Source organism: Sinohyriopsis cumingii, chromosome 17 (assembly GCF_028554795.1).
Source record: "Sinohyriopsis cumingii isolate HCF-2022 chromosome 17, ASM2855479v2, whole genome shotgun sequence".
In the NCBI taxonomy this organism is placed as follows: Eukaryota; Metazoa; Mollusca; class Bivalvia; order Unionida; family Unionidae; genus Sinohyriopsis; species Sinohyriopsis cumingii.
The window spans coordinates 96,684,645-96,738,873 of NC_142977.1; the positions used below are offsets into that span (position 1 = coordinate 96,684,645).

Below are 54,229 nucleotides of genomic sequence, written 5' to 3' on the forward strand. Positions count from 1 at the left end.
GCAGTGAGTAGTTTGTATTGATTCTAGTCACAATTAGCTTGAATTTCGGAATCTACCCAAAATATAAATAAACCTGTACTTAGCGAATTAAAGAAAGACTATTAAAATACCAAACATCTACATTCTTCCCAATGACAAATGAAGAAATCCTCAACATTATGGACAGCAAGAACTTTTCATATCATCGTGTCAGTTTGTTACAAAAATACACGCGCTACGTAGTGAAAAGGCTTATTGGCTTAAGAACTTTGCAGTGTTCATTTGACTGTTTAAAAGAAGACAAATCCAAAAATCCAACATCTAAACGTATTTTTCATGATGGTATTAGCGCTTTATGGAAGAGTGATTTCGTTATCCTACAAAATGGTGCTGTCTTGTGCTCATAGGTGAAAGTAAAAATATTTTGGGATCGCTGAACCTGTAAACGACGATGAAAAGAAAACCCTCATCAATCAGAACATTTATGGGACTTGCAGGTAATTTGACCTTCCTTTCCCTTGAACAGCAATAAAAAAATATTTGACAATCTGTATTTATGGAAACCTCTACCAAGAGTAATGTATCAGCAGTTTTGAAGACTGGAGTGAGGTTCAATTTCCAACCGACACAATGTACAAGACCTGAGTCAAGTAAATTTATATAATGCGGTTGATTTCAGAACAATTTAAACTGCTTGTTTTGCGACTGGTTTTGCTATCTAATTTATTTAGTTTATTTTTGGTTTTAAATGCTACATGGTTATAACAGTCTTGCTGACGTGTTTTGGTGTGTATGTATCGGATATTGATGTGTAAAAGTTATTTATATCTTGCCTCATCAAGGTTGATTTAGTTGTCAAATATGATGTCATATTGTTTAGTTATGTAAAAATTGCTTCAAAAGGATAATGTACCTAGAAATGTACTGAGATATAAGAGAATAAGAACAAAATGGATCACACCAGTAATCGTCATCCCTCTCTTCCGCTGAAAACGGGAAATTTGCTTTGCATCGGGAAGGAAAAAAAAAACTTTCGTCAACAGATATTTACTCTAACATTGTTCGTGTGATGGTTTAAATTAGTGGATTCACATATAAATGGGACAATATGAAGAGATATGCTTTGAAGGAAATGTTTCCCAGCCCTAGTTTATAACGAGTGTCAAAGAAAGACAACAACGTCGATGATATAGAATCTATCTTCAAACAAAGAGTATGCAAAATCGGAAAATGGGAGAAGATGCCTTTAAACCTTTTGCCGCCATCGTCATCATCGTCCTCATCGTCATGGTTAATGGTAAAATTCTTCGCAAATGTTTGCTAATATATGTTATTTTATAAAAATCTAAAACTGACCTAAATTAATTTGAGCTTTTCAGTTGTCAAAAAGTTTCAGTTTTGGAATTAAGCAGTTCTTCCCATTAAGCTATAGTGTCCCATCTTCTACATTCTGTCCCCACAGAGAATCAATGCGACCCATTCCCCTTTTAGACCATGAATGTTTCATTCCCATAAGGGTCACATATCGCCTCATCGATGTTAAATTCCAATAGAGGGACATGTCGCCCTATCGATGTTAAATTCCAATAGAGGGATATATCGGCTCATCCATGCTGATTCCCAAAACAGCCTGTAATTAGCATTATCTGTTAATCTCCCTTTGGACCCCATGTTAAATTCTCACAAGTTCCAAAAATGTTCCAAGGGATCCAACAATGTCCCATATAACTACTATGAATTACTAACGACAACAATATGCCTTCGTACATGTTATCTAAGCGTTTTTATTTCATTAATCATTTTACGTCATTTTATATTCTTTGTTTTATTTGTTGACGGATTTCAGTATTCCAGGATGATGACTCTTGATAGTTTGGATAGCCTTTAAAGATTTTATAGAATAGTTATCTAGGATCAGTGGCATTCACTTCCATGTAGTAAAGTGTATTACTCGGGACAAAATAATAAATCGTATTTTCAAGGTTTTTACATTTCACACATTCTATTCGCAGAAAGCTTTTCCTGTGACTATTTGTTCAAAGTTCTACTAACCGTCATGTGCCATCAGTTTTGAAGATCGAACTGAAGTCTAATTGCCCACTATGAGCACTCTCCGGTCATTTGTATTTGCATGATGACAGTCCGTAAAGGCAAGAAATATCGCGTAGTAACACAAATTAAAGCAATGTCGGGTGATTTACTCCTGTCCATTTTCACAAAAGACTGTTAGCAATACCAAGAGTTTTATTATGTGATATTGTTATATTTTATTATGTGATATGCTGTGATTATTATATTGCAGAGGATATCGACCACTTTGTTTTAAGACAAGCTTTTAATGCTTGTACTAAGTCTGAACTTGTTCTTTACGTCAAAGGAACTACCCAACCTGGTTTTGAAAGGACGTCGATGAGAGAAAATAAATATTTCTAACTTCGATTGTAAGATGTAAAATAAAAAATAGTTCCTGAAAATCAAGAACTCAATTCTTGCTGTAAATGTGACATCAGTTCTAGATTAGGATTAGCTCTGAGATTGTTCGTGTCAACGATGAGATTCCATGCATTGATTGTAAGAAACAATCAATGGTACCAGCGTGATGTCTTTCCAGAAAAGCGCGTTCTTTTCATAAAAGAGTTTGCTTACACGTATGAATGGAAAGGGCAGATCACATTGTTTAATTACAAAACAAACACGGACACAGACACACAGATATATGAAATTTTAATGGGTTAGAAAATTCCTTGGAGACACGGACACAAAGTAATATCTCATTATAGACGATGACTTACTTTTCAAATCCACAAACATACGAAAAAACGATGGGATTTCAACTGGTCATTAGCATATGTTCTCAAAAAATATCATCCATATATGCAAATAAAACAGAGAAGGGAAAGGGGACAAATAAACAATATTATTAACAAGGAAACAAACACAGATTTGTGTAAACCAACATAGAAACACATCTTTAAAAACAAACAGGCACACACCCCTATTCACAAGCAAACAAATAAACAAACATCCTTACACACAAACATAAAAAGGAATAAGGGACTTACAAACTGAGTATTAACATTACAAACCAAGTGTCGTGAGTGGATCGATACAAGAACAAACCCAGATATATACATTTTTACATTAATGCAAATACTTACAGATAATCACATAATCTACTGATGGAAATTGAGTAACAAATGGACTTTGGCCAAAATAAAATTAAAACAAATACATGACAAAATTTATATAGAAAACACAATTTTAAAAATGACAAAATCACCAAATTTGATAAACAAAAATACAATGAAATATTCAAAATTGCAAAACGCCCTTCCCCTAATTCTCGGACATGTATAATTGTATATAGGTGTATGTCTCTCTGTCTGTCTATACCAAAATCAAAATAATATGTAGAAAACGAAGAATGAATGAATGAATGTTGAAATCAATATACTTTGTATTTTCACTTACATTCGGTGTATTCTCGTGAAAATTGCAATTACAACGAAATTTCAGTCATTTCGCAAGAAGTCTATTTGTTCTTGTTGATGTTGTAGAATGTTTTAGCGATGATGGGTTCATAGAATAAACGGTGTCTTCTACTTCTCCTAAATCTCACGTTTTCTTCCTTATCTCTTCCTTACAATAACATTCTAACATTCTAAAGCCTAATTACTTTGACTCTGACACGCACGGTATTTGTCTTAGCTTTTGTCTCAAAAACTGGTTTTCTCATTCTTTACGAAAATGACTCAATTACTTTGACATTGTGGACATTCTGTCCTTTTTCTTCACACACATAAGTGATATTTTAACTCTGTAAATCTATCTCCAGTGGTGTGATCTTCTATTGATCGTCCATCTTCACAGGTTATAAGTTTACAATCTTATCAGAGAGACAGACAGACGGATCAAATAAAATTTAGTATGACATGACTTTAATGTTATCTGGGAAAATCAACAAGATAAATAAACTTCAGAAATGCCTACTATGAAGACGTTTATGTGTTGGGAGCCACAGTTAAATTCTGTTTCAGTTTCGCAGTTTTAGAATAACGTTTAATCTCTGCGATTTTGATAACATATGTACAAATTTTGCTTTATTTGGTGTAAACTACATTCGATTTTAGTCTCAATCTTAGATGTACATTAAGTCTCTATATCACGACAGCTATGTTGGATATAAAGACCACCATGTTAAAAACACTAGTCTCTCACCTATATAATAAGTTCATTGTAACCGCCATGTTTTTAATTTCATCTAGTCATGTGGGCTTTCCATGTTAAATCTATAGGCCTGTAATAGCTCTATAGTATCATGCTAGCAAAGTTCTTTATTGGATTGCCATTAAGTGTGTTAGATCAGTATAAACCATCATACTGACCAATAATGTTAAATTTAAATTACCACTATGACCCACAAAGTTTAACCTATGTACATTTTTAAATTTAAATTTCCATAACCGCCAATGTGACTTCGTTCAAAATTACTGACGAAAGTTACAGTCTAATAACCTCCATATCACCCCATTCCATTTCATCATTTCATATTGCCACAAACGCCATACCAACGCACAATCTTAAATTTTCATAACCGCCATAGTGCCATTTTTACCACTATTCTGTACCAGCCACCGATTAATATCAACCTATCAGTTGAAGTTTTATTAACTAGGTTTCTAAATATATTAAGAAACGCTTTTGATTGAATGAATAATTACAACTTTGATAATTGACAACTGAATTGTTAAAATACCAAAATTGTCGATTTATTTTAAATTTAATAAAAGGTGGATATTGTCACGTAACTTGTTTCATAAGCAATAACTACTTTTGTCTCCCAGATAAACAAATAAGGCATCCAAAGTAAATAAAGTCTATTTGAAATAAATCTGAATTAAAAACTGATGAAATACTCAAATCTTCATGACTGTTCCATAAGTTTCAACCATACTTTCACAATTGTCGGAAGCTGAGCGCTTTGGAATCTCACACTTTTGGAACTAAGCGAAGGACCTGGCGAAGTCGGCAACCCAAGCTATACAATGAAATGTATTATTTTCTAGTATTGTTTGATCAGATTGTCTCCTTCACGTCAAAAAATAAGATTAATCGAATAAAAAGAGCCCAAATGCAGTCGTTTGTTGTTTTGTATTCTGCCAAAATCAAGAAAATGACAAAGAAAGTCTACTTGAAAACTTTTCATGGTCGTAATTGGCTTTGTGTTATTTCATATCACATGTATCATGTAATGTCAATATCTCAGCTGCATACTAGGTCAGATAATAATAACTGACACTAGCAATTTTTAGATGAAGAAAAGTCCAGAACATCTGATATAAGTCAGAAATATTCGTTCGTGGATCCACCAGCTAGAAATGGTTTATGTCCATGCCTTAAGTTTGTGACATCCGGTCTCATATTGCCTGGTATACTGGAACATTTTTTCCTCTGCGAATTATAAAGACGATACCAGTCTGAAAAGAGCAAGAGAGCAAAAAGAATATTAAAAAAACGTTCGCGCCCCGACGACAATACCGCATAAATCTTTATAGACTTTGTAAGTAGTTTTATGAAAGACACAAAAACATTTCAATATATTTATTGTGGAAGAATATTCTGGGACCAAACTTTCGAGGGGGAAACTTACCCTCGGGTAGCTCTCCTGCAGAGAGTTATCCTTCCCAGAGAAATTTTGCCTAAATAAATATCGAACTGAAAATAATCTATCCCTCGCCGCCTGGTCTTTTCGTTAAAGATAAATATATTGAGGCTAATTTGAGTCGACAAAGCATTTGTTCAGTTTTGTAGAAAAGAGCATAACTGTTTGCACACTTAAAACTGTCATATGATAAAGACTAATATATCGACGGAGGCGGAGCTTACAGAACCACGAACACAACTGTAATACTACTACTACTACTACTACTACTACTACTACTAATAATAATAATAATAATAATAATAATATATTTTTGTGAATATGGCCAATGGCCCAAATAACTTTAATCCATTTGACCGGTACACACATATTTCGCTCTTATGTTACAATTTACATTTTGATTCCATGTTCTTCAATGATTCGAAAGAATTAATGCAAAATTACGTAAAATTTTATCTTTATTACATGGTCTTCGCATAAAGTTGTGACACTTGTAATAATTGTGATTATTGTTGACATTTCAAGGAATATAAGATCATCTCCAATTATTGTACATTGGACAATTATCAATAAAGTGATATTTGTCATCAATATCTGTACAAAAATGACACGATCGTTGTAAATACGGAATATTTTAAAATCTGTATAAATCAGCCTTTAAATTGAAATCTCGATTCAATTATTGCAAAAAAAGTATCTATCTTTCTATTTAAATATCACAAAAACACAATAACATCATCAACATTAACAACAAAATAATAATAATAATTATTATTATTATTATTATTATTGTAACATTTTTGATAATATTTCCGCAAGTCACCTTGAAAATACAATTCTAAGATGGCCAACGATCTTAGATTAGTTATTCCAGACTTATTTCAGACTACTTCAGGGTCATAAAACAGGTACGAAAAGTAAACAAGATAATATGCAATTTAAACTTTAAAATTAATAACCAGAATCCTTAGGACATTCACTATCAAAACGAAGGAAATACTCGCATTCTCGCAACTGGTTTCAAGTTAGATAGTGCACACAAGTGTGACGGTCCAACGAAAGGATAGACTGACGGAGAGGCGACAGACGGAAGAAAGCTGTCCATGCCCTCCCCATCCATGGAAAGAAATAGATGGCAGTTTGTTTTAGAACATGGCTACGGATAACGGTATACTGCATCTGAAAGGACTTCCCGCCATTGGAAGCGGCTGAAAAACGAATCCGAATGTCGACACTAGGGTAAGTACGGTACGCAAAAGGTAATATATGGTTGGATAACGAAACGATACTATAATAAAACCATTGAGAACTATGGCCACCTATCTCGATCACTGCGAAATCCTATGACAAGAGGGATTCCGAATCATATTTGCGTGAAAGGGGTTTGTAATACAGGTAACATGTTCTTTGGGACATGATTTTTTTTCACGATAACCAGTGAAGTAAAAAGCATCAGATAATGTCATACTATGAAGGACATTTTGAATCCAGTCATGTTAATTAAGAGATTTTTAAATACTCTCTCTCTCTCTCTCTCTCTCAAACACACACACACACACACACACATACACACACAGAGAGTTTTGCCTATATATGTTCATATGCAATAAATACAAAATAATTTCTCTACTCCCCCCCACCTGGATAAATAAAAGAAATTATAAACAATTTTACTTCTCAACACCTTGCAGATGGCACTGCAGAGTCTTTTGGGAAAAGTAACCAGGTTTACGAAGAGAGGACAGATCCATATCTCCACATCGTATCAACTAGTAAATTGCGTCATATATATATATATATATATATATATATATATATATATATATATATATATATATATATATATATATATATATATATATATATATATATAAAATTGATGTCCAGAAAATGGATTGTCTTGAATTTGACGTGAAAGGCAAACTTAATCATATGTAAGTTAGGACTGCAATGCTCTGGGGCAAAGTTTCCAGAAAAGAGGACAGATGGAGATCGTATCAACCAGAACGTTGTTTCAGCTGTATATCAAGGTGGTGGGGAAGGTTCCATTGTCTAAAATTTAACGTGAGAAACAAAAATGATCGATTCTAATTTAGGATCGCAACCCTCTGGAACAAAGCTCCAAGAAATTGAAAAGTAGAGAGTGCTAAGTAACTTCCGAAGATCTCTTTTTTTTCTTCACGTTCTTGCAGTAAAAATTATGTCAATATACATACATGCAGTACAAACAATATCCCCATACATATCTGTAGTAAAAACAACGTCAACATACCTACCTGCAGTAAATACAATGTCCATATATCCAGCTCCAGTCCCTCCCATTCTTTATGCTGGAGGAGTACATGATATTTCAAGATTATGCATGACAAGCTTCTTCTGAAACGATATATTGATTAAATAACAATGCATTAAAGCATACCTTAACATAGATAGGAAACTGTCTCCACATATTGTAGTTTGGAATCCTTTCTTTGCCAGTAGCTTTCCGCACAAAGGTCTGGAACAGGATCCCGCCAACGATGTAAATAAACACCAAGGTGACAAACCTGCGATGAGCCAGAAGGAATGAAGGAAAACAAACTTTAATATGGTGAATCCTTCTGAGACAGCCAGAAATATATGTTGTTCAAACGATGCATTCAAGCCATGACTATACAAATTTCAAGCAGGATAACTAAATATTGATACGCAAAGTAAACTTTGTTTACAGAATAAAAGCAATATATAACACATATGCAGAAAAGTACTGAAAATAAAAATGAACAAGCCATGACGTCTTGCACTGAAGATAAGGAACTGGGAAAGTAGAGATACCAATATACCAACTGACAGGTAAGGAACTGACCTACTTTATATGAAGGTATATTTACCAGTGTTGCAATTGACGGTTACGGAATTCACCTGCTGTATTGAAAAGTAGAGTTACCAATGTGGGAACTGACATGAAAGACATTAACTGCTGTACTGGAAAGTTACTTACCAATGTGGTAATTGGCAGGTAAGGAAGGAATTGACCTGCTGTTTTGGAAAGTAAAGTTACCAATGTGGCAATCGACAGGTAATGAAGTGGCCTGCTATATCTGAAAGCAGATTTTACAATTTGGCAACTGACAGGTGAGGCATTGACATGTTATATTGGAAAGCAGACTGACATGTAAGGAACTGACCTGCTTTATTGAAAAGTACCAATATGACAATTGACAACTATTGGAATTATAGACAAAAATATTTAGATGTAATAATGAAATTAAGAAATTTCTTCAAATTAATTAGAAAAAACTAAAGACGAAATTAAACCAACCCAATTGTTATATCTATTCCCCTTTATAATAATAATAATAATAATAATAGCAATAATAATAATTATTATTATTATTATTATTATTATTATTATTAATATTATATACGCCAATTGATCAAATGTGAGCAAGACAGACAGTAAAGAGGCCGAATCTGACGTTGCCATAGAAAATAATAATTTACTCACACAATAACTAAGACAGTTCCAATAGAAACAGTAACGCTTCTTTGTATGCCTCCACTTGTCCCACCTTGTATGCAGGCATATTTACTTCTTAATTCGAAATCCTACAATGTAAAATTATGCATATCAATCCCGTGCACATATATTTCTTTAAATGGACTCGCCAGAAAACGCCAGGAACACTTTACCCTGTGGTGAGGTATATCAACCTAACTATAGGGTCGGTCATGTGTCCTGCGGGGGTTTAGAAACCAGAGTTCTTTCGAAACTCACTGATCACATAAGTTATAAAAGGACATGCTCCTAACTTAAAACCATGTGCTCTAATCAGGACTCTTTGGAAACTGACTGTGATCGGGTGCCAATCATAGCGTGCTGGACAGTTTGACAGAGATTTGTAGAGAGGTTCCGGTTGAATATTTGGGGCCTTTTGGAGAAGGACATTTGGATAAAGAGGGTCTTTTGGGATATGCCATATTAACGAAAGATTGTCTTCGCAGCGGCGCAGAACCATCTATGTTATTCCGAATGACTATTATCGGACTGTCTAGCTGATGTTAGAATCCACTTTCGTTTTTGTCGCTAAAGATAATTACATTGTACATAAACATATGTTTATTTCTAATTTAGTGTCACAAAGTTGATAGCATATTACATTCGTTTTGTTAACCAATATGGCGTCATGTGAACATTTAAAAGTTATGTCGTGGCTATTTGACAGTGATGCATTCCCTTGTTACAGGAAACTTTTGCTAGCAACATATAATATGCCACAGCGTCTTAGTTTCCATTGGAAATGATTAATGTACAATAATATGCCTTTATCATTAGCATGTATCGGGAGATATGATTAATCAAAGACATGTCAGGTTTACATATTTCATCGAGCACCTTTGTTTTGTTCTTGATCTTAATTAATATGCACAAATCGAGAAAAGGTCTCCGATGGTAAAAGTCACTCCCAGAAAGCTCAAAACATTTGAGCACGAAATTCGGGGGTAAGCTTGAAATCCTAAAACGTGAAAGTAGGTCACTATAAATAGAAATATCTTGGAATCATAGGATTTTCTTAAGTTTAGTCCTACTCATAGACTGCATACTTTCTTGAACTCCAATACATCAATTCTGATTTGGGAGTTTTGAGAATGAACTTGAGTTTTGTGCTCATGATAATTAAGAGAATTGTGGACCACGCAATGTGAAATTCTTGTGAAGTTATTGTGACCACGCCTTGAGAAACTGTGGTCGCCAAACTGTGTGAAGTTGTCGTGGTTAAGTCTTGGATGTTATGATGGTCAAGCCTTGTGAAAATATGGAGTACAAGCCTTGTTAAGTTATGGTGGAAAAGCCTTGTGAAGTTATGGTGGGAAAGCTTTGTGAAGTTATGGTGGAAAAGCCTTGTGAAGTTATGGTCATGGTGACATCGTAATCCACATGCTGCACAACAATGTATATTTTCTGGTTATATCGTTTGCTATCGGTTGTACGAGAAAGATATATTGGCATTATAATATCAGTTGAGTTCCTGATATAGTTCGTTCATTTTTTCTTGATCTTTATGACTTTCAGTGCATTAGTTACGAATTCAGATAAACCAGACTATTCTTATGTTAGGCATTAATATGGACACAATATTTAAAACATCAGCTGTTGTATTTTCAAAAAAGAGTGCTCCTTTTAAAACATGGACTGACCTTTTTATATGCATGCGACCCGGCCGAGTCAGACCTGTTTGCAAAAGATAAGAGACTAAACAAAAATATATATTGTGTTTACACTTAATTGCTGCTTTCTATTGAATGCAAGAAACATTCCTTCACGGGTAAGCACAAAAACAGGAAACATCGGAGGTAAAAAAAAAATAATAATTTTGCAGGGACTCAGTTATGTTGCAGTAAAACCATGCTAGTTATGTAAAGATGCCGAACTATTCAAAATTTTTTTTTAAAACGTACATATAGATATACTGCAAATTGCACAATTGGAAAAAGTTATTGCTGTCCTTTCACCCATAAATGTTCTTTTTATCAGGTGAGGTAATACAGGAAGCATTAATCGACAGGAGTTTATTTTAGTAATTGTTTACTAATATCAGAACTATCTTAAGTATAAATGTCTCAGCCACAAATAAATTCCTTCAAGCAGTATGTTTCCGAGGCCCAGAAACTTGTCTTGTCCAAGACGCGATGTTTTACATTTTGAGTCAAACAACCAAGTCTAAGAGAATTTCCAATCAGTGATGACAATTTCCAATACAATGACATTAAATATATTTATCAACATGTAATGGCAAATGACAAAATATTAAGAATCTTCTAAAACACACACTTTAAATGTATTCAGTTGGAAGTACCATATAAATTTGTATACAAATGTATGCAATTGGAGGCACCATATACATTTTTATAACGATGGAACTAAGCTGACTACACGTTACATTAATTACACAATAACTTATTTAGCATCACAGTGTTTAATTTGTCATTAAACAAGTAAGGCAATATTGGAGACTTTGTTTAAAATGGAATGGCAGATGACCCGCACTGATTCATTATTCTTCCTCGAGCTTAAATTAGGTATCTGTATCACGTGCTATTTTTTTCACATTCTCTTTCAGCTCTGGACTGTATTATTGCACATAATATTTTCCAAAGCTGATATGATTTATCGCCATATTGTCATTGGAACTATACAGGGAATAATAAAAAATACAAATCAATTACCTGGTTCTTATTGCATATTACTAAATGTCCTGTTGGTTAGTTGGCTCTACGGAATCGGCACAGTTTAAAGATTAATACATTCAAAGAATGATAGATAACTAGTATATTAAATCTGGATCTACGTCCGACTTTGGGAAGTAGTCAAAGTGTTGAGGAAAGGATACAAAAATAATGAAATACATACAGCTGCATATGTGGAACAGAGATATAAAACCAATCTGAAGACGCGGGTTGTTGTTGTGTTTTTTTTTTTCCTCCACAGAACCAATCTGGGGAAGTTTCTCATTAATGTCAGTTGAACAGCAACTAATTATTCTGACTCCATTTGTAATACGGAAAATATATACTACACGTTTACAAAACGGAAGGAAAATTCTCTGGAATTAATCGCCATAATACTATCTAATCTAATAAGATTGTGAGACCCAACGAAATATATTTATGTGGTATGTGTAGTTTTATTTATACTACTACTAATAATAATAATCATAATCATCATAATTAATAATATATTAATAATAATTGATGATATACTTGATTGTATATTCGGTACTTCCAATTTTGTTTACATACGTTTTTGGATAGTAAATGATTTGCGAGAGAGGAAGATTGAGCAAAGTCACTCTATAAAAGATTGATATAATAATTACTTTTTATTATTTTCACGTGTAAATCAATTTTATAATTTTCAAATTTCTAAATTGATGAATCAGAAAGAAAAAAATTGCATTTTGTTGGCAAGATGTTTTAGCATAATTAAGCATAATTACTGAACAAAAGTCTTTAAAATACAAATATAAATTGATTCGGTTTTGGTAGAAAGATGTGCTCAGTGTGGTCTGAGATTATGGGTTTTAACAATATAACTCTTTTTCAGAAATCGAATTAAATATCGACAATTTCTAAGTTTTTGATTTACATAAATTGCCTGTGTGCCTCTCTCCCCCAGTGCAGTGAGTTGTCCCTCTTGACTCTCATCACAAATCAGTGTGAAATAAGAAGTCCTGAAAAAGAGATATGTTCACAGCATAAATTAGAAAAGATCTATAAAATACAAAAATATTCAATTGTCCCAATAATTAACATGCAAAACCAGTGATAATTTTATAAACACCTCTTAGAAAATATCCATTATATATATATATATATATATATATATATATATATATATATATATATATATATATATATATATATATATATATATATATATATATTATTAAGCTGCACATTATATTATATAAAATATAGCGTTGCCCTTAGTGAAAGCGCTAATGGTTTTGGCATCAAGCTTAAAGGAACTGAATCGTTTGTTGTTTTAGCGGCACTTTTCATAACTGTATTGCCTATTTGTTGCCGAGAAATAGGAACTATGCGCCTTTGCCAAGGACACGCCGTAGCAGCCGACCCGAACCGGTCTGACTTGGTATAAAACCAGCGACACTAGGATTACGTGACCAACGCTATACTAAATGAGGTACCGTGCCTTCCCAGGCGTGTGAATTTTCAGAAATCGGCAGTGTAATATAAAAAATATTACAAGAGATATAATTTCAAATTTATTAAACTAGGTGAAGAATTTCAATCTTTCTTTTTCTTACCAAGGCTCAGAAAAGAAGGAAACTACTCAATATTCTAAAACAATTTAATTTAAAATTAGCACAAATGTAAGATTTTCTTTTCACATAAGTATATTAAGAACAGTGCCCTTTAAATTGTACAACGTGTTCACATAATGTGTGACATAATTAACAGGTATTATAAGTAAGCTATCAATATATAATATGGGTGTGATTTGATGTGATTTTGATTTTTAACGTAGCTTTAACAATTTTTCAGTCATATCGCTACGATGTCTGCAATGTGGCAGTTTATAGTGATGTCTAGCACTGGGGCATCATGCCGCAGACATGTAGCATGATGTCCCACCCAGTCACATTATCCTGACACCAGGCCGACCAGTCCTAACACTAACCTCTTAATGCTGAACGCCAAGACGCCAAGCGAGGCAGCTGTTAGTACCATTTTTAAAGTCTCTGGTATGACTCGGCTGGGCATCGAACCCACGACCTCCCGCATCCGAGGCGGACGCTCTAACCACTAGGCCACCGGATCGGTGTATATAATATGGGACTTATAAACGTAAATAACAATAGTTAAGTGATAAAACTATTAAATATTTAAATGTCAAATATAGAACATGATGTGCTAAATAGTTTTCAATATTTTTTTTATTCTTATATTTTCACAAATAAAAAATGTATCTTATGTGAAAATTAAAAGATTTTCTATCATATCAAACTATATCCCGTATTCATGTAGGAAAAGAAATACATCTTCTATGTACACAACATGATAGATAAACTAAATGCTAAAAGCAAACATCACCTGAGTGTATTTTCCATTATCGCATTAGCGCTGTATTGAAGAATGATCCCCTTGCTGCCGTCGGAGAAACTGGCGCTGTCCTCTGTACCCAGGTTATAATAGAAATATCGTGGGACTGCATTTCTAATTTGAACCACCTAGACACAGTAAAGAAATATGTTATCATTCAGTTATATTTAAACGTAGTTCCACGTACCATTCAAGAGCAATATATATATATATATATATATATATATATATATATATATATATATATATATATATATATATATATATATATACCTTCTGCAGACTGGCCATACATTTTCACACCAATAAATCCCTCTGAACAGCTAAACAAAGGGGAAGAAAAATTAAAAGATGCAACCTACAACCAACTAACTGTCTTTGAAAACCTTCAACTAAGGAGCATTCCTCTGAAATGAAGAAAATCACTGGGAAAGAAAAACACGTATACAGTCCAGAAAGAACAGCTTCACTTGATACTCACACCGTTCTTAATGTCTCAAAAGCACGACATACAGGGGCAGAAATAAAAATTGTATCGATAGGTTTGATTTTCTGTCTCCGCTGTAAGATATACGACAGATGTAAACGCAACAACAAAAATTATTTTTACGACTTTTGCCGTAAATATTACTCATGTTCTGAAGGAAAAGTAATTAGATCCCCCCGCAAAAGAAACTGAATTACAAATCTAGAGGCCCCCTTAACGTCCATTATAAACGTCGCATCAGTGCACTTAAACCATGCTAATTGATATCCAAACTTGAACAAAGAAGACTATAACCATGGAAAATCGAACAGAAGTCATAATCAAATCTGTAGATAATGGTTGTTGTTGTTGTAGAGTTTAACGCCATTTTCCAGCACACGATAGGCTATACATGGCGGCCAGTATTAATGGTGGAGGAAGAATCCGGGAAATCCCCGGAAAGAACCACCGACCCTCGAGAAGCTACTGGCAAGCTTTCTCACATACCCACATTGGCCGAATCCTAGACTCGAACCCACGCAGACAGAGGTGAGATGGCAGTGATCTGTAACGAACAGCGCTTTAGACCACTCGGCCACTCGGGGCCCTGTACATAATGGCACCTCTGTAGTCGTTATGAAGAGGGAAGAATACGTAAATTAATCAAATAGACACTTATGCGATGTCGGGATCCACCAAAATCCACATTTAAAGAAAATCTATAATTTCCAGGAATAGGCATCCCACAGAATGGATATCAGAATATCTGGATTTTTCATGAGACCACATGACCACAAACTACCATCCTAGATTTAGGACACTACAGATGATCTCATCAAAGGCAAATCATGTAAACCATTACCGCCATCTATAATGCTTGTTTCCTAAGACGTTATATACCTGCATATTAACATACCGCATAATGAAGTGATACACGCGTGTACATAAGCGTGGGAAACAAGAACTGTAGAAGACACGTACTCGTTTCCTGCTTAGTCTTCTGAAATTAGTCTTGAAACTGGGTTACCTTGTATTTAATGAAAACATCTATCTCCAAATCTGCAGAACTGCAATGGATGCAAATATGGCCCACTCATAGGATCATATGTTTATGGGAAGACTGGAGGCTCGAGTTTTAACATCGGTGAGATGTACACTGTACCAGTTGGGTGGCACGATTTACCCAAATTCACCCAAATATCACCAAATACATACAAATACTGCCCAAATATACCCAAATACTGCCCAAATACTCTCAAATACTGTCCAGAAACAAGCACGTGACACATTTACCACTAAATAAAGTTTTAATTCATTGCAAAGTTAAGTTCTGGGTCAAAATGAAATACGTTAAAGTACTAAAGCAATTAGAAATTCTGTGTACGAAACGTAACGAACATCTCCAATTACCTTTTGCTTGGAAATTATCGACTAAGTCCGGGACGACATATATGTTCTTAATTTGCATGTTTAATTGCAGATATCTATATTCCTGAATAATGTTAATTTTTTGTGGGCACACCTTCCACATTTAGATATAATTAGCTATTGGCCTCGAGTGTGTCCCCCCCCCCCATGGCTCTTTGTTCGAAACGTTCAAAGGCTTTTATATGTTCGTGTTCCCACCCTCTGATATTTATGTGTTGGTTTTCCTTATAAAAAAATCAAAGAATTTTAAAAAGAAAGTATATTTATACGATCGTTTTTGTTGTGGTGGTTTCTCTTAATTTGCTACTTTCTTGGATGAATCGTTCTCTGAGGTTCCTTTATATACAGGCCCCTTATTTCCCCCTCTCCCAGTACTTGATAGCTTTATTCTATAAAATTAATAACTAGTTATATGTTTTATACTATCACCCATTGACATATTTGTTTGTGGATTATTACATAAGATAATCCCTATTTCCATTGACCGTGACCAAAGATCTTCCTACTGTCCATGTTTGCATTGAATATGCTATAATGTTTTATATTGTCAAACGATAAAATAAAATAAATAACACCAATATTTATAATGTATGATACATATGCAAAAATCGTTACCTTTGGCCTTAATCCTTGGATACATGCATATGTATATAGAAGAATGCTAACGAGAAATCCAATTCAGCACAAATGTTGATATTGCTAACACATCTATTTATAACTTGGTGTCTGATCTTTTCGAACTGATTCTTAGAATTTACTCTCTTATAACTGTCTCTTTTCACTGTTATATTTATATACTAAATCAGTCAAACATGTTCAACTAAATTTATATTCAGTCAAAATAAATTTCACGTGATGAGGATCATTCCAGACTGTTTACTGATAAAAAAACGAATGAAACACTTTTGTGATCGAATGAACTAAATGCAAAAATAGAAACATTCTTAATGTTTTCTTTAACCAGAATCATTCAATAATGACCACTTGGTACGAGTTGAATAACAGAAAGATAACTCGGCCCTTCGGCAGTCGAGGCCAGGAGTTAATTATAAATATTAGAACATAATAACAAGTATATTGTCGGCAATCGCATAAAATGAAATGAAAGAAATTCCCGAACAGAATAAGCTAACGCAAGTACTTCTTTTCGATGATTACAGAAATGAAACCAAAGAAAGCAAATGCCGAAAACGGTGATCGAGCGGCAAGCTCTCATTTACTAAATTAATATTTGTTCACCAGCAACCTGCTATAATCAGCCTCGAATTGTTTTTGACTGCATGTTGAGTACTGAAAATTGCTAGCATGTTTTCTTTGGAAATAGGACGAGTTTCAAGTTTTGTATTTTTTATTATTAAAAAACTGTCTGAACAAAACATTACTGTTAATTGCAAGTAATCAAATGCAAGGTATATAATCTTAAAGTTTCATCAGCTCGCCTCTCATTTTGAACCAAAGCTTAAATACTGCAAATTACTTGTTTTCTTTGTTCTGCATTGGTGATTTTTACGTTAATCATGGCTAATTTCAGTAAAGAACGCGAAGCTAGGTTTCCATGTGTTGGATGCAAAAATCAAACTGTTCAAATGACTATGTTAAATGTTGTTTTTTGTGTAAGAACTGGTTTCATAACAAATACCAAGAAATCTCGGACGATGAATTGAAAATGTGAGGAAACATTGATCTGGATGGAATACGCGTGCGTGTCGTGTCGTGCACTGATAATGAGTTTGACTACCTGATTGCCATGCATCGACTGCAGAATGTAAGGATCGGTATTTACGTTAAAATTTGAAAGAATTAAATTACTTAGGTTAAGCACACGCAAAAACTACTTTCATTTCTCAAAGCATTTTTTATAGACCCCTAATTATGTGAATAATCATCATGTAGTATCATAGATTTTCAACCGATTCAATGACCATTTTATCTAAGACAAAATGCAGCGTATGCGCAAATTTAAATAATTTATTTGTCTAATATTTAGATTTCTCTAAAAGAACATAGATGTTTGCCATAATTATGATACAAACTGATCATACGACATTGCAAGTCAATCGCACCAGGTGAAGTTTATAGCGTAATTTACAGTCTTCACATCAGATGGGGCTTAAATTAATTCATGTGTGTATATTTATAGCACTCTCTGTGAGAATACTGTTTTAAAATTATTGTATTACTATAATGCTATATTGCCTATTTTTAGCAATGTCTATTTCAACTCACCGATGTATTATATTAGTGTTAATATTTGAAAAGTGTCTTTTGTCAAACAAACATTGGAATCTGCTTATCATTATTTGTTAAATATTGTATCTCATTTAATAATAATGCAGTAAATTGATTTTAAATCTGAAAGAAAAAAATGATCAATTAAAGCAATATCGGTCATAAAAGTAAACACATACAAAGACATGCAAAGAAAATTAAAAAAGGATATTGGATAGCATTGTACTGAACTATTTTCGTTTGTATAGCTTGTTAAGAATTTGCTACACGTTTGTCTACCCGGGATCCTGCTTTTTATGTCCCATAATTTTTAATTTAATACCTATCGGTTTTACATGCATGAAAGTAATTTTGATTTCCCAATGCATATTATTTAGCTATTAATACATGAATCCGCAATTTAAGATGTGTAAGTATAAAAAGATAATAAATGAATAAATTGATAAATAATATCAAAACTCTTAATATTGACATATAAACAAAGTGAAGAGAAAAAAAAGAGATTAAAATCTCTTTAATTCTTTTCTTTTAACATTTACACATAGAACTAACATGAAAAAGACAAAGAGATAAAAAGATTTAGTTTAGTTTTCTTTTCGTTGCATCTAAGTACGATACATATACAGTTTATATACAAATCAGTCCACAAATGTGCGCTGCCCCGTCACAAGAGTTTTAGAGTCAACATCGTGGCTTTTCAATGAGTATATTGGTTAGGCTCTCTTGCCAGATGATTTTGCCAAGCAAACAACATAGGACAACTTAAGTTTTACATAGGTGTTGTTGAAAATCATTTGAACTGTCTCTGTAGCGCCGCAATGCAACCTGAGTGTAGCGTGTATGTACTCAACTACGTGTGATTGTAACAGGCGATAACACGTGTCAATCTGAGTACAGAAGTACTTCATAACACTATACCTTAAATGTTGTATCAACATATGTTTTAAATTACAAAAATTGCTTTACAAAAAATGATGATGATATGCCGATGTTTTGACAAATTGTTTTATTGAATATTTAACATAATTCATTACAATGTTCGGTGCAACTAGGTATTTAAAGAAAACAAAGAAGACACCGTTTTCATTTTAAATTGTCTGTGCCGGCTTTAACTGTCAACGCGCGTTATTCATGACCTAATGGGCATTTTTTCCAATGCCTCAACAACTCAGAATTTGCATTAATTCCAGTATGTATCGACTATTTTAATGCGGCTGCATCAAAGAACATAAAGAAAATAAATGTGGCTGTTCAGCAAGAGCTAATGTTCAAAGAGAAATTACAAATTCCAGAAGAGCCAACATCTTATTTGCCAGACGTTGATCCAGTCGAAGCTGAGGTGATGGACAATTACGTCGACAACATAACTGGAAATCCCCTGACCACAAGTCGTGATGGAGACTGCCTCTTTAATACCGTCTCTAGCTTGCTTTGTTGTAACGAAACCATGTAAGTGAAACTAACGTACCACTCGTGTATAAAACTTGTTACAAGCTGGGAACAATACATGTTCCATCCACAGAGACCTAAAATGCAATTGCTTTCTAGCAGTTACCCACAGTCTTGTCTAGACTCTGCCGCTATCGGAATATTCTCCAATGCGTGGACAATTATAACTTTGGCAAATGCGGTTAACATGAAAATAAGAGTGATATACCCATACGCAAACGGGAAAAAACTATATCGCCTATAAAACTTTGAACACCGAATTCCAACCATCTGGAGATTTTGAGAACAGACGGCCAATAGAAATCCTTTGGTACAAGAATGGAGTCGTACCAACACCAGGACCGGGAAAGTGGTACGCGGTCAACCACTTCGCAGTTGTTATTCATGTGGTTCATAAGTTAGTGTATCCATCAACGGATGACAATACTGTTGAATATAATGCTAGCCACAAACGCAGACTTTCATCCTCCACTTCAGTGGCATCTACAGGGAGTTTACCCCCCCCCCCCCCAAAAAAGAATGTTGCTCTAGTGTATCATTAATATCACTGGAAAGTGAATTGTCGTGATCGAACTTCGATAATGTTCAAAATTCAACTGATGCGGACAGTAATAATGAAGCAGATATATATTTTCACCAAAGAAACAGACCAGGCCCTTGCCTTTGTACCCCGTACTATCGAGCGCCAAAAAGTTAAGGAAAATCCAGGAAACAGGTTCTTGGAAAACGACGAACTATTTAAAATGCTTTTAAGTGAAGATGCGCCAGCAGATAGAGTGCCTTTGGGACACAAAAGTATTGTTCACGTTGTATTAAGGCATCAACAGAGTGAAGGGGGAAAACGCAACGACTTTCCGGACAATTGTGTGCCATGGGATTCAAACTTAGGTACCACTGTAAACCTGGTATTCGTCGTAACCAAGGACAACAAATTTAAAAACATGTTCAAGTAAAATGGTCACCTTTGCCTGAAAAAGATCGTGGAAAAAAGGCAGCACCTGTTTCAACTGATCCTCAAGCCACAAATGTATTAACTCTGCATCGCTACTACACCAAGGTAAAAGACGACGAGAGCTACAGGAAGAGAGTTACTACTGTAACTGAAGCACCCGAATGGTTTAGCCATTTAAAACCCTCGCAGTGATTGAGTATGTAGGTGTAAAGAATTCAAATTCAGATCTTCCGCATGGAAACTAAAAAAGTGAATCATACCCAAGAAAAACTCCTCCAAATGGCATACGAAAAGGTGGAGAGAAAGAAGGCGGCGGAAGTGGTCAGCCAGATGGCTGATGATAACAGTTTCATGGCCTCTAAATAAGGTCGCCAACTCCAGGATAAAATCTACAGAGAAAACAAAAAGAAAATACCTCAGAGGGTGCATGGAAACAATACTGAGGGCGAGCTACATAACAACCATTTCGTCCAGAGAGTTACAATGATGAAAGGAAAACAACCAATTATAATTTTATATACTGACGATCAAATATTAGACTGAAAGAAAAACTGCTATGAGGAGGAAGTCAATGTGATCAGCATCGACAGAACGTTTAATCTTCTTAAAGTGTTTGTAACAACAATGTGCTATAAGAACAGAAGTGTGGTTAGCAGAAAATTTAACCAGTATCCAATTTTTCTATGACCTCTTTGTCATCACTGTGATGGTGAGCAGCGTACTTATCACCATTTCTTTTCACATGTTAGGGAAAATCTAGACTCACAAAAGCTGACGTTTGGAACCGATGATGAGAAAGCAATAAGAAATTCATTAACAAACAATTTCCCCAAAGCAAATTATCTGCTGTGTACAAAACATTTGAAAAATAACATTAATCATTTTCTTCAAAACTCTGTTCTGATGATAAAGAGAGGGGGAAGATTATAAATATAATCTTCAGTAAAGACAAGGAGGGCTTAGTTTTTAGTAAAGACAACCTCTAGTTTTCAAAGCGAGAATACAACTCTCTGTATATTTCGATAAATATCCGAAATTTAAAACGTATTATGAACCATATTTCAAAGGTAAAATGTTAAAACATGTTTACCAACCATTAAAATAAATATCATTTCTAAGTTATGAACCAATAACAATGCACAGTCCCTGAACAATCGCTTAAAACAAGCCACTGAGTGGAAACAGCTAAAGCTCCCAGAACTTGTAGACAGATTGTCTTCCGTTACAAAAACGCAGATCATAGACCTACGTTGAGCTTTGTATGGTGCTGGCAACTACAGGAGTTTTGGTCAGTCTCTTTCGTTTATTTTGGACAAACAAATCTGGTACTCAGATAGTTAAAGGGGGAAGAAAAAAATTTCAAGACATTTCTGGCTGCTCCGATCGCCACAGTAGCCGAGTCAAGCCATGTCCATTCATCAAATGGAACACACAAGTGCAAGTGAACTAAACAAACTGCCGGACGAAAACCGGGCCAACGGAAAAGACTAAGAGCTGAACGGATAACAGATATAAAGCACCGATAGTTAATAAACATTTTCTAACATGTACATGTACCTAATTAAGTAATGCATTGTGAAGTAAATTATATAAGCTTGTACTGCTTTTATTGCTAGTTGAACTTAACTTTGCAATGAATTTAAAAATCTCTTTAGTTGTAAATTTATCACATGCTTGTTTCTGGACAGCATTTTGGAGTATTTTAGTAGTATTTTGGGTGTATTTGGGTATATTTGGGCAGTTTTTAAGTGTATTTGGGTAAATCGTGCCGCCGATACCAGATTGTACGCTTCATGGTTGAGATAAAAATGAAATGGCAACATGTAGCAGCAGAGAGGGTGAACAGACCACTTAAGGGAGTGGTCACCCTTGTGTTTGACCAAAAAAAAATAGTGACCCTTCATAGAGGTCAATTACCACGTCTACGATTATTGTTTGTCCCAAACAGAATTGTAGACGAGCCCTCTCTGCTGCTCCTCTTCTGCTGATATTAATTAAATTATTATGTTATAATAAAATGGTACATCCAGAATCTCATACTGCAAGAACAGCTCGAGAACGATTAGAAGCAATTAAAAAATTTCTTCCTGTCAAAGACTCATTTAGAAAAAATCTACAAGCGCAGCAAGAAGCAAAAGTTGAGTATGAAGAGGACACTAAAAAACTGTTTAAGCCCGTCACTGCAGCTACTGAGAAAGTTGCAACTGTCATCAAAGAAGATCTTCTTCCGGTATCAAAAAAAATAGCAAGAAGAACTAAACAGGCAAAGAAGATTTTACGAGACCTTCCAACTGACATAGCCGCGGCTCAACCTCCACCTGTTGGTGAGGAAATACTTGAAGGTATTGGAGAACTTCGTACTGAAGTCGCCGATGTGAGAAAAAAACTTGCATCTGGACCCAAATCAGCAGGAGAAAACTTAGAATTAATTGCAAGATTTAACGAAGGAGTTGTTGAGGAAATTAGAAAAACTGAAAGAGAGAGATTACCTGAGATGATATTAGATAATATATCTAATAAATCTAGTATTTTAAAACCCCGTCATGAAAAAACAAATGATGATAATTTCATTAAATGGATATATCGCGTATATTACAACAAAAAACAAGCTAGAGGTCTAGAATACGAAAGACTTAATGAAGAAGTAAAAAGACTTTATAGAGAGAGACGGGAACAACTAGAACAAGAAGAATTCTCCCAGTATCAGCTTCCTCCACCTCTGCAACAAATAGAACAACAACAATCTTCTTCGCCGCAGCAAAGGTTGAAGTCGGAAATTAAAAGGACTAAAGAGCTAATTGAATTACTCCCCTCGAAGAAAATTTCTTCGCCTTTACGTAAAATTTCTTCACCGGTTGTAACATTTACACCGACAGGTTCACCACATGGATTTCGAGAAGGTGACTCACTCCCGGCCACCACTGAAGTACTTACTCCGATAATGCAACCACCAGTATTTAAAACACCTCAAGATGAACCTAAAACAGGACGTGGTTTATGTCCTGATAATATCATCAATGACGTGTCATGGTTAGAAGTTCTCATAGGAGGAAAACGTGCTGGAAATAATTCACCAGAAATAACCAATGAAGCAGCTGATATTTGTCGGCGACTATTTCAAGGTGGTATCATGGATATCGGCGTTTACCGAGAACTTATTGATGAGCTCGTTGATGACTAGTTGTTAGATAAATGGTAAATAAAATAAGATGATTGTGCATGATAATCATCGTAAACCCACACAGGTTAGAGCGGTAAACTCACGATTACCAATCTATAGTGTTATTTACGGAAATGGACTTGGTGATGTCATTCGGGGATTATTCACGAGGATAGCTCCAAAAGTAGCGCCTGTTGCAAAACAATTATCGATGAAGGCTATTGATATTGTTCGTGATAAAGCTCCTGGTGCAATTGTCAATGTTGCTGGTAAAGCGTTCTCGGCGATCAAAGAAAGACTAGCACGATTATTGCGACGAAAACAACAACCACCGGTGAAACTGGCAAGTACTGAGGTGATGCCCACAGACGTAAGTAAAATAATAAATCAGGCTGCAAATCAAAAACTAGCGGCGATATCTGAAGAAGCAGAAAAAAATATAACAGCAAATTTAATAGCAGGAAGTGGTCTTCGTCGACGATGATCATCATTTGGAAAAATGGTAACTATAATAAAAATGTTCAGGCGCGAATCAGACCCAGCATTTGATATGGAGGCACCTGTCCTTAAGTACGAGTCAGTACGTGATTATCAATTTTATTCCTATGACGCAAGACTACCAAATCAGCGGGGGGGGGGGGGAGAATCGAATTACAGGTTCATGATACAAGTAGATATTTCTTGCCCGCTGAGGCGTTTATTGAAGTAGAAGGTAGACTTGTAACGAATGTTGTAGCTAATACGCCACATGCTGCTAATTTGCGTGTTGGTTTTGTCAACAACGGGATCATGGCATTATTTAGTGGCGCCACATACATGATTGATGGAAAAAATATTGAATCAATTCAGAATGATGTCGACGTTGCTACAACAATAATTGGTCTGGCGAGATATTCTGACGACTTTACAAGATCAGCTGGTCCAACAATGATGTTTGCTAAGGATATTACCAACAACGCTGATCATGTTCAGTATACCAAAGTACTGACACCAGCAGGTACTGCCGATGCACAACCAGTTGATTTTGAGCACGCAGCCAGACCAGCTGCTGCTTTTGATATTATAGGAAGCGTTGATGCGACTTACAACCTGGGATTTGCAACACGCCGAGCAGCGCTGTCGGGAGATAATAGAAATTTTTCGTGTGCAATTCCATTATCTCACATCTTTGGATTTTGCAGAAATGTTAGAAAAGTCATCTTTGGAGCTAAACACACAATTGTGCTCGTAAGAAAAAGTGATGATAATGATGCAATCTGGCGAGGTGCTGGTGTTGCCGAGGGTAAAGTAAATATATCAAAACTTTCACTATGGATGCCAGTAATGACTCCATCTATTACTGAGGAACAAAAATTACTATCTTTTATGGATCAAGGCGGTAAATCATTGCTATCATGGTTAACAGTAACCACAGATGCTGCTCAAAGCAATATTAATGGTTTATTTACATGGCATATAGCATCACAACAGGGTGTTTCTGCACCACGACATATTTTTATTGCATTACAAGATAATGCTCGGACGAATAATCAAGAACGTTCACATATGATATTTGACAACCTTGGAGTTAATGAAGTTTCCTTACGGATAAATGGACATCAAGAACCAGCCGAGGATATACAACTAAATTTTGTTCAAAATCATGTAGCGCGCATATCATCGTTTAATGTCATTCATGGGACGTGATCAAAATATAGATACCGGGTTGCAAATATCACAACTAGATTTTACAGGTCTATATCCGATTTATTATTTTTCACTAGAACATCTTGATTTATCCAAACAAACTGTTGTTGATATACACTTTCGAGCTCATGTTACTAACCCTCCTCCTGATATAGCTGGTCCACCAATTGTTCCCGGCTTCTACAGAGCGATCGCGGTCATACTTAGCGACAAGGCCATGTTACTTGAAGGTGGCAGTGGTCGAATGAGGGTCGTTGATGCACCGGTGGAAAATCTTTAATCGTGTTATTTAGAAAAATATTATTTATATAAAAATGTCGTATAGTCATGTTAATGTTACTCTGACTCCTGGTCAGGTAAAAAAGCTTCAATCAAAAACCGCCAACAAATGCGGAACTAAAATATCACTAAAACGAGATCATATTAGTGGTGGTCCAAACAAATTATCGCTGACAAATAATCAGATTAAACATTTCAATAAAGCCCTAGAATCAAAAACTGGAGTTCAATTCCATCTCTCCCCGAGCGCCATCAAAGACATGGTTAAAACGGGTGGTATATTTCCACTTGTCGCGGCCATTCCGGCATTAATAGCTGCGGCTGCTCCAGCCGTAGCAAAAGCAGCCGCGTTAGGTGCTGTTGGAACAGCCGCTGGAATGGCACTAAAGAAAGCAACAGGGCGAGGATACAAAAAAAAGGGACGCGGTCTAAGATTACCGGGATCTCGTTGGGGGAGAGGCCTAAGGCTTCCAGGATCATTTCGTTAGACGTTCCAGCATCAAATTTTGATTTACTTGATGCTGCTAAAAAATTAAAAATATCTGCCTTTAGAGGTGTTTTTATGCGAGATCAATTACCGAAACAACCAAACAAACTAGAAACAGGTATTATTAATCTTGACAAACGTTCCGGACCCGGTACTCATTGGGTATCATACGCGGTTGATCCGCGTGGAATTGTTTATTTTGATTCGTACGGGTTAGCTCCACCTGTTGAATTTATCAAGTATGTCGCACCACTCCACGCAACAACCAGAGGTTCCAAAGTTTGGTATTCAACGCTACCCACACAAACAATGACAGATCCGCCAATATGCGGCCGTGAAGTAATTAATGTACTCGACGCTATATCAAAATCATCCAGGCCGCCACATAAAGTCGTGCACGATTATACAAGCAACCGATTTGTTGCGCGTAAAGCATTTTAAACAACGGATCTTATTATAATGGTTGACATTTACGGAAGACATTCTACTAGTAAGAAAATAAAATCCGACGTTGATCTGTCAAACTATGCGACCAGGGATGACCTCGCTGATATCATGAACCTGGCTGGAGTTGACCCAGATGAAGTTGTTATTTTTCAAGATCGATATGGTAAACTAAAAACCAGCAATATCAAATGGAATGATATAGTCCGGCGAGTACTTGGTGCAGTTACGGATAATATTCCCGTGTTTACTGACGGTGGTAGAATCAGAGATTCAAGTATGTCACTTAAAACCATCAGAGATGAAATTGCAAAAAGTGTTGCTAATCGCGTGAGAAACACCGGTGACACAATGACAGGTGAACTTAGCATGAACGGGAACAAAATAGTAGCTGTAACAGCTCCAAAATCTGACAACGACGTCGCAAACAAACTATACGTCGACGACGTGGATGGAAAACTATCCACGCTGCGGGCCGAATATGACGTTCACGTAACCGGTTTTACAAGGCTTCGAAGAAATTTTCAAAAAACCGATGATGCCATAAATAAGTTCTTTGGAACTCCTTCCGTCATCGATATAAAACTTTCTGATATCAAAAGTAACCTAGACACGATCAAACGAACACAGCTAGACGTCGTAGCGGGAATTCCTGTGATTATCAATAAAACCAATTTGATTAAAATTCCAGCTGGAATAACTCCCGGGCATATTACAAACATCGTATGCACGGTATCATCGGGATTTGCAACATGGTCGCAGCAAAATAATACTATCAAATATACCGCAACAGTCACTGGCGTGTACAGGCTGTCTGTGTTTAGTGCTGCAAAATTTGAAATATTTACAACGTTTCCATGGCGTCATTCCACCGACAGGTTTTCCGGGGTTGTATCTGTTGTATTAAATAACGGAACCGAAGAAATATTTATTCTGGAAGCAGCTGATAAGAAATTAACCGCAACATCCTTCTGGTGGTGTTTGGAATTTGTAGCTGAAACACCTCAATTGGTTACTGCATAAAAATATATATGGACGGTGCACAATACAGATACAATCAAGCGCGTGAATGGCAGGCTGCGCTAAAAGATCAAGTTGATCAATATACAGTAAAAGTAAAAAAATATCGACGACGATTGGTTATCGTTGATGTGATTGTTTATTCAGTATCCGCTGTTGTTGCTGGAACCGGTGTAATATTATCAGCGTTGACAACGATGGCACCAGTAGCTGTAACTATCTGTATTTCAGCAGCAACAACTATTGCAGGTGTGCTTGGTATCATCACAAAAAAAATATGTACTTGTACGAACGAAAAGTTATCCGATTACAAAATAAAATTACATACAGCGACGGTAGCATACTCGAAATTATCCTCGTTGTTATCAGCAAGTCTCAGTGATGGAATTATATCTGATTTCGAATTTTCAATGATAACCAAAATATACGATGAAGGTATTAAAGATACAAGTATCAATAATGACAGAATTACTCCAGCAGATCGTGACCAACACAACTCCGCCAAAGATAACGATGATCTCGGTAAGTTCAATTAATCCTGAATTTAGTGTTAATTTTCCTATTGCAATTCCAGTAAAAGAAATAGCACTAGCACAATTACGAGTATATTACAGCTGGCCAAATATCAGATCAAAATCATTTAATGGTACACCAGCAAATAATTCGCTCGTATTTACTAACAAGAACAAACCCGATGGAACACCTGACTGGGTTGTTGTTGGAATACCAACCGGCAGTTATGAGATTGAAGAGATCAGTGAGGAATTTGCGCGTAGAATAAAATCAATAACAGGAAAAGAATCAAAAATATCAATTAATGTTCATGAACCCACCCTGTCCTCGACGGTTGAAATAAACTCGCCTGATTATGCAGTTGATATTTATCAATCTTCAATCAGATCAGTGCTAGGATGGCCTGAAATTCCCAGGGTGTATGAAGGACCACCAGAACCAACTCGGGATGATTTTACGTCAAAGACCAGTCTTCGTCATGATATTAAAATGAATTCAGAATGGCTAGATTACATAGAAGTAAAACCAGGATGGAGGGGGGGAGCACCTGTATATGATCCTAGAGCTCTTTTGTATAATCTTAATGAACGTGTTATTGCTTTGAATATTGATTCTATATTTGCTTCAATAAACTTAGACCATGAAATACAAGTAAATAATTTACGTGATAGTTTTCAAGAGTATTTATTTGATTCAACATCTGCGCGCGATAATATTATTAGGTACATAGAAGTTTTAAATTATATAGTTAATTCTTCTGAAGTTATCTATAACAGAATTAGAGATATGGTTCTTAAGTCATCAAGCGATTATAAAAAATCCTTCGCAGCCAAGTACAAAATACCCGAAGCTGACATTGTAACGTTTAAGTTTCCTGATTATAATCCGGATAAATTAAGAAAATCTGTCAGTGATGTCATTGATGAGTTTTTTCCTAAAATACTCGATGCGTGGAAAAAACTAGCACCATTAGCAGTTGTTCTCAGATATGATAATGATCCACACGGCGGTGGAAGACACGTATCTCCGGGGATCGTTAATATAACACCGACGGTCGCGGTCAATCTGGTTTGTGACGTAATCGATGGCAGCTATCAAATAGATCTCGGAAGATCAAATCAAGCTCAACAAGGATACATCCTGTACACGTTCACACCACAAGTTCCCCCTGGAAGTTTAATCGTGCAAGAACCAACTAATCCTGTGTATTTACGGTGTCACAATAATATGTTAACACGAATCAATTTTAAACTCACAGACCACCTTAATCGCTTAATTGACATACGTGAAGAAGAGCTTGTAATAAATCTGTATGTAAAGTCGTAAGACTTCCGTCTTAAGGATTTCTGTCTAAGGACTTCCGTCGTAAGGATTTCTGTCTAAGGACTTTTGTCGTAGATCTTCATGTAATGGAGGGTTTTACACGCGAGGATTTCTTAACAGTTAGAAGAACATTTGTAACAGAGATCAGACTCAAATTCGATCAACTTAAAAAAATATTTTATTATTACTAGCACAAATTTGTGTTTGGTACAAATTAATCGGCCCAGGCAACTAAAAAAGCTAGTCGATGAAAGTAAAATTAAAATTTCTATCACAAAAAAAATAGGATTTATTAATTTTCCTGATTTTTACTGAAATTGTACAAATTACTTGATTTTGACTACCAACTACCCCCTCAGAAACATAAAAATGCACGAATTACTTGATTTTGACTACCAACTACCCCCTCAGAAACATAAAAATGCACGAATTACTTGATTTTGACTACCAACTACCCCGTCAAAATCAAGAAAGTTCTAACCTTGTCAAATTGTTCCTAACAAATTTTATTTATTATAAATTAATTTTATTTATTAATAATATTATTTTTACTGAGATTTTTATTTTTTTTTTACTAAAATACAACGAAATTGCTCAATTTTCCTGATTTTGACTACCAACTACCCCGTCAGAAATCAAGTAATTCGTGCATTTTTCTTTGATTTTGACTACCAACTACCCCGTCAGAATCAAGTAATTCGTGCATTTTTCTTGATTTTAGTAAAAAAAAAATAAATCCTCAGTAAAAATAATATTATTAATAAATAAAATTTATAATAAATAAAATTTATTAGGAACAATTTGACAAGGTTAGAACTTTCTTGATTTTGACTACCAATACACGTGGTCAGCGTTGACATGGACCCCAGTTACCAAAACTTTCATTTTCATTATCACCAGTAACGAGGTTACTCTGGATCGTTTCACCAGTAACGAGGTTACTCTGGATCGTTTCACCAGTAACGAAGTTACCTTCTGACATTATTTTTCTTAATAGTCTTATGCGAGTACTAATCGTTTTCTTTGCCTCATACTCGTGGGATAATAACGACTTAATTCTTTCTACGGCGGTAGAAAGAGGAACGAACTCCTTCACATGATCATCTTCTACGGTAGCTAGCGACTGAAACATTGCCGATTGAATCCGTTTCATGAGCCTGTATTCAGATGATAGTGTGTGTGTCCCCATGGTTTTACGTTCTTGTAAAATCTCAAAGTCAGAAACTATTTTTTCAGGATTAAGTTCATCAGATATATTAATTCCATCTTTTTTCAATTTTTTAATAGCGACAATTACATCATTGATATTTTCATGGTTCATTATATAATATATAAATCTTTAAAATAAAAAAAATATCCCTAGAACACCTATCGAGTGTATTAGCGAGTTCGTCGGGATGTTTCAGGGACAGCACAACCAAGAACTCGTAGCTTGCCACCGCAATCTACCAAGTTCATTAGGCAAATATTCCCTCTACGAGAGCCCCTAACCCGCCAAACAACGGTCTAGAGGCCCAAGAGGGAGGACAGCACAATCCTCATTAAACTCGTAGCTTGCCACCGCAATCTACCAAGTTTAGAGGATATACATATAACATATAACTAACTAAGGACGGCACAAGGACAGCACAGTCCTCATTAAACTCGTAGCTTGCCACCGCAATCTACCAAGTTTAGAGGATATACATATAACATATAACTAACTAAGGACAGCACAGTCCTCATTAAACTCGTAGCTTGCCACGGCAATCTACCAAGTTTAGAGGATATACATATAACTAACTAAGGACAGCACAGTCCTCATTAAACTCGTAGCTTGCCACGGCAATCTACCAAGTTTAGAGGATATACATATAACTAACTAAGGACAGCACAGTCCTCATTAAACTCGTAGCTTGCCACCGCAATCTATCAAGTTTAGAGGATATACATATAACATATAACTAACTAAGGACAGCACAGTCCTCATTAAACTCGTAGCTTGCCACGGCAATCTACCAAGTTTAGAGGATATACATATAACATATATACAATGAAATGGTTATATACAATGAATGAAGAGCCCCTATCGAGTGTATTAGCGAGCTCAGATTATGAATGAAACGGCACTAACATATAACTTAACTAAGGACAGTACAAACATGTACGCTCAGCAAAAACCCACCCACAATAATTAATCCAGCGGGTGATACGAAAATATGTATCAACCACAAGTCAATATTGTGGTTGGGAATTTTGCTGAGCGGGGGGGGGGGGTTTTGCGGTTCCCCCCACTATTATAAAAATCGCAATTATGCGTACACCACCGACAAATTGTCAGCCATGGGGGTTTGATCCTGGACCGCGAGCGTCACAGTCCAATACCATACTGATCGAGCTATCAAACATTGTTGCGAACATATGTTTCGGAAGTTAATATATAGCTAGCTATATAGCTAAGGAACCAATATTTACACTAAACAGCGGTTTCTGAATAATAACAGTTTCTGTATTTAACAGTTTCTGTATTTGTAGCGGTTTCTGAATAGTAACAGTTTCTGTATTTATAACAGTTTCTGTATTTGTAGCGGTTTCTGAATAATAACAGTTTCTGTATTTATAACAGTTTCTGAATAATAACAGTTTCTGTATTTGTAGCGGTTTCTGAATAATAACAGTTTCTGTATTTATAACAGTTTCTGAATAATAGTTCTGTATTTGTAGCGGGTTTCCCAAGTAGACTGAGAATCAATAACAACAGTTTCTGTATTTGTAGCAGTTTTCCTAAGCAGACTGAGAATCAATAATAGAGTGGCATGAACACACAACTGCAGGTCGATTACAATGACAAACGGTTTCTGTTTCACACACAGCTTCCTACGGATCAATAACATTATCATGATCTCTCGTAATGTTGTATGATGGGGAAATATTTAAAAAACATAAATAATACTTCTACGAGTAATTAGTTACGATGTAATTAGTTAAACTGACTAATTACGATCATAAAAAACCAACCATCTACGAAGAAAACTATATATTACAAAGTAATCTCCCCTTATATAATCAAAAATTCAGTAGTGTATGGAGGACCTACTGTGACATAAATTAAAAAAATTAATTCAATGTGGTGATGATAGTTAATAATGTGGTGATGATAGTTATTGATACTTAAAGATAATTTTCTGCTTATATTTTTTCGAAAAGGTGGTTTTATATATATTTTCTGCTACTTTTTGTACTGATTGCGAGTGAATATCAAAATATTTCGCAGCCGCGTTCATAGACTGAAACATAATTACTTTGCCAGTTTCTATGCTTGTGGAAATTACCGCCCTCTTTCCGATTGTCTTACATCTTCCTGTATTACCGCGTGTATTATTCTCGCTGTGAGAGATAGCTTGTAAATTGGATAAATTATTGTTTTGAGTGTCCCCGTCAATATGATCAATAACAAGACCGTCATTGATCACTCCGAAGAAACATTCATACGTAAATCTATGACACAGATAATGTTTCTTCCCCCCCCCCGCATGTGAACATTAGATAACCAACATTAGTAATATAACCAACTTGTTTCTTCAACTTGCAGTGTCTGATGATACCATTAATATTTGATTCATAGTTTGTTATGACAGGATGTGGGACAAATATATTTTGCTCCATTATAATAATATTATATGTTTAAATCATTGTTTGTCTGAAATCTTGATATATAATCCCTCACGGATTTTATAGCGTTTTCACCGCTATTATTTTTTTTGTCATAATATCTTTTGAGTTCTCTGAACCGTTTTCCGCCGCACTTCCCACATAATTCTGTCTTTCCTCGCACTCCAATACCACACCGTAGACATGGTATTGGTCCTAGACTTCCTCGTCGTATGTTTTGTGAGTGCATCCAACAAAATACCTTTCTACAGGATTTGTTGCATCGATTTACTGAGCCGATCATCAACCATCTACATTGGGACATTGTATATATATATATATATATATATATATATATATATATATATATATATATATATATATATATATATATATATATATATATATAATTTTCTTTATTTAAATATTTGTTTTAATTATATGAACGAGTTTGAGAGATTATCCCAAACTAGGCCTGTTAAGTATAAATTCAACCTTGACAGATTATCTTCTGACTTGCCAGTGCGAGATTTGGTTGATCCGAAAAATAAAAGTTTGATCTCGAAAATTCACGACTCCAAGAAAGAATTTTACACGGATGGTGCATCTCATACATGGTCAACGTTCAAGATTATACGCAACACTGACTTTGTCACGGAAGCTGTCACGGACGCCACAATGAACGACAAACGAGCGGCAACTATCATTAACTACATCGCTGAATACGAGGGCAATCAAAAATATTTCTTCAGAGTAAAATTTATTGTATTAACAGAAACAGGTAGTTGGATTATCCGTGACAAATATGATCCTGTCCTTGGTAATAATAAAACTATCATATTAAGTAAAAATTCCAGACCGGGTCTACTGACAGGTATTGACAAACCGTATTATGAGCGAGCATATCCTGTAACAGCAGTTATTTATGGAATTTATGAGATAAATAAAAACCCCAACGTTGATAAACTAGCGCCGATGAAATTTTCAAGGTTAAATTGTGTGGCTGAACGAGTAATAGAACACTTTACAAACACAATGCGTGGAAATGGATTAACTGATTTAAGGCGTGAAAAAATAAACTCGTGGGCTGATTCAGTTAAGGATACCGGTGCTAAAATAAAAGATGTTGCTGAGTTAGGAAAAATATTAAAATTTCCAATAACTGTGGCGACAATAACGGGAGAAGTACTGTACCAGTCGAAATATAAATCGAAAGGAGCTCCAATAAATATTATCGATCATAACGCGCACGCATGGACTAACGCGGTAACAATATTTCCACGTGATCGAACTGTTAGATTTTACCCCACAGATAATTCTGGGGCAGATAATTCTGGGGCAGATAGTATGTTTGATTTTATCAACGTAATAAGTAAAACCGATCCTGTATCGGTATGGTTATTTAAAAGTAATGAGGAGGGTGAATTTGATCAGTTTGTCAAACCGAACGGTGAAATATATCGCACAGAATCCCTCCATGACGAGATGAAAAATCTTGCGACGTTTTTACAGTGCAAGCACGCGGAAAATACTGACAAATTACTAACTAATTGTTTTACCGTTCCATCTGTTGCGGCTCATTTCGCCAGAGAAAGAAATTCATGGAAACCAACACGATTTGATTTACTCGAGGACGTACGCGCAAGTTGCGTCGAATACGGACATGGCGGATTATGGAATACCAAATACAATTACAATGATGTTATTTCGGTTGATATGGTTGCATGTTATCCAGGAAGTTTTCTGGGATACGGAGATTGTTCTACGTACTTTGAAAGATTTGGTCACCCTACAAACGAGATGACGCGAGTGGCAATTAATGGACCATTACCTGATTTTGATCTGACTGGATTCGCCTGTATTGAATCATTCGAGTTTAACGAAAATCTTCACAAGATTTGTTATGTTTGGTTTGGTAGACATTTTTGTGAAAAACGTTGGGCACCTATAGTTCTGTTGCGATATATGCTAGATTGTATGATACTGACATCGTTGGTGGTCAGTGAGGCAATTATATCATATCATGCACAGACCAAAGTTTGGTTGCCCATGTCAGATTCTGAAGTTATCAGCGAGTTTAAGGAAAAATATCCTGATATTTCCGAAGATGATATTCCTAATAAACTCAAAACCGCAAAAGATCTCGGTAGAAAAATTATAGGTAAATTTACTCAAGGTGGTGCATATGATTATAAAAGACATCACGCACGATTAATTTTAGATGATGCCGAGTACGATTTTATAATCGCTGATACAACGGCGAAAAATACGTTTGTAAATCGAGAGAGTGTTTATTTATCCGACGGAACAAAATTGGGTACGATCGTTAGTTACATAAATGACGTATCCCCGCAATATACTCATCTAAGATCTTCCATGTTGGCTTATGTTTCTATAAATTTATTATCGATGATTAATAGATTTCCTGAGACCGCAGTCAGAGTCGCAACAGACTCATTTTATATTTCAAGTAAATATTTAGAACCTGTTATGAAATTTACAAGTAATGATGAACGATGGGGTTCGTGGAGAATAAAAAAGGAACTATTACACAATTATGTAGAATCAGCAGATGTTCCAGTGAGAGATTTTTATCGTGAGGGTAATAAAATATCAGAAATGTCGAAGGCACCATCGTTGAGTGATCCAATAACCAGATATAAGACAGTATATCTCAATGGACCTGGTGGATGCGGCAAAACAACTCGAACGATTAATGTTTTTAGAAATTCAGATATAATCGTGCTGACACCCACACATAGACTTGCACGTGAGATGAAACAGCGGCAAGTACAATCGTGTACGTATCATAGTTTCTTCCGATGGCGCGGAGATACATGGACTCCTGAGCGAATGGGAGAAAAATATATACCTAAAATAATTATTTGGGATGAGATATGCACGGTGTCATTGGATACATTAAAAATATTTCTTGATTGGTTGTTGACGAAAAATACCGCCATAATAATGTGTGGCGATCATGGTCAACCTCCGCCTTTTGTTGGACCATCTCCACATGATTGGTTAAAAAATTTCGTTGATTATTACGAAGAAATAGATGATGATCATAGAGCTCTTGATGCAAATTTGAGGGAGTTTAAAAAATTAATCAGATTACAATCAAACAAAATTCAGTGTGAAATAATACGTGGAGTGATCTCAGAGACATCAATGAGTGATTTTTTGAATTTATGGAGACCCACCGATTTGATCGTAGCAAGTAGAAAAATAATCAGAGACGCTTTACAACAACAGTTATTTCAACTACATAAAGAACAATATTCAGAATTGCCTGTTCCGTTATGTTATAGACCATCAGATACACGAAAACAGAATATTAATGTTGATATTCCAGGACCCTTGACAGAGTCAAGGAAACAGATTCTCGTATTAAATGATATTGTCGCCGTTGATATCAGTGTGGTTGAAGATGCAATAAACGCTGACAAATCTCCATGGGTGTTGGGATACGCCATGACAATCCACTCGTCTCAGGGATTAACTATTTCTGACACACGAGTCTGGATTGTAGACGATCGCATCGAGTGGTCAAATTTAGTTTATTTGGCGGTATCGAGGGTCAGAAATATATCTCAATTACGTAGAATTATAATTCCTGAAATCGTTGATAAATTTAACATCATCGATGATGATATAATAAGAAAAAAATTAATCGGATACAAACAATCTGACAAAAAAAATAAACGTGACTTTGATCTTGATGTTGAATTTATTATTGAGTTAAAACAGCAGCAGAATAATCATTGCGCATGTTGTAATTGTATAATGTTATGGCGGTATTCGAGTAATGATTCAAGACAATTTACCGTAGATAGAAAAGATAATAGTCGCGGTCATACACGAGAAAATATCATGTTGACCTGTCTTGAGTGTAATCGACGTAGAGGCGCTAGTGCTAGTTAAGTGATCGAAATCACCGGAGTGATTTTGGTGGTAGTTGTGTATCCGCGGGAATTATTTGTAGTTGTTCATGTGTAAATCCACGTTGAGGAGCGGCCGAATCTAATCTGTAGATTGCGGGTCTGGAAACGCCTGCATTTCTTCCAGTGGATCTTGTCACGGTAGATATTTTGTGTGTGGTAACACTCCAAATAGGATCAGTTGCTCTCGCGCTACCACCTTCAAGTTCACCAGGCTCATATAAATATCTGACTGTGACATCACCTAATATTTTTTGTTTTCCAGCATCTTTCCGTTGTGTTGGTATATTTTTTTTTGTGACCGCGCTAATGGGTTTCATGTTGGTTGTTCGTGTAATCTCATTATTTAATGCAGCTATCACGCCTGGTAATCTTGCAACCCATTCGCGAGATCTTTTATCCTGAATAAATTCCCTCGCGTATTGATATCCAAATAACCGTTCAGCAAGTGTTCGATTAAATCGCTCAACAATTGTTTGATCACGATGAATTGCAGTATGACCTCGTCGTATTTTGGTATTATGTTGTTTCATCAGCGATGATACTGGACCAAGAAATTCCTTACCAGGATCAACCTGTAGTAGCTGCGGCCATCGCAGACCACCTCGTGGTCCACCACCTCGTTGATAAATTCGTTCAAACGCATCGGCTACTTCAGATGATGTTTTCGCTGATAGCGGCTCTGCTTCTTTATATCTACTTGCAACATCAACTACGGTTAGCGCGTATTTGTACGTTTTTCCACGCACAGTATCATGCGGTAAAAACAGAATATCAGCTTGATGAACTTCATTAGGAACACTGACATCGAAATACGAGTACTGAATTTGTTTAGGACGTGGTAGATAAATTTGCCATATTGCTTGTTTAGATAACCACGTTTTAGCAGTAGAATGTTTAACCGCCGCTGCATCAGCAAGTTTACCAATTGCTGCTTTGCCTCTCCAGTATCCTCTCGGCGAATAATAAATTGATTCCATTATTAATTACCAGCCCCAATCGCTAATTTACCTTTCATCGAGGATCTTACTAACCAATTAGCTAATGATTCTCTAATATTTTTATTTTTTATAGAATTTAATGAATGAATTAATTTTACATCTGCAATATGCCTATCTTGTAGATCTTTATTTTTATAAGCCACATCATGAGCATGACAAGCTCGATCAATAGCATTTATTGGTTCCTCGCCTGGTTTTGGTTGATCTTGATTATCGAGCCTGATATCGAGTCGAGTACCAGGACCGCAATAATTATATCCTGGTAGATGTTTTTCTCCGCTGTATTTAGCCCATGGAGCACCTGGAAACTTTGACATCAAATTAGCAATATCACCACCGCGCTTATTAGGTAAAAACGAAAATTTCTTTCTACCGCATATAGAACATTTTCCACCGTATGCTATTTTTTTATTTTTTGTTATAACCGTAGCTAAATCAACAGTTGGAGTTTTAACTCTACAGCGTAAACAATATAAATTCATGTTATAATATATATGGATATAATTGATTTCTCAGCAACTCGGCAGCGAGAGCCAGTTAAGCATCATCCTGCGCTACCGAACTCCATCAGAATGATTATCATAGGACCATCTGGATCGGGTAAGACGCAATTATTACTTAATCTGATAATGAGATGGTTGAAATGGGATAAGTTGTATTTAGTAGCACCATCCGTTGATGATCAACGATGTTATGATGTACTTAAAGATTTCAATGAAAACGCGCGATTACTGGATGAAGATAATGATGTTATAGAGTTTATAACCGATATTGATGAAGCACCATCCGTAGATTCCATAGACGGATTTATTAATAATTTAGTTGTATACGACGATGTGATGCTAGATAAACAATCAAATCCAGCCAGAATATTTTCCCGAGGGAGACATAAAAATACAGACGTGATCTATGTTACTCAACGATATACACAAATACCAAAAGTGATCAGAGACAACTGCAACATTTTAGTTGTGTTTAATGGCATAGACACACACACGTTGCGAAATATTCATCAAACCTGGTGTGGTGGTGACATGGATATAATTAAATTCAAAAATTTCTTCTCACGAGCGCAAGCTACCCCGCATGGATTTATAACAATAAATTTACATGATCCAAGAACAAGATATCGTGTGGGTATTGATAAAATATTTGGGTAACAGGGGTGATGATAAAATTAAATTTAATTAAACAGATATCATTAATATAATGAACAACTGTGCGTGGCTGCGTCAAGGAACCACTAACAATTGTAATAAAAAATGCCGTGGAGAATATTGCAAGAAACATAATTATCTTATAAAGAAAAATCCTCATGCTGGTCCACGAAGATGTGTTGGATGTAACAACGGCGTTAGAGGATTATATCAGATTTGCAAAAATTGCGGTGGAGATCGATACAGAAGTTTGATGAACTATTACAGAAAAAGAAAGAACATAAATCCAAAAATAGAAAAACCACCATCAGAACTTGAATATTACTTGAAACATAGAACAAATTCCGAAGATTCAGATGAAGATGAAACAGATGAAGATTCCCATGATTCAGATGATGATTCCCAATATTGATAGCAGCAGAGAGGGGCGTCTACAATTCTGTTTGGGACAAACAATAATCGTAGACGTGGTAATTGACCTCTATGAAGGGTCACTATTTTTTTTTGGTCAAACACAAGGGTGACCACTCCCTTAAGTGGTCTGTTCACCCTCTCTGCTGCTCATGTAGGGGAAAATGTGGATGACTTTTTATTAACTGAACTATTTCCTTTTATCCATAAAATTCACGGCAAAAGTCTCCAACTTAAACGAAACTGGACACAAGAAAAAGACTGGCAGAAAACAAGCCCCACACAGATATAAACTCAAAACCAACTAATACACAACAATATGTTCTCTCAAGCTACACGAGTGACGACAGATACAGCAAATGTGTCTTGTATTTTTTTTTTAAAGAGGTCAACATTTATTCTCAAATATATCTTATTTATATCTCTTGAGTATACTTAACTAACATGTCTACCGTCAAACACCCTAAATATGTTATTATCTAATGACCCTTTATACGTGTAATTTCATTACCCGTTGATCGGGAACAATTATATATCCTCACTATCTCATAGTGTTTGCTTTGGTCTTGGCTTTATGTGGTTGTTTTGTTTGTTTGATTGTTTGTTTGTTTGTTTGCTTGCTTGCGTGCTTGCTTTTGTTGTTGTTGCTGACGTTGTTGTTTTTACCGCTTGTTGATCGTTAACCACTATTAATTCATAAATTATTTATCGTATAACCTTTTCATCGCGCTATATCACCTTACAGTGCTGATACACCATACAATCCCAGTAAGTCAAAAATGTTAAAAGACATCACATAAATAAATAGGTACAATAAGAAAAGTAGCTTTTAAAAATACTGACTGCATAACTAATTAATTTAATTTCGTTTTATCCTGTTTTACCTCCTTTATCCAACTGTAAGTGATGAACAGATATAATACATACATTTGTGACACCAACTGTTAAAGGAACAAATGCGTTATTTACATACCATCCAGCACAGTTTAACGTAGCCTTATTTTCTGTATGTTTATTTGTAACATCTTGTCTTTTTCTTTGTTTTATTTTGTTATTCTTCAAGGACTACTTCGGGTTTCTCAAAATTGGTTTAATAGTCTGTATCTATTTAGCAGTTATTAACCGTGCACTCTTGGGAAGAAGTAACTTACTGAAACCCAGTAAAATATCTTACTCCATTTCTTGCCATGCAATCTTCTTTCAATTATGTATCTTATTTGTTACAATTAGCAACTGGAAGCAATTTATTCATCGGAGATGTCACTAATAATATTATTGCATCTGATAATGATTTGATATTTTAGCTGCTATAGGGTATATAAATATTTTGCATGTTTTCTTAATTTTGTTTCTTTTCATATTTTCCCGAAATCTTTGTCGATAAAGTTTTCCATGCATTTGCTTGCATTTGCTTTTGACATCACAATATTTAGTTCCTATTTGTATCCCTCTTTTAATAGATTTGATGTGCTTGGTTGATGTTGTTGATTGCTTTGTTTTTTGCACTAGCTTCTATAAAACCCATCTTTTTTCAGGCTGTTTTGATCGATGTAAATAGTGTAAAATGATAACATTTTTGTGGGGAGGATGTTGATACTCCTATTTCAATCCAGATGATTTTAATCACCTTGACGTTAATATAAATATAGGGATCAAACTATGGATGTTATTATTAACGAACGATATGCAGACAATTTATCTAGCAAGTTGTATCAAGCAACTCAACAGCTAATATCGGCGATGAATGAAAAAGGTATTAAGAATAATTTAAACATAGGTGAACATCAATATAAATTAATAAAACCCATGACAACAATCAAATGCTAAAAAGGCAATTGAAACAAAATGCAGACTCTAAAATGTTTAATTGAGACAGTAGAAGATACGTGTAGAATATAGAGACACAAACATTTAAAACAGATGCAAATAGGCAACCAATAATTTATGACACAGATTTGATATATGTAGCAAAGTAGCATGGGATTTATTTCTTCCAAACATGAGATTATTAAATTAGAAAGATATTTAGAAGAAGAAAAAATTATTCTCCAGAAGGATACCTTATTTAACAGATTATTAATTCACAAGAATGACGATGATATGTAAATGCTGTAAATGTAGTAAAACAAATGCAGAAATGGATGACAAATATATAGTTGAAATAACATAGATTAGTTTTGACATATACCAAATGAATATATGTTCACTGTAACATGTATACAGATGGTATAGTGAAACACTGTGAGAGAAAAAAAAAACATTTTATTTTGTTCCTAAGTAATGTGCATATGTTCGTCAAAAGACGTAAATTTCTAATTATTTCTGCATTTTAATAGACTTCTAAGGAAGACACTTTCAATACCAGCTAACATATATGTAAATTTCAGTCATATTCTCTCTGCCCTCTTCTTTAACAACATGGTGGTTGTATTAAAAGTTTCTTCATAAGGTAATGGTATTTTGTATTTCTAACAATACTTTTTTTATCTCAAGGTAGACCTGAAACTTATGTTATATTTTACATGCTGTTTTTAACTGATAATAAATTCAATATATATTTTACATCCTGATCCTGCATACATACTGCTCGGTTTAATCGATTTCGCTAGAAACTATTTTCACCCTACTCATTGTATGTGATAAAAAATATGCTTAATGACCTGTACGCAAAATATAACATTTTGTTCTATGTAGCATGTTTTCATCTCGTTAATATTAACTTGTGTGACGTTGTTTAGCTACTTTAATGTGTTAAACTCAGTTACTGGAGAGGCCTAATTCAGTACTCATAATTAAGAACATTACTTTTGTATCTGAAAAGTTATCAATTCTACTTTATTTTATAAATGTCATACATTTGTAAATAGAGAATAGTGGCTTGTAGACATTGATAATTAACTAAATCTATATTGTTGTAGGACATAAACTTTAGGTGTATAACAATTAATGATCGAATGCCGGTACTGGTGGATCGCTGCGCTCTCACTAGGCGAGGAGTGGTAGGCCTCAATAATGTATGTTGTAATGGTTATAACCTCAAAGCAAGTTATTTTAATGTTTAGGTTCATTAGATGCTTACCAATTGCATTGTTGTCCTACTCACAAAGGTGAAAGTTGAATGTTTCATAAGGCTCTTAGGTTTTGAAAGAAAAGACCGATTGCGACATGGTGTTAATTGTTGCTTTTGTTTAAATTTAAATTTATCTGATGTGGTTGGGCGGTTGGGAGTTAACTTTTGAGATATAAAAATAAGTTTGAATTTTGTGACTGAGGCCAGAAGCAAACAAACTGACTTTTTATCCTGGTATTGATTTCTTGAGCAAATTGTATTTCTCTTGTTTAAGTGAACGATGGAGTGTTGGTTTCCGAAAAATGAAAATAGTAGTACGACGCATCATCTGTTACAGATTATACAGTGAAGTGTGAATTATATTTTTGGTTCTATCTAACAATTCTGTATTAAAAATCATATATTAGACTCAACGTCTAACGGGTTGTCAACTGAAAATTGACTTATACCAAAGAACTCATTGTAAACACTTTATTGTGCAATCACCTTACAATTTCACAAATGGAGGGCCGCTAAATCTCTGTTCACATTTAGTCGAGCGATATTGATTGAAATTTTGCAAATTATTTAAACCTCAGTCCTCTGCATGCTGTTCGTGTCCTGTAAATGTCTGTCACCGAAGAATAGCACTATTAAATGTGCTTTCCAAATGGAGATAAGATGTGCCATAGACAATACCTACCGGGTTGACAGAGACAATGCCCACCGGGCTGTAAGAGGCAATGCCTACCGGGTTGTCAGAGACAATGCCTACCGGGTTGTCAGAGACCATGCCTACCGAGTTGTCAGAGACAATTCCTACCGGGTTGTTAGAGACAAGCCTACCGAGTTGTCAGAGACAATGCCTACTGAGTTGTCAGAGACAATACCTACCGGGTTGTAAGAGACACTGCCTACCGAGTTGTCAGAGACAATGCCTACCGGACCATCAGAGACAATGCTAGAAACTTATATGACAAGTGCTTACGAGTTAAAAAATAGATCAATATATAAAACTTAACCATACCATTACGTTAAACGCTGTTCCTTCATTAAAAGGCTTGCACGGGTTCCAAGAGAACTGATCCTGTCCTTGTTGGTCATTTATATCTGAGAATCTGAAATAGAACAGAGTAAAGGTAGTACAATTCACAACCATCTGTAATGTTTGAATAAAGCTAAAAGGAAAGGCAACACCAACAAGAAAAAGACATCTCATTTGCTCCACGTTTGATATTTTTTTCCTGGCATATGATTGAAAATTAATGGACGCCATGGTAGCATACAGCAGAAAGCTGAAAGATCACTGCTCCAAATCCGTTTTCTTTTTTTTTAAATTCTCAAGCTAACACCTGACGAAAATATAATTTAAAATTATCTATACCCCAGATTAAAACAGGACCCTACACCGGCACCCCATCAACTTTGTATTTAAAAAAAAAAACAAGGCCATCGTGACCTTACAATCAACCAAGCAATTTAAATATATAATTTCAAAACAAGGAATGTATATATGGATTAAAATCTTAACTTTTCCTTTAGCTTGTATAAAATGTTTGTAACTGATATGTAATTAAACTCTTAATTCTTTATTCTAGCGCACACCCCACAGTTTATTTCTCCTTAAAACATGAAACGAACGATGTTAAGTATTATTCTTTCAACAGTCGAAATTGGAAAAAGTAGATCATCACTAAACAATATAAACTAATTGATGTAAACCAAGTAAATAAGGTGTTACGGGTATTAATGAAGCAATAGTATACCCTTTTATATTAATATCCATTATTCTAATAATCCAGTGTACAGTTATGCTACATAGCGTGGACTGTAAGGAATTTCTAGACTCTTTCGTTTAATTTCGAAACTGAGATAATGAAATTGTATAAATTATAAATGTATGATGACGATATGCTTTATTCCGGAAATGTAACTTTAATAAATTTTCTTGGCTCAGCAAAGGTGAATTAAAGGTACCTATTTAAACGCCTTTATAAGCGTTTATAGTCTGCTTGATATTGTATCGGATATTAGATCACATCTCAGTAAAGGTGTGTTCTAGACTCGTCATAGACATTCCAGAAAACAACCTTGTTCTGTTAGTTGAGCTCATCTGTGGTTTGTACGTTCCTTGCATGATACAAGCTTGGAGCCAAAGAAAGAAGTTGCGATTGATTCATATTGCAACTGATACGACAAAGAGTGATAGTTCTCATTCACTGTAACTTGTCTAACAGCTCATAACCATTCGTTTCAGGATGGACTTCAAAGAGGATTATTGTCTAGTGCGTAAATAAATCAATGGAGGTGACATTCAAAGAAAAGAACGAATCAGGTGTACTCTAAAACCTTACAGTTGATCGTTCTGATCAAAGTGGCAGAAAAGAGTACGCAGATGGACTTTTGCAAAAATATTAAATAAAGGACCAAGCGCCAGGTCCAGGTCTAAATATCTCTAGATTCTGATGCTTGGCTGCCAGTGTTTGCTTTATATGTCATCACCTTGTTATCAACAAGTGTGAATTTCACTCATGTCTGCTTTTACACTCCCAGCTAACTGTCCAATTATAATGCCCCTATTTTAGTTCCCTGTGTTTGAAAGCTAGCTTTAAACACGAGATTTCTATATTGTATTGCGCATAAAAGACTGTAGGTCTTTAGTTTGTACCAAAATAAAATCATCTGACTGTTGTTGTGATGTGTTTGATTGACAGGCGCTCCAAAGACAATGTCTGAATAGTTTTGTGACTTTTTACAAGAATACTTAGTTTTATCTTGAAGACACGGAATATGTAATATAATCAAGAATTCCAAGAGGAAGAAATGGTAAGAATTCTATATCACTAATAATCAGTAGTTTGTAATATCGCTTACTCAGCGTATCGCATACATACACCTTATATTGTGAGCTTCTGGTCTGTCAACGGAATCTTGCTCGAAAGTTTGCTGCTGATGCAATAAATGGAATTACTATCCAAGTATCCATCGACCCGAGAAAGAAGAAACCGAAACAGAAAATGCTCTTAAAGACATTTAGTTTCAAAATATCATTGCACAAATGCGTGTACACATAAAGCAGGAATACACACTGGTATCGAATTACAGCAATTACAACATAATGTTGAAATATATGATGATACCTCTCTGATAGTTCGTGCCGCTCTGACGAAAAGTCGCACTGTATATGAAACTGTCATGCTCTTCTTTCCCAAAGGCTGCCTTCTGCCTGGTGAGCGTTTTCTTGCCAGAAGTCAATTGAAATCTGGAAAACACCGGCCCCATTACGTGCCCCTTTCATCTTGTCTGGATGACCAAGATCTCCCAGAGGAATGCAGAATTCTTGATTCCTTTTGCTTTTAATGTTTTAAAAAGGAGAAACATTGGCTTGCGGACCCCGTAGACGTGAACAGCTCTAGAATAATGAGAGAATGGCGCTTGTACGTTCCTTTACCATTCCAGTGTTTAGTAGAACAAGCAATACTGAACAAAGACAGCCTCAGGCGTCGATCATCAGATGATTTCTACACATCAAAACTATCCTCTTTATATTGCCATTTAGATTCATCAGTGAAATACTTAACAGAAATTACAGTGGTCTCATACATGATATTATCACAGATGAGTTGTTCATCAACTACTATAACATCACGTCTGCGTTTTTCCCATCACATTAGCTGCCAAAGTCTGCGAAATGGAGACAGACATCTCAAGCAAAAAGCAGATCCAGAACTTTGTCAGTTTAAAATATATCTAAACCCACACCCACTACACTATGTAAAAGCAAGTGACGTCTCATCTTCTAAACATCTGGGTTGTCTCAGAGACTGACACCTTGTATTTTTCATGGACATTCTTGTCCAGCTCACCATGAAAACAGAACCACAATCTGACGAAAGGAGAATGTAAATCAATTATGCAAGGCATTCAAAGGATTCAAACGAAGTATTAACATGGCATCTTCAACTGTGTGAAGAAAAATCAGATTATGCATCGATGGAAGTACCACAAGTGAAAAAAGGTCTAGAATGGGTGCTCCTAAATATGACCTCAGACGAAGAGTGTGCTTTTGAACGTTTTCAGCAGCAAGATACATGGGGCCTGAAATACATCTGGATAAGACTTATCCTTTGATATATAGTGTTGTTATATATTAAAGCTGATAGGTTAACAAGGTGAGGAACAATAATATACTTAAAAATATGTTTTTATTATGCGAACACGCAGTAGGTAAGTGTTATTCCATTGTTACGTATATCTAATTTGTACTGTGTGCTTGGCCTTTGTCAGTAATTTGAGGGTAGTAATTTGGGCTTACCTGATTAATGTCATTTTTTAATATTTGTTTCCTTGGTTTCTTCTGTGGAAACACTGTTGTATGTATTGTTTGTAAGTTGTTTACCGATATTTAATCTCAAGATCTGCCTAATTTACAAAATTTTTAAATTTCTAGAAGCAAACTTTAGAAGCACATCCTAGTCGTTTTATTGTGCCTCGGTTTTCATATACTGTTGTGATCAACAAAATTATTCATTCCTATTTTAATATTAATTGTATTCAGATATAATTTAAAATAAAACATTTAATGAAATCAGTCGTTGGAATTACTAAAGCGCTCGTTGACTAGAGTAACACTATTTTGGGATTCATGTAAATTCAGGACATTGAAGACTATTGAAATCATACAGAACACTATACTTTAGGACCTGTGATAGAACTTTTATAATTATTCGGGATTTAATTTCCAGTACTGTAAATTTCATCTTAACGTTTACTTTGTAACTGAAAAAATTAAGTTAATAGTTGATTTTGCTAAATTTGTTGCTTCTTTATGTTTTTTATATATTTATTTCAGACCATATATTCGTAGCACGATATAAATAACAGCCTTCACCAGCCATTACTCTTCAAATAAAGTTTTATGTTGACAGCTCCGTAGGATTTGCAAAGATAATTTTAAATATTACTGTGAGAGAGAGAGAGAGAGAGAGAGAGAGAGAGAGAGAGTCTGTGTAACGCATATGAATTTTGAATTTTGCATTTTGAATAAAGCTGAAGAATTGTTTATCTGTTTCAGACAAAAAGGTACATGTAGAATACACACATTTTGGTTTCAAAAAGACAATTATTCACTATGTGTACATTAAAAGCACTACTTACTGTGGTGTGCCGTCGTTTTTGGAAATTGGGGAAAGGTCTAATTTCCCGCCATCTTCTGTTTGGCACGAGCAAGGTCCGGTCTTGCTGCATGTCCCTACTACTGGTCGGAAGAGACAGGAAATAAGGAAAAGTATCAGTAGACAATGTGTGACGATATCTATTATTCTAATGTCGTGCATTTTCATACGACACTGACTCGACTTTATCGATTAATTTGATGAATGTAATGTGCTACCGGGAATGTCCCGTACATCCACCATATACATGTGTGATTACAGTCAACGAGCTAAGGCCTTGCTAAACAAACATGGGAATATTGATAACACAATATATGAAGCTTAGCTCATCACTGCGAACGTTGTTAATGACGGACTAGGTCAAAAATTTGGATCTACCCTTAGAGTGACACTTAAATCGGATGGCAACCTATCACGGTGGACCTCCCCTTAACAATATTATCTAAAATTCCGAGGCCCATCTGTCCTCGGACAGGTTACCAGATCGGTCAGTCTACCAGTGAATATTGGGAATTTTCATTCGAGACAAACACACGTCGTATAATTTTATAACCGTATCGAATAATCCAGACACGATCATAGATCTCGCCATACCCGTCATTTTCAAGGAATGCAAGCTATGAAAATTTTAAGATTCATTTTTGCTAAAATGCAAGCGATTTACTTGATTATGTCTGTATGTACCTTGACATACAATTAAATATAGCTACATTTTTAAAGCTTATATCATTTAATTACAACTACGAACTTTGCCAAGTACATTTCTGAATATCAAAATTTCAAATCGAACTTTCCCGTGTTATATATATATATATATATATATATATATATATATATATATATATATATATATATATATATATATATATATAAAGAAAATATGCTTTAATAATTAGGACAAATATAAGAAATAATTTTACGACACAGTTGTCATATGAAATGCCTATGCTTTATTAATCCATGATTCTACACCGAACTGAACAACTGAGATATTAAAAATCTTATTTTAAAGCTATGATACTATATAGTATTTACTCACACAATACGTGTGACAGTTGCAGCAGAAATATGAACGCCTCCATATATGTAGGCGTATTTATTTTTTGGCTCAAATCCATCAGTATAAAATAAAGCGTATAAATCAAATACACTTATATTTCTTTGAATGGACCTCGAAGAAACATTCTGTGTACACTGTAATCCAATGTGGTATGGGGATACTACCCAACTATGAGTTAATATGTGGCCTCCCCGTTAGAAATAGGAAGTACTTCGAAACTCACCATAGATCTTTTGGGACTGACCAGGCCCAAACTTAAAACTTTATGGAACTGAAATCGATCACAACTGGGCTCTGTTGGGAACTGTCCATAGACCAAAGCAAACCAGTCGGTGTTGGACATAAACACGGCGGTCTAGATATGTTCAATGCCGTGGCGTCACTAGGGTGGTGTGGGGGTGCGGACCGCACCTGGTGATACCATCAAAGGGGGGTGACACCAAAATGACTGTCTATGAAAACATTACTAAGGATTCTGTGTGGTTTGTTACGGAAAGAGGTCCATGGGGTGACAACATGAGTTACCGCTCTGGGTGACACCAACCCTAGTGACGCCACTGGTTCAATGTGAACGGTTTGGACAGGCACCATTGAAAATAGAGGATCATTAGGGAAGAGGTAATATTACTAAATGTAGGTCATTATTACGGCACGTAGACTCTGATCATTTTTATTTGTTTCTATATAGTCTCTACATTTGCTGTTGTTGTTGTTGTGGGGTTTAACACCATTTTCAGCACACGATAGGCTATGCATGGCGGTCAGTATTAATGGTGGAGGAAGAACCCGGGTAGAATCACCGATTCACGAGAATCTACTGGCAAGCTTTCTCACAAACCCACATTGGCCGAATCCTAGACTCGAACCCACGCAGACAGAAGTGAGATGGCAGTGATCTATAACGGAGAGCGCTTTAGACCACTCGGCCACTCCGGGCCCCTCTCTACATTTATTTGTCAGTACTGGGCTTTCTACTGTCCAAATCATAATAATCATGTTAATCTGAAATACTTTCAAAACTGAGTTCACGGTAAAGTTCTTGTCATAGGTTATCCGCCATTTATTTTACAGGCTGGAATGTAAGCAAAGCAAAGTGCAACGGACCAGATTTCACTTCCGGATCAACATCAATGCCTCGTTACTCACGTTGAATTTTCGCCGAAATACACACAGACAACCACAACAAAATTCTCGAATTCTAAGAAATAAACAATTACCTTTTAATCAGTACCAAATATGCCTAAATCTAACTCTTGTATCACCACCAAAATGAAAGAGTAAAAATGCTCACAAAATAGACTGGGACTACATTCGTGTGTACTGAAACCGGAAGTAATAACTGTGACCCGAGTCCCCATAGGGACATAGGACACAATTAATTTTACTATATGTTCTCTACATTGGTTTCTCAGTACTGACCTTTCCACTGTGTGACAATCAATACAAATCATATGCTAATCTAAAATACCTTCAAAGATGAATTCACGGTGAAGTTCTCGTCAAAGGTTGACCTGCTCTTTTTTCAGATGCTGAACTGTCAACACATCAACATGTAAACAGAACACAGATTTCACTTCCGGATCATCACCAAGGCCTTATTACCCACTGTGCACTGTCACCGAAATACACACATACAACAACACCCTGAGCTCATATTATCAAGAATAAACAGTTACCTTTAAATCCCTACCAAAAATGCATAAATAAAACTCTTCTATCACCACCAAAATGAGAGAGGAAAAAATGTTCTAAAAATAGACTAGAACTACATTCGTGGGTACTGAATTGGAAGTATTAATTGTGAACCGATTCCATATCCATATAACCGTTTGATGGCAGCCACATATCCAACTTCTTGCATTTTATTCAAATTTTGAGATGTAACTATTATAGACACTGTGGCGCACTTTCAAAATGGACCTTCACCTCTATCGTAATAGATAATAATATTGTGCTATAAATGCGTGCTTAGTTCTGTTCCAGTTTTGACGTCAAGTCTTGTTCCCTGTTTTGTATGCTATGTGTTACGCACTCAGAGGTAGTACAGTGCGTAACATGGAACATCAATGCAGGGAAACAGACTAGTCGTTTCCCTCGGACACAACTCATGCAAAATAGTTCTGCCTTCTGCTTCACCAGCCTGCTCTAAGAGATCTGATTGGTCAAATCAAAGTCAGATTTAGACTTGATCCAACCCTTTTGATTTTAAAAGGTTTTAACTTACATTAATAAGTCCAAACGTATGTAATGTTGGTATAATCCATGCCCTATATGTTCAGAACTCAGGCGCGAAGTCCCAGTCTCAAAACTATAACAATGTGTCACAATATATAGAAATATTGATTATACTTTAGGAATTTAAAAATCTAGCCTTTCACGTAGACTAGTTTTAATTTCTTTTCATCTAGATGTACTCTTTCTGAAAATGTGACTTACAGATGCCTTGCAAGGCGCTCAGCATTAAGAGGTAGGTTAGTGTTAGGACTGGGCGGCCTGGTGTCAGGATAATGTGACTTTGTGGGATATGATGCTACATGTCTGCAGCATGATGCCCCAGTGATAGACATCACTATAAACTGTCTCACTGCAGACATCGTAGCGATATGACTGAAAAATTGTGAAAGCTTTAAAAATCTCTCTCTCTCTCTCTCTCTCTCTCTCATGCTCCAAATAGGTTCGAAAAGATAGGGTCAGGCCTTGTGTTGTGAAGCTATGGTCACGGTAACATAATAATACATTTTTCTGCAGCGCTAACGATATTTTATGGTTAAATCGCTTGCTAACGTTTGCATGAGAGAAATAACTTTTCCAAGTGAAATCGACATACGCCAGCACTTCGACTTACGGCAAACAGTACGATGTGCATAAGCTATAGCCGTCTTTTCCCGAATTAAATTTTGTTCTTTTTTTTTGGGAGGGGGGAGGGGTCTCGTATTAGAGAATACTTCCTTCGAGACGAGTTAATTGACAGTGTTTTGAGCAAATTTAATTACAATATAAACTTAATCCATCTATTTTGTAATTTGGATGCACTGGTGAACCATGATAATAGTCATATGACGAGATATTCATCATATGTTTTTATTTAACACGATAAGCATTTGATAAAATATCAAATCCGATAATCCAGATTTACATTCATTTCCTCTGTGCCTCTCCCAAAAAATAACCATGAGTTGTTTATTTTGATTCTCGTCACTAATCAGTTGAATGTTCGACGTTCTGCCAAAACTGTTTATATGGTCCGATGAAAAAAACTAATTCCAGATTACAACACCTCAGCGTGTTTTTCATAAAGGTTTTAAAGGTAGAAATTGACACCGTCTTGTGTAGCCAGGTTAAACAGAATACGTTTGACATTGCTGAACCTGTAAAGCAAAGCAAGCAAAACAACATAAGCAGTCAGGAACATTTACGAGACTGCCTTCCTTCCCCTTGAACACCGGGGGGGGGGGGGTGGGGGGGCACCATGCCGCAGATACGTAGCATGATGTCCCACCAGTCTGTGGCATGACGCCCCAGTGCTAGACATCACTATAAACTGCCACACTGCAGATATCGTTGCGATATGACTGAAAAATTGTTAAAACTACGTTAAAAATCCAAATCACACACACGATGGTAGCATCACACTTGTGGCACAGATCACCTACTACTACTACTACTACTACTACTAATAATAATAATAATAATAATAATAACATCAACCATAATATTAAAAGTAGTAGCAGTATCATTTTAAATGTGACTGTTGGAAAGTGATTGTTACTTGATGTTGTTTTGTACAAATGAAGTACTCATAAAACAATGGGACAAACCTAGTGTATGTGGTCTTTGTATTTATGTCTCCGTTTATATGTTTATTAGATTTGAGTGGTTATTTCTTTACTTACTGGGAGTCAGAGTTGCGAAGATATTTCTCAAACCGAGCGTTTGGCCAATTTCTTTAAACGAATTTGATAATATACTATATTAGCGAGATTCTTTGTTATTTTCTAAAACTGGACCCTTTCTAATTTCTTAACATTAAATATTCTCTTGAGATTTTAACGTAAAAGTGTTTAGTAATTTGAGATAGGAATAAGTGTCTGTATTAGGTGTTTCGTGATGCATGACAGGAAATAGCAATATACAGCTTGGAAAGGTTTAATGACGGGTCATACAGATATGATGTTGAAGGAAAAGAAAAACAATTATGAGATTAGACTTTCATGATGGTTGTTAATTGAAGAGGACATTGGAGAAAGGGAAACATCGACCTCAAGCCAGACTCACGCAGGGCTCGTACGAGTCGTTCGGAAGTGAGCAGGGCCCGATCGGGTGGCATGGGTGGGGAACGGTTTCCCCGAAAACCCGAGGGTAAAGAAAACGTAAAAACCCAAACGTACAGTCAATTGTCATTTATATTTCAACATTGTTTTATTCTTGTTGACATTTATTATGTAGTATGCACACTTTGAGTAAATAGACATATAGACTTTTGCTTTGGTGCCCTTTCGAGGAAAGTCAGGGCCCTTTTCAAATTTTGGAAACAACTCACCAATACTTGACCTGATTCGACATAGGTGAGACCTCTTGTGTGTTACAATACCTTTGATTCGATTTAAAAGACTCGAAATTCAAAGTGTGATGCCGAAAATCATTGACACAAACACTATGAACCCCAGTGAGTTTTTTCTTGTTATAGTTTTCTTTTAATTTTAATATTTTGGCACTAATTTAAAGAATAGTAACTGTTCAATCAGCTCCATGTTCTCAATAGGGTATTTGATAACATATGATGAAACTGTCGGCAATTTATGACTCAAATCGGTCGTTAATCTTGAAATGTATCGAAAACCTGAGGGTGGTGTAGAGAGAGTCAAGATAACGTCATGATTGAAATATTTAGAAAATGCATTATCTGCAATAGGGTCAGATATGGGGGGGGGGGCGGGGTTTCCGGAAACCCCGCCCCATACCCCCCTCATCAAAAAACAGAGACACAAACCTAGTCATTTGAATTTGACCATTGTTTTATTTTTTGCGCACATTTATTGGGTATTATGCATACTTTAAGTAAATAGACTCATAGACTTTGTCTTTGGTGCCCTTTCGAGGAAAGTCACGACCCTTCTGAGATTGG

At 35.6% G+C, this 54,229-nt stretch overlaps 1 protein-coding gene across 1 annotated transcript; it reads right to left on the minus strand.

Moving 5' to 3' along the window:
• Positions 1–3,208: 3,208 nt before the first annotated feature.
• On the minus strand, positions 3,209–48,446 carry LOC149779489 (uncharacterized). The gene is made up of 7 exons (XM_089938637.1): positions 48,028–48,446; positions 43,898–43,988; positions 14,237–14,373; positions 12,768–12,852; positions 9,129–9,229; positions 8,061–8,187; positions 3,209–5,456 (listed from the first exon to the last, which is right to left on the minus strand). The coding sequence occupies exons 1-7, from the start codon at positions 48,210–48,212 to the stop codon at positions 5,397–5,399; spliced, it is 786 nt and encodes a 261-aa protein (XP_089794763.1). The 5' UTR covers positions 48,213–48,446; the 3' UTR covers positions 3,209–5,396.
• Positions 48,447–54,229: the final 5,783 nt, after the last annotated feature.

Coding starts and splice junctions, on each gene's coding strand:
- LOC149779489 (XM_089938637.1), bottom strand. CDS start 48,212: ATGAAAATGCACGACATTAGAATAATAGATATCGTCACACATTGTCTA. Junction 12,853..14,236: donor ATAATGGAAAATACACTCAG/GTGATGTTTGCT, acceptor TCTCTTTTTCAG/GACTTCTTATTTCACACTGA. Junction 5,457..8,060: donor AGTTTCCTATCTATGTTAAG/GTATGCTTTAAT, acceptor TGCTCTTTTCAG/ACTGGTATCGTCTTTATAAT.